The 56,750-nt window shown below is 37.2% G+C and overlaps 4 protein-coding genes across 4 annotated transcripts in view; 1 reads left to right on the top strand and 3 right to left on the bottom strand.

Annotated features, from left to right (window-relative positions):
* Positions 1–5,137: 5,137 nt before the first annotated feature.
* Positions 5,138–10,906, bottom strand: dsn1 (DSN1 component of MIS12 kinetochore complex). Its single transcript, XM_081360155.1, has 11 exons — positions 10,813–10,906; positions 10,490–10,517; positions 9,844–10,099; positions 9,691–9,764; positions 9,518–9,590; positions 8,665–8,746; positions 8,509–8,559; positions 8,339–8,410; positions 8,111–8,258; positions 6,738–6,825; positions 5,138–5,614 (listed from the first exon to the last, which is right to left on the bottom strand). Exons 1-11 carry the CDS (start codon positions 10,842–10,844, stop codon positions 5,532–5,534), a joined length of 987 nt encoding a protein of 328 aa, XP_081216281.1. The 5' UTR covers positions 10,845–10,906; the 3' UTR covers positions 5,138–5,531.
* Positions 10,907–13,853: 2,947 nt separating this feature from the next.
* atp13a1 (ATPase 13A1) lies at positions 13,854–34,120 on the bottom strand. Its single transcript, XM_081371020.1, has 25 exons — positions 33,598–34,120; positions 33,329–33,418; positions 32,147–32,410; positions 31,327–31,482; positions 29,888–29,957; positions 27,802–27,908; positions 27,599–27,728; positions 26,635–26,690; positions 26,331–26,457; positions 25,113–25,250; positions 24,911–25,031; positions 24,535–24,692; positions 24,148–24,323; positions 22,980–23,090; positions 22,786–22,911; positions 21,645–21,753; positions 21,374–21,567; positions 21,169–21,265; positions 19,929–20,113; positions 19,698–19,812; positions 19,168–19,364; positions 18,942–19,084; positions 17,761–17,872; positions 16,741–16,884; positions 13,854–14,921 (listed from the first exon to the last, which is right to left on the bottom strand). The coding sequence occupies exons 1-25, from the start codon at positions 33,922–33,924 to the stop codon at positions 14,811–14,813; spliced, it is 3,564 nt and encodes a 1,187-aa protein (XP_081227146.1). The 5' UTR covers positions 33,925–34,120; the 3' UTR covers positions 13,854–14,810.
* A 378-nt stretch (positions 34,121–34,498) lies between these two features.
* On the top strand, positions 34,499–37,874 carry chchd5 (coiled-coil-helix-coiled-coil-helix domain containing 5). Its single transcript, XM_081367567.1, has 4 exons — positions 34,499–34,895; positions 35,190–35,330; positions 36,085–36,236; positions 36,360–37,874. Coding segments are annotated over exons 1-4 (321 nt in total). The 5' UTR covers positions 34,499–34,893; the 3' UTR covers positions 36,386–37,874.
* A 4,706-nt stretch (positions 37,875–42,580) lies between these two features.
* The window catches only part of lmx1al (LIM homeobox transcription factor 1, alpha-like), a gene marked incomplete at its 5' end in the record, with an annotated part of 18,733 nt that continues 4,563 nt past the window's right edge, over positions 42,581–56,750 (bottom strand). Inside the window, 6 exons of the mRNA XM_081374137.1 lie at positions 42,581–42,884; positions 42,974–43,129; positions 43,215–43,332; positions 44,229–44,306; positions 44,388–44,551; positions 44,662–44,894. Coding sequence (XP_081230263.1) covers positions 42,727–42,884; positions 42,974–43,129; positions 43,215–43,332; positions 44,229–44,306; positions 44,388–44,551; positions 44,662–44,894 — 907 coding nt within the window. The 3' untranslated portion in view covers positions 42,581–42,726. The remainder of the gene's footprint in view (positions 42,885–42,973; positions 43,130–43,214; positions 43,333–44,228; positions 44,307–44,387; positions 44,552–44,661; positions 44,895–56,750) is intronic.

The raw sequence follows: 56,750 nt of genomic DNA, 5'->3' as shown, positions 1-56,750 counted from the left end.
TTCCTGCTAATAATAACAGCGTTACTGTAGTGAAACCATGGTGTGTTTATGTAAGGGTGGTTTAAACCAAAGGTAGCCTACTATAAACATATATATATATATATATATATATATATATATATATATATATATATATATATATAGGCTATATATATGTGTGTATATAGAACCTGCAATATATGGAGACACTTCTAGGGGTTTAGTTTTATGGATTTAGTTTTTATTCATTTTTAATTGTATTAATTAAACAGCTCGTAAACACACTTTATCACTAGAACAAATTGAAATAACTCATTAATCATGAAAGTATTATGCATTCAGTTCAAATGAGTCAAGAACCCTAGTGTGAACCCTCCAGTGATGAACTGTACACATTCAATGATCAGCATTTCACTGTATGTTACAAACCATAATTAACCCTTAATTGTGACCAAAATGTCTGAGCTGCCTCTGTCTGTTCAAAACACAAAATATTCCATTACTCAAATGAAATAGCTAGAAGATGCAAATCAAACATAGGCCTGCCTGAATGGTTGGAAAAACCAACATTCAGAATGTTTGATAGTGCTGCCAGTATTGGGGGAAACGCATTACAAGTAACACAAGTTACATACTTGGATTACTCTTTCAAGTAAAGCAATGCATTACTTTAAAATTTACAACAAAATTTAAGTTACTTTTTTAGTTACTTTTTTTAAATAAGTTTTCTTATTTCTTGACTGACACCTCTTCTGTCCCCATGTTGAGTGAAATCAGGAGATGCGGAGGCGTTCTGTGTAAACATGAGCATGTGAGCATGAATTTACTCAATCTCACTCGCACAAAAACAGATTCAGAATTCCTCTAAATGAACAGAATGAACAGTGAAATTCAAACTCAGAAGATTATGCGAACCTGCAATGGTTAAATATATTAAATAACACAAATATGCTTTATGTATTTAATCTCAGTTTATTAACCAATGTCTTTGCTGCTGACCTTCGATGATCCAATTCAACCATACTAATAAGCAAAAATGACTTTAGGTAAACATCACATTTGTTTCAATTAATTTTTTTTTTTTTTTATTGCTGAAGTATGTGTGTTGAACTTTTTCTACTGTGATCCAGAATGGCAGCACAGCTGAAAGGTCCAGCCTGATGCTTATTCATGTCACTTTTGGTCTCAAAGGGCCTTTAAATTAGCCAAAAACATAAAATAATTAGCAATTAAAAAACAGGAAAGCCCAGCCCAGGTGAGAAAAGGTAGCGTGACAGTATCGTAACACATTACTTTGCATAAAAAGTAACTAAGTAATGCAATTAGTTATCGTTTTAGGGAGTAACGCAATACATTACTTTGACTTTCCCCGACACAGAATCCTTTAAAACATGTCTTTGGGTAAGTTGGGAGCTACTGGTGCTCTCAAAGAAAAGCCTGTAGAAATAGGGTCCAAATGTACTGTTAATATGACGGAATTTTCCATATTGATTTTTCTCAGGGTTTGGTTTCACTGCATGTGGAATTACACATTGCTTTTGTCCTGCAGCCAAAAAGGTTTGGTTACTAACATTCTTCAAAAAATATTCTTTTATGTTTCACAGAAGAAAGCAAGTCATACAGGTTTGGAACGACATATAGAATGGGTGAGTAATGATGATGATGATGACAATGTTTATTTTTTGGGTGAACTATCCATTGAAAATATGTTGTGACAGCATTAAAGTCTGAGGTGTATTGCAAAACATTTTGAACCACATCAATGTACAAGAAATGCTTCAAGGAATTTATAAGGTTTAAAGTCCCCCTGTGATGAAAATCAAGCTTTAAATGTTGTTTATATGTCTAAGTGGTGTTTTTAATTTGTCAATAAGTCAACACCATTGAGTATTTTCTCCTTAAAACTGCAGTGAACCAAAGACAGTCTCAAAAATGCGGTTTGAAATCGCTGGTGTTTCTGACATCACAAACCCTGTAACCAATCACATCAGTGTGTGATCGTCAATGCGTGGATCTCTGAGCTGCTGTGAGTGAGTGGAGGCGGGTCTAATTTGCATATTCATAGAACCGCGTATACTAAATGAGGCAAGGGTGTAGAGTTACATTCAAGCTATTTTAAGGCATTGATATATATATATATATATATATATATATATTTTACAGGAAAATGCATTTAAAATTACGTTAAGAAAATGATTGGGTTGTATATAGTGTGAGTTAAGATTTCTGACTTTTAAATTGAATCTAAATTCAGTTAATGTGTAGATTAATTAGCCAAAGTTTCACAAAATGTAGGTTTTTTCAAATTATGGTTTTGAAATTCATATGTTAAGAGGATTGTTTTTGGAGAAAAAAGTTCAATAAAATAAAAATGCTTTCAAAAAGTTAAAAGCTGAAGATTATTTTCTTGATTACATAATATTTCCATGTCTGTCCATATAAATGCCTAAGTATAACATTCCTTATTTAAATCAATGTGTTTTAGCTATTGCACGGACAGAGCAGATTAAAAATAAGTGGTCCCAATTTTTTTTGCAAACGTGGACGTTTTGGCGCAGTTCATCACTCAGAGAGAAAAGACAGGCTTCTCAGACGAATGGCTGCTGGGATACATGGAGGGGAGAGACTCAGCCTGGAGCATTTCAATGGGAGTTTGATGATGTGTGTGCAAAGAGAGGAATGGGACAAAAGTGGTCCTGGTTTATGCTGACGCGTAGCGGATCTCTCGGCTACAATCTAACACTAATCAATCTGAAGTGAGAATGAGAATATTAGAGAACAAACTGTAACCTGAACTCGTTATCACAGCGTTGCTTTCGCACAGTGAGATTTTGAGTAATTGTAAATCTATATTTTTTTCAATCTTTCTCCTTTCATTTCCTAAATGATGGACAGTGTGGCCCAGTGGTAAAATGTACCACTATATGTATGTATGTATGTATGTGTGTGTGTGTGTGTGTATATATATATGTATACACACACACACACATACATATAGTGGTACATTTTACATATATAGTAGTGGTAACACACACACACACACACACACATATACATATATATACATATATATATATATATATATATATATATATATATATATATATATATATATATATATATATATATATATATATATATATATAAATATATATATATATATATATATAAATTATTTTTGTAATATTAAAATATTTCAGTAATGTATTACTGTTTTTATTGTATTATATATTATATACTGTGTACACATATATAATACAATATATATACACATACATTATATATATATATATATAAAATCACACACACAAATACATACATTATACACACACACACACATATATATACACAGATATGTGTGCATATTTATGTATGTTTTTATTATATTTTATTGTATTTGATATACTGTGTACACAGTATAATACAATGTACATACATATATATAAAATATACATACACTTGTTTTATATATATATATATAGTATCTGCACAGTGACCAAAATTTGTAATGAATGTATGTATAAACATATGCTGCATACACACACATATACATACATTATATAACATACACACACATACTGTAAATAAACAAAACATGCATACATACACATACGTGTGTGTGTGTGTATATATACACACACACAAATGCATACATATATAGATACACACACACATATACACTATATATATACACATGTATACACCGATATGTGTGCATATATTTATATACTATATATAGAGATGTATGTTTATTTATACATACACATTACATACGCACATACGTGTATCTCTCTCTCTGTATATATATATATATATATATATATACACACACACATATATATGTGTGTATATATGTATATATATATGTATATGTATGTATATGTATGTGAGTGTATCTTTATATATGTATTTGTATGTGTATATATACAAATACATACATGCATATATATATATTTTTTTTTTTATAGATGCATATATATATATATAGATATATAGTGCAGATATATAAGTGACCAAATGTTTATTTTGCATAATACAGAAATGTATTTTAATTGATTAATGAAGAACCTGTTCTGCTCATCACATTTATCACAACAATACAAACCAGTTCCTGACAGATACTGAAAACAAAGCATGATTTAACATCCCCAGCAACAAAAGGACCATTTGATTTCTACTCCATACGAACGTAGACAACTACCACACCACGTGCATAGATTAATCTCTGTCAATTGACGTTTAATTTCAAAGTATTTGCCACCATGAGAATAGTGTTTCCCCCTCTTGACTGTGAATAGGTATTCTTCTTAAAGCTGTTTGAGGCAGATGCACCCTCGGCCCACAAGCGCTGAGCCTCATTTTCATCTAAATAAGAATCGATCCCTCTTGCTGTGCCACCCCCAGTGCTTCTGACGCTTAACCCCACTCTCCTGCTAAACCACCTCCATCCCTACATTAACAGAGAAAACTAAATACAAGCCAAGTCAAATCAGCCTACATGTGCGCCAGAGAAAAATGACCTCGTTTTCCAGCAGCTGAGGTCGAAACAGTTAAAGCTTTTCTTTCGGGATCGTTGAAACGTCTGTCTTTGATTTCTTTGATCACAGTGGACGTAGTATTGAGAGTGAAGGTGGCTTTGTTCGAGCAAAAATACTGTTATTATGGCACGGAAGTTCAGGGCAGGTCGTGTTTAGTCTTGTGGGCATGGAAATGTGATATAAACAGAGAGGATGTGAAGTGGAGAAATCATCTAAGCCTGCTTCTTGCTCAGCAACCCTGTGCTATGTTGAATAGAGAACAAGGGATGGAAGTGTGGGGGAAGGGGTCACAAGAACAAACATAATAGAGGTCTAAAAGGCCCTCAAAGAGCTCATGACTAAAGCCCAGAGGCCAGTGCCTTTTCTTTAGGCTAATAAACGATGACTTAAAGCATCTAAATACTTGCTTGCAATGTTTGTCTTGGAAACAAGACACCAGCTCAAACAGTTCATTCAATTTCGTCATTCAGGCAGAAGAAGAAAAAAATCCAGGGATGGATGAATGAATATCATCCATAGTCCATTAGACATGCATGATATTTTAAAGACCGTTTAAAAGCGTTTGGGGCTCAAACTGAGTCAAAAGATTTACATGACAGAACTGTGAAAGAAGGCAGAAAAAGTTTGAAGTAAATGACAAGGCATTTAATTGTATTCAGATATCTTTACAATTGTACAAAACAACACAACAGTCTTGAAAGCACACGGGTAAAAGTAGAGCTTTGAATAACTAGTCTGCCATCTAGTGTCCATCTTCATCTACACATTCTGAACCTTTCTCTCTCACACACACACTTGAGGACATTAAACTAAACAGCCACAGACATTAAAGACAATCCAATATTCAAAATGCATCTTTTTTTTTGTCCAAATTACTGGGTAACAAAGAAATGTTATAGGTTAAAGGAAAAATGTAGAATGTTACATTAAAAAGTTGTTAATGCATTACCACAATGGTCATATCAGATTCTGTGGAAGCACAGCATCCTATGGGAGTCATCACGGCACTGTAAACTAGGAGGAAACACTGGATACGGATCCTTTTATCAGCTGTCTGACTGGGGATGAAGGGAGATTCTGAAATCCTGCCCTGGAAGCTGTGTGGGGGGGAGAGCCCAGTGTTAAATAACTCATTTCACACACTTCTGAATTACAGTAAAATCACATGGCACTATCAAGGCAGCTTGCGTTGAATTGCATTTCATGCGATTTTACTTTGTAAGTAGTAGAGCTGCACGATTAATACGTAAAAGATTTCGATTCAAATACCCAAGCGGCTTCACAAACAGTCTTTTCAGCCACAAAGTATCATTATTTCTATCACAGATGTACTGGGATAAAAGTTTATAGTTCAGATATAAACACTTGATGTCTACAGGAGCGACCTAAATAGAGCAAATCACCTTTTGAAAAACTTGACACTTCAAATAAAGACTGTATCGATTACATCGTTACACCAGTAGGTGGCGACAATTTACTCGTCATTGAATCATTCAGAGATCTGTTTTAAAATGCCGATTCATCCAGTAATGAAACAAGTGAAGTATTTATGAGCGAGTCTTTGTATCATTAAAACATATTTTTAAATAAATAAATTAAATTTAGTTGACTGCAGCAATTAACATTTTGTCAGAACCTCTCGTAAATGACATGTTATTTTGTTTAGTTGTCTGTTCAGAATTCTGGGAGAATCATGATCTTTAATTACAACATTTTTTTAATTTTTAATTTATCCAGAATCATGCAGCTTTTCAAACACTTCATTAGATGTTGCTGCTTTTTCGTACTTGATTTTTATGTTGTGATCAACAAAAAGTACACCACAGTTCAAAAGTTTGGGGTAGGTACAATGTTTAAATGTTTTTGAAAGAAGTCTCAAGGCTGCACTTATTTGATCAATAATACAGTAAACTCAGTAATATTGTTAAATAATATTACAATTTAAAATAACTGTTTTCTATTTATATATATTTTAAAATGTAATTTATTCCTGTGATGTAAAGCTGAATTTTCAGCATCATTACTCCAGTCTTCAGTGCCACATGATCCTTCAGAAATCATTCTAATATGATTTGATGCTCAAGAAACATTTCTGATTATTATGTTGAAAACAGATTATTAAATTCTTTAAAAAAAGTCTTACTGCCCAGAAACTTTTGAAGGATAGTGTCTGTCTGTCAATTATTGAGCTATTCCACAGACTGAAAGCCATATTCTCACCTAATCTGGCGCTGGTCTCCTTTAGCAGCAGCTGAGATTCCTCATGGAAAGACAGCAGCTCCCTCATTATACAACAGTGAGAGTCCATCTGTGAACAAACACAACTGCACATGACAGCAGCTCTCAAAAAAAAAAAAAAAAAAGTAACCAATTCTCTTATTGTACTCCTTTTTTAAACTTTACATTACAAATTTTTGCTTTATATCTGAGAACTCTACAAAAACACAGCATTATCAGTGTAGTCTAACATGACTCTTATTAGCCAGATTTTTTTCATTTAGGGATTTGACGGAATTTTCCGGCTTTCCGCACTTTCACTGTTATACGGTAGAGGGCGCTATGACATCTTCTGAAAAAGTACAGAATCTCCGGATCAAAACACAGCAAAAAACAAGCGATAAATTAGCTGAGAACCATGTTGTGTCTACATTGTCGACAACATTAAAATATGGCGCAAAAAAGTTATATTATTTTTGTTTAGGATATTTGTTAAATATAGTATATATTAGAACTATATCGTAAATAGCAGAGGTGGCCAAAGTTGCGACATGATTTTGCCGATAAAAATAATGATAAAAATAATCCTATTTAAGCATATCTTCGTTTATCCCATTTTTAAATTGTCTTACTTGAGTATTCAAATATGTGACCCTGGACCACAAAACCAGACACAAGTCGCACGGGTATATTTGTGACGATAGCCAACAATGCATTGTATGGGTCAAAATTATCGATTTTTCTTTTATGCCAAAAATCATTAGGATATTAAGTAAAGATCATGTTCCATTAAGATATTTTGTAAATTTCCTAGCGTAAATATGTATATGTATTAAAATGTATGTGAGTGGATGCAGCAAAATCGCGAACGTAAATTAACAATTTTAAAGGCGATTTTCTCAATGTTTTGATTTTTTTTTTTTGCACCCTCAGATTCCAGATTTTCAAATAGTTGTATCTCATAATAGCCATATATTGTCCTAACAAACAATACAATCAATGGAAAGCTTATTTATTCAGCTTTCAGACGATGTATAAATCTCAATTTCAAAAAATCTACCCTTGTGACTGGTTTTGTGGCACAGGGTCATATTTAGAAAATATAAAGGTTATATAATATAAAAGTGTGATATAAAAAATGTAATATCTAATTAGGTTGGATATAATGCAACAGCTACTTGCGTCCCACAGCTCTCAACTTTATTTTTGGCCCTTTGTATTCAAAGTTTGGGCACCTTTAGTACAGAGTTCCAACAAACAAATTGTAAAGAAAGCTTAACATTTAATTAAAAATAAATGTATACTTTTGTATTTATTGCATTTGCAATAAATGAATACTTTTGCATTCGAGTGAGTCTTAAACGTCCTGGCCTCACCACTAGCTCCATGTTTCGGAGTAGTTTTTGCTGTCCCATGAGTACTGCCTTGTAGTCGGGTTTGTTCAGAACGAGTTGACTCTGTGAAGACTTGGCAAAGCATGATGGGTCCAGTGGCACACCCTTTTCCTCCCCCCGCTCCACACATCTACAACAGGACAGAGATACACAGCTAACCGACATTTCTGTATCCATACATGTGCTGTGCATGTGTGTAGCTGTGCTCACCTGTCCAGTTCGTCAGCTTTGGTCCGGTGTTTGTTCAATAGCGACTCCCATGACATACTTTCAGCCTGTAACCTTCATAAGCACATGATGACCATTAACAGCTATAGTCATGAAATCAATTCGATTCCCACTGTAGCGTCTTGGACTGATGAGAGCAGATGGAGAATTACCTGTTAATGTCCTCCTGAATGCGCGCAGTGGTCATGTTAACAACGGGGTCACTGCATATACAGAGAGAGAGAGAGACATTTAATAAACTAGAGTGTGATTCAGGATCGAAGGACTACCGATTAATAATTCCTTTTAACTGAAAAACTGACTTTTACCTCTCAGTAGTTGGGAGTGAATTCTGAGTTTCTCTGCTAATGTCTTTAGCCAGACCGTCCCACTCTTCATGCAAAGACTCAACTGGAATTGAACAACGTTCATATAAACATCATGAAATATGTCTTTTTGACATAAAATGCAATTAGCATGTATTCAATTCTGTTTTTGCATTATCAAGACAATGTTATCTAGCTGGCTAATTCTAATAGATGAGGTTGTGTTACAATTGCAAAAAAAATTACTTTTTGGAAATATCAGTAACAATTTTTTTTAAAGAAATTATTACTTTTATTTAGCAAGGATGCTTTAAATTGATCAAAAGTCACAGAAAAGACATGTTGTACAATGTTACAAAAGGTTTCTATTTCAAATAAATGCTGTTCTTCTGAACTATTAATCAAAGAAAAACATTAAAAAAAAAACTGCATCACGGTTTCCAGAGAAATATGAAGCAGCACAACTGTTTTCAACATTGATAATAATCAGAAATGTTTCTTGAGCATCATATCATCATTTCAGAATGATTTCTATGATGGAGTGATGATGCTGAAAATTCAGCTTTGATAACAGGAATAAATGACATTTTAAATAAATGAATATTAACATAGAAAACAGTTATTTAAATGATGATCATTTTTGTAAAACCTTTACTCTATTTTAGATCAAATAAATGCAGTCTTGTGAGCATAAGAGAAAAATTATTTGAAAAACATATTTCCAAACCCAAACTTTTGAATGGCAGTGTGTATAACTGTATAATTTCCAACACTTTTTGTTTAAAAACAAAAATATTTAAGAGAAATTTAGGAAATTGAACACTTATATATACATGAATGACAGGCCCTGACTTACCTTGAGTCTGAAGTGTCTCTGTATCAACACCAGGAACAGTGTACAGACTGTTTTTGACCCTCTTCACTGTCCTCTGTGTACAAAAGGTTTATGGAAAAAGCCAATAAAGTATATTCACTGTCACAATGGCAACGCTTCATTTATTTTCCTTAACAAATATTAATTTTACAGACCTGCATAGCAGCTTTAATTAGCATCTCCAGCCTCTCATTATCAGGTAAAGACAGACTGATGGTTTCACACAGGGCTAAAAGACACAACGAGAAGAGAAAGTCAACACAATCCTAAATGACGTCCAGTGAAAGGCTCTTGGGCTCAGCACTCACGCTGCGAGGAGCCGAGGAATGCCGGCAGAGAGCGTCTGCCTCTGGAGGATCTCCTCAAGGATTTCCTCCGCGAGCGAGGGCTCAGTTCAGGAGCAGTTTCCCTCATGCCGTCCTCAATCTTCGAGTCCTCTGGCCGTTCCTCTTCTGAACGCTGCATCACTGAAGGAGCAGGTGATGTGCAAGGAGACTTCTGAGGAGGACCCGAGATGTGGTTACCGTCATGAGGACGTTTGACTCCATGAGACACTTCTGAGACCTAGTTGAGATGAAGCACAACACAGTATTACTTACATAAGACATAGGTTGGCTATGTATTCACATATTTATTGTGACATTTTGACTATAGACTTTGGATTCTGTATTAATGCATGATGACAACTTTTGGGGTCTGTAAGATGTTTTGAAAGAAGTCTTCAAGGCTGCATTTATGTGTGATCAAAAATACAGCAGAAACAGTAATATTGTGAAATATTATTACAATTTAAAATGTAATTTATTCCTGTGATGTCATCATTACTTCAGTGTCACATGATCCTTCAGAAATCATTCTAATATGCAGATTTGCTAAATAAAATTATTATTTTTTTAGTTACTAATCGCAAACATTTTAACGTTACATTAAAACAAGAACAGAAAACAGATTTACCCTGGTGTCGAAGTTGCTGGCATCACATCTGTGAGAGATTAAATGGTCATATAGATTACAGCACACCGAACAAACTACACAACCTTGTTTGTTGCATTCAATACATTGTAAAGTATTTTAAATAATAGTTATCAGTATTTATCCACTAACTAATCAAGCATCATTTATGGCCAGTTTAGCTGTCAACAACATCAATCGCGTTAAACGCTGTTTTAAATGCTACGCTTTACTCAAGTGAATTCTTCATGCAGAAATGACTATCACATGTGAGGGGAAACATTTAATACATCTATTCCCCGTGTTGTAAATAATAAAACACTCACGGCTCAAATACTTCTTTCTGAAGTTCCGCCATTTTCTTTCAAAGACCGCGCGCAGTGTCAGATATGCCCCGCCCACTTTCATTTCGACCGCGATGGTTCTTGGGAACTGTAGTCACTTTCCATTAGCGTTGTGTGACATTACTTTTTTTAAGAATCACAATTCGCATTTTTTGTTGTGAAAAGACTATTATATATGTTTGGTAAATATTATTTCATATAAAATTAATTATTCTTTAAAATTGCAACACAATATGTACAATTATTTAGACACACAAGTAGGCTAAATAATCTCATTCCATATTCTCACTTTTAAAACAAATTGTCTATTGCATAAGTAAAGCTCAACCTGAAGTTATAATGATAAACAAATATACTTATGGGAAACATATTTTATTTTATTTAACCAATCTACAGGGGTTGGACAATAAAACTGAAACATCTGGTTTTAGACTACAATAAAGTAGCCTATTAGTACGGTGTAGTAGGACCTTCTTATGCGGCCAGTACAGCATCATCCCGTCTTGGGAATGCCAGACACAAGTCCTTCACAGTGGCCAGAGAGATTAAGAGCCATGCCTCTTCCAGAACAGTGTCCAGGTCACTATGTGATGCTAGAGGAGGAAAACGTTTTCTGACTCGCTCCTCCAAAACACCCCAAAGTGGTTCAATAATATTCAGATCTCGTGACTGCGCAGGCCATGGGGGATCAACTTAACTTTCATGTTCGTCAAACCATTCTGTCGCAAGTCTTGCGGTGTGTATTGCTCCATTATCATGCTGATACACGGACCCTCTTCAGGGTAAAATATTTGAACCATTAGGTGTACACGATCCTCCAGAATGGTTTGAATGTTTGGTAGTCCTTGGCAGTGATGCACCCATCAAGCACGGTAGGGAATGCCATGATATTGCAGCCAAAAGCATCACTGATCCACCGCTGTGCTTCACTCCTGGTGTTAAGCCACTTTGGGGCTTCTCCAAACTGTAACTCCCATATATTTGGGAAAGACAGTGAAGGTGAACTCATCAGAGAACAATACATGTTTCACACTGTCCACAGCCTAAGATTTATATTGTTGGCACCAATGAAACCAACATTTGGAATTGGCAAGAGTGACCAAAGGATTGGCTATAGCAGCCAAACCATGAATATTGACTCTGAAGCTCCAGACAAACAGATTTATTCGAAACAGGAGAGTCAAGCTGTGCATTTAAAGCAACACTAAGGAAGTTTTGAAGTTAAACATGATTTTTTCTTCATTTGAAGTTAAAAATAAAGTTTTCTTCCTCGGTCGCCCTACAGGTTGGAAGCGGAATTGTCCATTACCGCTGTCGTAAATAATTTGGCCTACCGCAGCCTACTGTCGCACGCACGCTCGCTGTTTATCTAGCACCGGCTTTGAAATGAACGATGTCTACAGACAAGGTAGAGTATGTTGCATGATTTCATGAAAGTATGATGTATTGCGACATCAGAAACAATGTCAATTGTCAGAAACTAAATAATGTCAGAAACTAAATAATGACTATTGTAATGCTTGACGTAAAGCAAGTCAAATTTGTAGTTTTCCTATGTCTCATTCGAACTACAGAAACGCGACCCGGTTTGGCAAACTTGCATAGTTATAGCAGATATAGGGCTGCAAAGCGAATCCAGAAGTGCCTTTCACCCTGTTACAACTTGATGAACCACTGATACGATTTTGGAAACATTATTTTAAGGTAAAATTTTTTCCTTTGTGTTGCTTTAATTCTGCAGTGAGTTGGGCAGCTGTGCTTTTATGATTTTTGGATACAATCTGGTTAGTATCTGCATATTTTGCAATATTTTATGTACAGCTGTGCTACTGCTTTGCCAATTGAAACTTCACACTCTGCTCTTACTGATGGAAAGAAAAATCAGTGAAGATTGGCCACCAGGCTGCACATATACAGGCATGAAACCTCCAACACTGTATTGGCCAGTGTTTCAGTTTCATAGTCAAGCCCCTGTAGCTTGCCTCTAATGAGTCGAGTGACCGCTTTATTTAGGCTATAAGGCCTCAGAAAACTTTCATGTACAAATACATACAGTGCTATGCATAAGTTTAGACACCCATGCTAAAGTTGACTAAAAAGAGGAATAAAAAATCATCTTTTGGAAATTGAACTTAATGCCTTAATTTAAAAAAATAGGAAAAATCCAACCTTTAAGGACACAAATTTTCTTTGTGAATGAATAATGAATCGTACATAAATAAATGTTCTTCCTTAAAATACAGGGTGCATACGTTTGGACACCCCTATGTTAAATTCCCATAGAGGCAGGCAGATCTTTATTTTTAAAGGCCAGTTACTTCATAGATCCAGGATACTATGCATCCTGATAAAGTTCCCTTGGCCTTTGGAAATTAAAATAGCCCCACATCATCACATAGCCTTCACCATACCTAGAGATTGGCATGGTTTTATTTCAGTTAGCCTAATAGCTGGTTTGATTTGCATTGAGAGATGATCTTATGGAAAGTACCCCATGCCAATTTCTAGGTATGGTGAAGGCTATGTGACAAGGATCATATCTTACCCTAAATGCAGGGCTGGACAATAAAGGCATTTGAATCAAAAAGCACTGATTTAAGCTACGTTTGCAACCCATTTTGCCATGACTATTTTTTATTTATTTATTAAAAATGTTCTAGTTTTCTTTTTTTTTTTTTTACTTCAAGATTATTTTTGAGTTATTGCATAGAAAATACGTTTAAAATAAAACAGTGTGATCTTTAAACTTGCCGGTCAAAATGTTCTGAAAGTAAAGGCCCTCCTTTCATTCACCATTTTTTGAAAAATAAATACATGAAAAAGAAGTTTCAGACCCTTCTTTCACACCATTCCTGTTGAAGTGAATTGTTGATATGGGAAAAACATATTTCATAATTTACATTCCTACATGTGCTTTAAAGGGGTGATAAACTGAGAAATCAAATTTTCCTTGAGCTTTTGACATATAAGAGGTCATCATACTATAAGAATACCCTGTAAATTTCAGAACTGAAAACGTCCTTGTAAGTCCAATAAAAGCTTTTATTGACACCAGGCACAGCGAACGACAGATTCAAAGTGGGAATCTATGACGTCAAAGGGTATCAAACACTGCCTCCGCAGAAGAAGATCAACGCCATCTTCAACACTGCCTGTTTAGCCCCCGCCCACCGATTCACGCATTACATGAAACTCATTATAATATGCAAAATTGTTATCCAATCATAGCAGTGGGCATTTACTTCCAAGTCTTCAATGCAGTACGCCCATAAAAACCGAGTGTTAATAGCATATTACTTATTCATTTTGATGTTTTTGAATGAAAAAAAACAAGTAAACGTCATAAGTTGACCTCAGAGAACAATAACATTTAAAAAAAAGCCAGTTCATGACCCCTTTAAAGCTTCAAGTGAAATGGCTCATTTCGCTTTCCTGAAAATATTAGTTTGTCTCATATATTAGGCCTATCATATATTGCTGTTAAACCAAAGCAGTACAAAACTAGCTTGGTTTCACATTCAAATTTGCGAAAAGTCTTTACGAGAAAGAGTCGTGCAAATAAACAACACAACAAGAGTTTTTTTGGTCATTTATAAGTCTTTCTGAGGTTTGTCTTTTTACAAAATGATGAAAACAAAACAAAAAAAGAGAAACACTTCTTCAGTACGCCCCTGTCATAGCTTCACCCGCACTGAAACACACTCTCACTCTCAACACAATACTGTAGTTTTCTTGGCCTTCAGAGCGGAGGGGGTGGATAAAGATGTCAGTAGAAAGAAAACGAAGCTAAAGTATTAAGACAGAGCAAAGACAGGGACAGGGAGGAAAAGGAAACACTGGGGTGTGTTACAGTATTGAGTTTCACGCCCGTCCTTTCGCATCTCGCAGAGTTTGCCGCCAGTCCCGTGTTCCTGTAAAGCCCGTTCACAGTCTGGTCACGAGGGGCAGCAGCTGCTTTGGTGACTGTTGGCAATAACAGTTCATTTAGGCAACCTCAGGGTTCCTTTGCCCAGCAGAAACTGCAGAACTCTGTCCACCAGCAGGGCGGCGACAAAATCCACAACCAGGACCTGTGCTATTATTAACTTGAACTGCAAAGAGAAAAAGAATATAAAAAACATATTCACTGTGAATAGCTATTCATGTACACCACTGATAAGAGGTCGAATACCAATTTGCATACTATATGCAGTGTTTCTGCAGGTTTTATAAAGGTAGATAGTTTAGGTTTTTTCTTTTAAAAAAAGAAAGAAAATTTAAGGAATAAAGTGGAGGGAACACATGTCAAAGTGTTCTCTAAATGTAAATCTCTAGGGAGAAACACTGAGTTGTATTAATAACACTTCAGAATTTTAAAAATACAACTTTCAACAGATCTTAATTACTTTTTATTCGTTTTGCACAAAAAAAAAGAAAAGAAAAAAAGAGAGAAAAATAGCTTAAGGCTTGAATAGCTCTGTTCCCAAACACTAGAACATGGAAATAACTTTTACTAAACCATCTGATCACACTACAAAGTGCTGTTCTCCCTCAGTATTTCTCTTTTTTTTCAGTGCAAATGTCTAAAGATTCTTAAATCAAGAGCTGTTTACTGGAGAAGCAAAATCATCATAAGATAAGAAGACTTGTTTTCTGTGAAACTGATCAAAATGAAGTGAGTTTATGATTAAAACAAGAACAAATATCTGACAATGGACTAAAAAAAAAATCAACTTAATTCAAAAACCCACTGACAAATATTAGTTTTTGATTTAAGTGAAAACAAGGCTTCATATATTCAATTAAATAAAATAAATCAATAAATTAATCCTCAAATAAATGTATCCTGATTTAAGAATGTTTAGATATCTGTATTATAAAAAGACAAAAATACATTTAATACCATGAGTTTATGAATTTAAGACTTTCTACTCTGATTGAAGACCTTGTTAAGGGTGAATTAAGACTTTAAGACCCTTTGAAGACCCGCAGAAACCCTGTATATAGCATGCCATGCAAGAACTGGATTAGTATATCTCAAATCATATGTTGAAAAGTCAAAAGGTACCCAGGTTGGAAAACTATTTCATGTGGGTTTTTAAAGAATCCATTCATTAGGCCTGTTGAGATTATTGATTAATCATCTGGTCATGGTTATTCGATGTAATGGCAATTATTTATGATTCCACAATAACTGCGCAGGATAAAAATCACACTATGCACTCTTGTAAAATACATATGAATTATACAACTATAAATTTTCAAAGCATCAAATTAAATAACATAAGTCTATTTTATTATAATTTCTTATTATATCACATACCATTCCAAGTAAAATAAAATAACGTATTTAGGCCCGTTCACACCAAGAATGATAACTGTGAAGATAACTATAGCGATAACTATATTGGCATCCACACCCGCAAACAATAACTTTGTTTATTATAAGCGCACGCTGAGTTTTGTCCTCTGCCGCTTTAAATGCTCGAGCTCATTACAGCAGGATGGATTCTGATTGGCTGTCAATGTTTTTATCATTCATCAGCTGGAAAAAAAAAGATGATTCCAACAACATTGTTCCTACAGTATGTGCATTCTTGTTATAGTTGTGTTGTGGACTCTGCTATAATTTTATATTGTTATTGTTATCTCATCACTAATGGTGTGATGAGACTTTGTTTCCACTGTAAGTGCATGTACGAAACAGAATTAAATTGTTAATCGCAATTATTTGTATGCTAATTCATGATCATGAACATTAACGCAAACATTTTGGATGGAGGATGGAATTACATTAGTGTCCAAAGATAATTTTATCACAATACTAGTATGTCACAACACTGATGTAGAGACACACTAGAATGTCAATGGAATTTTTTAAGCATGCAGTAAGTAACAGTTTGTGAATAGTGTGGTGTACTGAATTCATACCTCAGTCGGGATATCCACTAAGGCAAACTGCTCGTTGAATTCCGGTGAAGATCCCGTCAGCAGCCCTACTATAGCGAGCCCTGATATAGCGATGCTCCACAGCAACGGCCGGTTCTCAGTCAGAGACTCCATGAACGGATGACCCTGAACAAGACAAGTTTCTTCAATCAGAGCAGTTAAAATAGACATTTTTAAAAGAGTAGTTCACCCAAAAATGAACATTTGTTATTCACTGAACATCTTCCGACTCATCCGCGCTTGCAGTGTTGTTATTGTTGACTACATTGTAATAAAAATTATTTTCAATTATTGAAATAAAGCTGAAGTAAAATAAAATGTAAATATTAGATGAAAAACTTCCAACTTAAAATGGATTTTATTTCAGTTAGTTTATTTATTACTAAAACTGAAATAAAATAAAGCTAAACAGAAATATAAAAATATATACTATAATAGTACAGCAGTCAACATTTGAAGTGGATCAAAAAAAGTTAATCAAAGTTGTCCTAAGACAAGAACGGGTATTGTTCAAAATTCATGTATAACTTTGATGAAAGGTTTTGATCCACTTCAAATGTTGACTACTGTATTTAAATTATAATAAAATAACCCTGTCTTGCACATTAAATCACTTCACCTCAGGAAACGTCGCAGCCGGTTTGATTTCAATGACATTTGGCATGTTTTGAGATTAACTGCAATGCATTTGTTGGTAACACTTTATTTTTGTGTTCTTGTTACACGTTACATGTAGTCACTATAGTAATAACTATAAATGATCCATAATTACATGCAACTAACCCTGAACCAAACCCTAACCCTATAGTAAGTACATGTAACTAATTAATATTACTTAATGTATAACACGGACACCTTAAAATATAGTGTAACTCATTTGTCAAATCATTTCATGACAAAATGTCAGAGTGAACTATTCCTTTAAATCAAATAGAAAGGTGAAGAGCATGTTCACAATGTTCGATGCATGTATTAAATATAATATCACATTATTAAAAGTACCTTATAATTAATGGCAAATGTGGCCATTTGCATGGCCATGGACATGATGTACACAGTACTGTTAATGAGACTGGGCTCAAACTCCTTGTACAGGTCCACAAACCGCTCTGCCCTGCAAGAGAGAAAAAAAGAGAGAGAGAGAGAGAGGTGAAACATGAAGTCAGATTGCAAATGTTATGAAAATCAAACACAAATGTGAACAATGATGTCGCATGTGAAGAATGACTGGTACTGACTGAACACTGAGAGCGATATGAAGGTGACTTACACTGAAGTCATTTACTTTTAAATAGAGTTGATGCTTTCTGATGACAAAAGTGACAATGGTCATAGGCCAGCGTGTGGGTCAGTAAAATGTATAGAAAAAAAAAAATGTATATATATATTTTTTTAACAACAGTAAAGACATTTCAAATAAATGCTGTCCTTGAACTTTCTATTCAATCAAAGAATCCTGAAAATGATCATGGTTTTCACACAAATATTAAGCAGCACATTTTTCAACATTGCTAATAATAAGGAATTTTCATTGAGCATCAAGTCATCATATCAGAATTTCTGAAGGATCATGTGACTGAAGACTGGAGAAATGATGATGTAAATTCAGCTTTACATCACAGGAATAAATTCCATTTTAGTATATATATTCAAATAGAAAACTTATTTTAAATGGTAATAATATTTCACAATTTTACAGTATTTTTGTGGCCAATTGCATTAGCTTTGGTGCGCATTCATGGTGCAACTTTTCAAAAACATTACCAAAAAAATTCATTAAAAATCTTACAGACCCCAAACTTTTGAAAGGTTGTGTGTGTGTGTGTATATAGATTGCATATGTAAATGTATAGAAATTAATCAAGATTTCTTTCTCCAAAACTGAAGTTTACCATGTAACACGTGTTACATGTAGTTTCTAGTTACTATAGGAATTACTATAAATTGTGCATAATAACATGCAACTAACCCCATAAAACACCCTAACCCTATAGTATGTACATTTAGTTAATTATTATTACTCAGTACTTAAATGTATAATTACACTGAAACACAGACAGCTTAAAATAAAGTGTAACCAATATTTCTAAGACTCCCAGTTACAAACTAATAGGCAGAATTTTCACTATTTTTGGCTTTTTTTCACATTATTTTTCATGTGGCGACAAGTGTCCCATTCATACCTGGGTGGGCTTCTGCTCTGTGCGCCCTTGTACAGGTACACCAGACTGCAGAAGTGAACGGCAAACTGCAGCAGCACTGTGAGGACAGTGTACAGGTTGAAGATGTTAGGTAAAGGCCGCTCTTTGGACAGGGTCTTCAAAGGCTGAGACGAACAGATATCGCATACAGTCAGTGAAACGCAGTTCATCAAACGACAAGCAGATTTACCAGACATTACCATCTCACCTTTGACCTCGAGATGAACAGAAAGCAGCCGGCCAGCAGCAGGCCCTGAAGGGTCGCCTGGAAGTCGCTGAATTTGACCCCCTCCAGGTAGAGCACAGACTGACTGTAGGCCAGAACCAGAGCGTTCAGCGCCAGGATCTTAAACATCTGCAGGGTGGTCACCAGAGTACAGCGACCCTGTTTAATCACGTGACAGACTGAAAACAGGCGGGACAAAGTTAGGCAAACCGTATGTAGGTCTAATAATCCGGATAAATTTTAAAGCGGCGTATTCGTTTCAATACAATGCGTTTTCGTCCACACTAGCGTTTTTCAAAAGTTTTTCGTCCACACTTAAATCCTTTAAATCATCTTACTGCGCATGTGCAAGATATAGTAAAAGTTAAATGAGACGATATAGAGAGACGAAAAAAAACTTCTTACGCTATTTTTATTTGCAAAATATCTCACCACTTATTGATGTGTATCCGGATTAATGTAGACACCCTAAAAATGAAAGCATGAACTGATCGAAGACATGTTCAACTTACTGCACTGTATGGAGGAGAGTTTAGAGGTGAATGGAGCAGCGATGGAGGCGTCGCCCAGTTTAACCACCTGAATCTGATCTTCTTCCAACTCTCGCAGTACCTGACTGATCCTCTCCTGTGACACAAGGCAATTATGCAATATAAGGTTACATATATGGAGGAAATAGATCAAGCTTCATAAACGTTGAAGTTCAAAACATGATCGCAAGATTTTTTTAATTAAAAACCCACCTTTTGTGCAGCTAGCTGCTCCTCTCTCTGGGCCATCATTCTCTGCCTGGCTGCACGGGAGCTGAGTTTGACCCCTGAACTCGGGACTGGGGGTCCTGGTCTGGAATCTACAGAGAACTCTTTGTCTTTGCTTCTCTTCTTTTTCTCAGGCATGCGCTCTGGGGCGTTAGCTAACAAGGCCACACCTGGTAAACACAAAGGACGTGTTACGATATGGGTACATATACTGATTAAAGTACGTTCCGGATTCAGTACAAAACTATCTGTGACATGCTGTCGAGTGACACTGAAATTGTCACTTAGTTTGTAAAAAGAGCACAGTTAATGTACTCATGTTTGTGTAAAGAGCAGTGGTTCTCAAGTAGGGGGCCGGGGTCCACCAGGGGGCCTCGCAAACTTTCATAGGGGCCTCAAGATTACTTCAAAATGATTTCAAATAAGCTATAAAATAAGCTACAACAAGATTTTTATTTTTAAATTCACCCCCTCAAAAATTTGGTTTTGTCTTTGAATAACCAGGGTTCCCACTGTCTTGGAAAACCGAGATATATGAGGTAGTCTAATTGTAACAATTTTAAGGACCTGAATAAGTATAGTATATAAGGTTTTAGAATTTTAGAAAACCTAAAAAGCACCATGGCTGTTTTGGTAACACTTCACTTATGTTAAAAGATGGAACCTTATGTAAACTATATTAGTAAATATAAACTAACAATGAAAAATGCTTCTAAAGATTTATTAATCTCAGTTAATGTTAATTTCAACATTCCAACACTTCAATTAAAATTAAAAGTTTATTATTATTATTATTATTTAATGGACTTGAACTAACATGCTCATGTTAAACAAATAACTTTTAAAGAGGGTAAAAATATAAATTTAAAACAATTTTTTTAAAGAATTGGCTTTAGTACAGTAACAAAAAAATAAGCCAATTAGTTAATTTTGGAAAGAAAATGTCTTTATAATATCACACACAGTATTTTCCTCGCACAGTATAAATAATCTTTTGTATATGAAAGTAAATTGCTGCCCTGTCTAATTTAGGTAACTTTTCAACTCAAATAAAACATGTTTGTAGGTGAACCAATGTAGGTGTTGATTCACAACAAAATATGACCTTGTGACGAGCTAAATTGACCATCTATGAATCATTCATCTTGAAAATACTTTTTTACTGTTATATTTGTAAATTACACATTGAGAATGTCTGATGACACAAGTATGTTTAATGACTCACCAATGTGGGCATGTTTGAGTGCACCAACATCATTCGTGCCATCTCCACACATCAGCGTAACGAAACCCAGTCCCTTTAGACTAGTTATGACAAACTCCTGCACAGACAGGAAAATCAACACCGTTAACTATGATGAACAGACAAAACCATACGTTTTGATGAATACCGAGTGTGATGATTCCACTATCAAACGTGGAAAGCTGACCTTCTGTTTGGGGCTGACGCGAGCAAACACTCGCACATGAGGAAGCAGGGCGTGGAGTAAACGGGGTTCATAGGTCAACCGGGTCAGCCCCTCTCCTGTCACGCAGAGGTCGTACCGACTGATCAAATCTGAGACCGAGGATGGAGGTAGAGGGAGGCGCACGCTGTCGTCTATGGACACCCACTGCCATTCATCTGCATAAAAACGTAATGATCAGATGTAATGGATTGTAAACATGTTCCTCCAGCTCTCTGTCAGAGGCGTCACACACCTTGATCGGGGCCGGGCTGCAGTACGAGCGTGTGCTCTTTCTGGATGAAATGCAGCTCTCTGGCCACATGACACGCAGTTAGAGGGTTGTCACCTGTGATCATCACGACCTGTGGACGGAGAATGTGACAAACGTTAGAAAATGAACCAGACAGCCAAAGGAAGAGGACTTTAAATGGCAATAATTGGAAAACTATTTCTTGATAGATTTAATAAAAAGGAACTGTAATAAAAATTCTGAATCTAAATGCAAAAAACGATACTGCGCAACAATACAAACATTACACATTTAATCAAAATAAAGACTGAAATCCGGCCTTGAAGACTGTGATCGGGTTCAGAAAAAAAGTAAAGAAAATTGATTTCAAATCACTTTTTTTCAAATTTAGCAAAATAGAAAAAAACAAACAAAAAAAAACGATCCTTCAGAATTCATTCTAATATGCCGATTTGGTGCTCAAGAAACATTTCTTATTATTAATGTTTAAACTATATTTTGAACACAATTTAACAGATTCCTTGATGAATAGAAAGGTCAAAAGGAAAGCATTTGTATTTCATGTAATTTGTCCTTGCTGAATAAAAGTATTCGTTTTTCAAAAACAAGATTTTACTAAAATATTACTGACCCCAAACATTTGAACGGTGGTGTATACATAAATAAATTAAGTAATATTTATAACATTGGAAGTATGTTTTCAAAATTTCATACAATCTCTATTCCCCCTATTCCCCACCACTTTATTGGTGCCTATTTGCTCTCAATTTATATTTTAAAGGCTCAATATTATGGTTTGGTATTTCCCTGTATCCTAGAACAATGTTACATTAAATGTTACATATAATTTCCTTTCTCAGTCGTGAAACTCAAACCATTGTCCGATGCCACCCCCAGGGTATAAATGTAAGTAATTAAATTAATATCATAAACATGCGATTAGTAGACCGTTAGCTTAAATGAACGACTACTATTAGACTAGAAAAGTTGGAGGCAGACCTATAAATTAGTGATCCTTTCAAACTCCAACAAAAAAAACCACCGGTTCACGCCTTTTTTATTATTTCTAACAGCGTCACTAATATGGAGGTTACATGTCAACTGTTAGCAAACACGTGTTAACATATGGAGTTGATCCACTCACATGGTGTGAGGCCTCTTGTATCTCTCGGATCACTGCTTTGCTGTCGGTCTTGAGTGGACAGGACACGACCATGAACCCTGCGAAGCGCAGGTCACACTCTAGCACCTCGCGGCTCAGCTCTCTCACCTGCACACAAAGAGAGGGATTACAAGAGCGTTCAGCGTTTCATTCAGGGGTCAGTGGTGAATACATACCTGCTGATGGCTCAGGTGGCCTATCTCTTTGTATCCCAGAGCGAGAACTCTCGCCCCTTCCCGTGACATCTCTCTGTGCACCTCGTCATAGCTGGCTGGACACTCACAGAACTGAACAAACAACAATCTCTTAATAACCTATTTATAACCAACAATCTACAGTGAATGCACAAAAGAAGTCAAAATGGCAGCAATGAATAACATTCATTTTATATTAGGTGTGATGTAACCCTCACTATAAGCAACAATCAGTCGATCAGAACATTTGTGGAGCAGGATTTTGGATTCCTCTTAAGCCGCTCTGTCCACTAAAACACTATCATGAGCTGCAAACGGTCGCAGTGCCGCGATTTTCTCTGAATCTCGCAGCGCATATACACTGAACAAAATTATAAACGCAACAATTTTGTTTTTGCCCCCATTTTTCATGAGCTGAACTCAAAGTTCTAAGACTTTTTCTATGTACACAAAAGGCCTATTTCTCTCAAATATTGTTCACAAATCTGTCTAAATCTGTGTTAGTGAGCACTTCTCCTTTGCCGAGATAATCCATCAACCTCATATCAAGATGCTGATTAGACAGTATGATTATTGCACAGGTGTGCCTTAGGCTGGCCACAATAAAAGGCCACTCTAAAATGTGCAGTTTTATCACACAGCACAATGCCACAGATGTCGCAAGTTTTGAGGGAGCGTGCATTGGCATGCTGACAGCAGGAATGTCCACCAGAGCTGTTGCCCGTGAATTGAATGTTAATTTCTCTACCATAAGCCGTCTCCAAAGGCGTTTCAGAGAATTTGGCAGTATTGCCAAATATTCTCTCAATATTTGAGAGAAATAGGCCTTTTGTGTACACAGAAAAAGTCTTAGATCTTTGAGTTCACCTCATGAAACAATGGGGGCAAAAACAAAAGTGTTGCGTTTATAATTGTGTTCAGTGTACTTCAATTGTATATTTTATATTTTAAAAAAGCTTGATGGTTTAACATTTAAAAAACTAAATTAAAACAAGTATATTTTGGGCGGCACACAGTCCAAAAGACATGCAGGTTAGGTGGACATGCCAAATTGGCCGGAGGTGTGAATGCAAAGCCATGTAATAAGGGGGGTTAGGGAAAGACCTGACAATCTACCCCGGAAAAAACATTGAGCAAAAGAGATGCTCACCATGTCCTTCAGGGTCTCAGGTGCACCTTTAACGGTTGAGATATAGCAGAGCTCAGTGGAGCCCATTCGCTCAAATGACGCTAGCACTGACATCCTCTTCAGAGCACTAGCGAAATGAAACCTCTGGTGGATCTTCAGCCCTGGAGTCTTTATGCTGCGCGGAAACACCTTCTCATCTAAACAAAGGGACAGAAAGCATGCAATACACTGAGAATTTATGTGTACTAGGTTAACCGAACATTATTCAAAATGGCAATTTTGACGGATAAAGATTTTCAATATTTTTCTAACAAAAGAACATGATGGAAAATGGATAAAATTACACATCATGATCATTTGTAGTGTAGTCGCTGAGCTCGGATGAACGGATCTGTGTTTAAATCGGACCTTTAGTGAGCGTCCAGTCCGCTGCGGTCAGCATGGCCTTCTCCAGCGGGTCCCCCACCAGCTGTCCATCATCTAGCGTGACCAGCGAATGACACGTAGCCACCACCCGATGAGTGTCCACGGGAATCTCTGACACAGGCATCACTTGCTTCCCATCTCTAAGGAAAGGAGGAACAGAAATAGACAATGGAATATTTTCACATTTCCAGGGTTCTCAGAAGTGGAAGTCGTCATAGGCCACATGCACACTAAATTCAGTTGTCAGTTCACCGTTTAATGCTTAATATTGTTCAGTACACACACAGTTCTGTAATTTACTAGATTGAAAACAGCATTCTATAACCTAAAAGCTCAGAGCCCAGACTGCATGCTTTACCTGAGCCCTGCGACGCCACGAACTACCAGGCTGTCGCTTGTCAGGGTGCCAGTCTTGTCGAAACAGCAAATCTCCACTTTCCCAGCAAAGGGGATCCTGAAAGGTTCTGTGCAAAACACATCTGTAAGAGAAGAATATTAGAGGATACGTCTGAGAAGGGAGAGAATAGTGAGATTAAGTCATGATGATCATGTTCACTCACAGAGTTTGGCCAGCGCTATGAGAGATGTGTTAACAGCCAGTGAGAGCTCTATGGGTAATTCAGGAGGCACTACTGACGTGAGGATCAGAGTACACTCCAGAAACAGCTTATACTTGTTTCTGCTCGGGTCCTTCGTCCCTGAAAGACACAGAGAGTGAAGTATGAGACAGCTGATATATTACATCTAATGCTCCACCAGGATCACAGATAAAACACTAAAACAATGATGTGATATGTGATCAATTTTATAGCACTTTTATGTAAATAAGATACACGCTACCATTTTGGGGTCAGTAAGATTTTAAGAAATTAATTTTATTCAACAAGGATGCATTAAACTTATCAAAAGTGAGATTGAAGTCTTTTCTAATGTTACAAAATATTTCTATTTAAAATAAATGCTGTTCTTTCTATTCATCAAAGAGTCTTGAATTGTTTTTTATCTTGGTTTACAGAAAAATATAACAATTTTTTAACTGATAATAATGAGAAGAAATGTTTCTTGAGCAGCAATTCATCATATTAGAATGATTTCTGAAGGATCATGTGACACTGAAGACTGGAGTAATGATGCTGATAATTCAGCTTTGATCACAGGAATAAATTATCTTTTCAAATATATACAAATAGAAAACAGTTATTTTAAATTGTTATAATATTTCACAATATTACTGTTGTTACTGTAGATTTCATTAAATAAATGTAGCCTGAGTGAACATAATAAGACTTCTTAAAAAAAAAGAAAACATAACATCTGGTACTGAAATTCCAAAATTGAAACAATTTTTAAAAATGGAAGAAAAAAAAAAATGCGTGGAATGTACAAATATCCCACAAGGGCTTGTAAAGAGTACAAATACTTTTAAATTAGCAAAAACATAGATAAGGCGTTTTTTTTAGGGGCAGTTCACACAGTTCTTGAGTTAAAAGACAACCAAGACACAGCACACAACTGAACTAAAAAGAGATCCCAGGCTTTAATAAGTTGAAATATTTAACTTATCTTAAAAGTAATTAAACAGTTATTAAAGAAGAGACATTCTCAGTGACATTTTGGAGCAGGTTTTAGTGTTTAACAGTATTAATCCTTTTCAAAATAAAATAAAAACCTCCCCTAAAAATAAAAACCTCACTTATTAATCAGTTGATTTTTGGACAACTAGTCAACTATCCTGCCCATCCCAGTGAAAGGAGATTTTACAGATGAATGTGACTCACCCTCGACCCAAACATACACAGCTGCTGCAATGGCAAAAACCAACAAGAAAAGGATAAAAATAAAGGTCTCCAGGTTGTTGGCCGTTACCCTCTTCACGCCAAACAGAATCGTTCTCAATAATTTGCCCTAAAAAACAACAAATGTTCAGACATTTTTAAGACACAAGATTAAAGAAGAGGGTTTGTGTGGTTGCGACTCATTTTTCCAACCCCATCCCTCATTGTTCTCTTAATTGTTTCCTGTTAATATTCCACTGTCCTCCACATAAATAGTGGCAACAAATTACTTGATCAAGCACCTCACCTGAGAAGTGTAGAATCCGGTCCGCAAAACATAAGCAACACAGCCATTGTCTACAGCTGTGAAAAGACAGAAAAAAGGGAGTATAATTACATACCAATTTTAAAATGTGATATTAATCATATTTAACCACTTAAAACTATTAAAGTCACCATGAAATCAAAATTGACAATTCTTGTTTTCGTTATAAATTATTTATCCGTGCACATAATTTTTTTTAATTCATATGCCCACGTAATCTTTAATCAAAATAACTTTTCCTCCCTCTTGCAGCTCATCTCTTCTCTTCTCTGATAATGTGTTTAGGTAAGGCTTGAGGGCGGGATCAACCTGTCATTCACATGACATCACAGCAACAGGAAACAACAACCATCCAACAATCCAATCAAGTCCCGTCCGACATTTTTTTCTTGTTCAAGAGAGTCAGAGTCAAACACCGCCTTGCTTTAATAGGAAATACTTCCTAGCAAACTTTTAGTCATAATGGTGTCGACTTGTATTGTTCCCGGGTACAAGAATTCAAGGAGTACAAGTCTAGCGGGAGTAAGTTACTTTCGGTTTCCAGTGAAGGATCAAGTGCGTTATAGGCAATGACTAAAAACTACAAAGAATTGTTAATACGGAGAGAATGCCGCGATGGAAAATCTGAAAAACCTCTGTGTTTGTGGTCAACTTCGGACTGGATGACCATGAACACGGTGTTTTAGGCCAATCGAATGGGGAAAAACTGAAAGAAACTGCTGTTCTGTCAGTTCCACCCGAAGCAAAACGCCCTCGCCACCGACTGTCGGTGGGCAGGGATACAAGAAAACAGAGGTAACACGAAGGAGGAGTAAACGTTGTTCATTTCAATATCCTACCAACACAATACAGAGCAGATTGAAAATCGTTGACTTTACACTTTAATAAATCTAAGGTTTATTAGGCATTAGAGCTGAAGCACATGTTCACAGCTGAGAGTACTAACGTTTCAGTCCAGCACTGGTTCGGAGAGGCGGGCTGTGCTGAACCACTTTGGTGCCACCTGAGATGATATGAAGTCGAGAGTCTGCCTGCAGGTCCAGGATCCTGTCAGGGTCCAGATCCTCCACAGGCTCCTACAGACACAACATGGCCAGTTACAGACAGCAGATTTAGCTGAGGTTTGCTACAGATTTTGTGGAGACGCACCTTCATCTGAGGCACAGACTCTCCTGTGAGCATGGCCTCATCCACAATGCAGCGGCCTCGCAGTAGCAGCACGTCACAGGGAACCAGGTTATCCTGAGGAGACCGTCCTGTGACGACACGACAAATCCATGTTCGTTAACATGCTAGTGAATGTTAGATTAGCATTTGGATTTTCACTGGATGTATAAAGTAAGTACTATAAACATGTGACAACCAGAAGCCAAATCATTTTTAACAATATAAACTACTGTTCAAAAAGTCTGTAAGATTTATTTATGGTTTTGAAAGAAGTCTCTTATGCTCATCAAGGCTGCATTTATTCATATTGTGAAATATTACAATAATAAAAAAAAAGTTTACTATTAGAGTATATGTTAAAATGTAATTTATTCCTGTGATCAAAGCTGCATTTTCAGCATCATTACTCCAGTCTTCAGTGTCACATGATCCTTCAGAAATCATTCTAATATGATGAAGAAACATTTCTTATTATTATCAATGTTGAAAACAGTTGTGCTGCTTCATATTTTAGTGGAAATTATGATATATGTTTTTCAGGATTCTTAGATGAATAGAAAAACAGCATTAAAAAAAAACGTCTTTATTGTCTTTTGATCAGTTTGATGCATCCTTGCTGAATACAATTATTAATTTCTTTCAAAAAACAAACAAACCTCAAACTTTTGAATAGTAGTGTATACACAAACTTCCTTTAAGTATGAGTAATAGTATAAAAAAAATAAGTGTACAAATATCTTTGGAGCTTCCGAATGCCGTTATAGACACAGGGTTTTTCCAGCATTGAAAATACTTTGGCTGCCACATAATGAATCCAGCCAAAAATTTGATCATTAAATATTTTATTTAATGACACCTGCTGATAGCTGGCTGCTTTAAAGGGATAGTTTGCCCAAAATGAAAATTCTGACTTACTCAGCCTAAAGTTGTTTCAAACCTGTATGAGTTTCTTCATCAAAATATCTTTTGTGTTTAGCAGAAGAACGTAGGTAACCAGACAGTTGATGGACATTCAGGTTTTTCAGGAAGAAACTCGTACAGGTTTGGAACAACTTGAGGGTGAGTAAATGATGTCAGAATTTTCATTTTGGGTGAACTATCCCTTTAAAATGCTTTCTATTTACTATGCGTTTTTGCAGCGTTGAGGCCATTACAGACATATCTGACCGAAACAACGTAAATCAGGTGTGTTTAAGTTAGTCAGAATCTGCCCAGGCAGTTTTTGTTCAGCGCGAGTTCTGCACGCTTGCAAAGTGCGATTATAACCAATTATATTGGTTATACCAATTATATATATAAATTATAACCAACAAAGTGTAAAAACGATGTCAATAAGAGATTCATTACACAGCTTCATTGACTATAACGTGAGTTTTCGCAAAAGTGCAGCTTTGTGTACCTGAAATTGACAGCTTGAGTGATTGCAATGGCAGCGATCTTTGTTGGCTTTCTGTATATATACATTTTTCGTGCTGCTAACTACACATTGCAAACTTTCTGGACTGACGATCATATTTAAATGCGCGACTGAATCCGATTGACAGTGAGTGATAACCGTAGCAATGGACAGAACAAAACAATCTGATACTGTATGTCATGTGATCTGTGCATTAAGTCTTGGAGTGTAAATTCAAAATAACAGACCTGACACTTTTTCTATGTAATGTATTACTTTTCACTTTATCACTAACTTTTCAAATCAGTCACTCAGTGACTTTTTACAGATTTTTAAATAAAATTTAGTTTTAAGCACTTTGTTTTATGATCGGTCCTGACAGTGATTGTCATTTATTTCATGAATAAATAGGACAATTAATTTGACAACCTTTCTCTTGGCATTTATATTGGATGTATTGTCAGTACTGGGCTCGCAGTTCACATGGGTAGAGTACTTTATACTGTGTGTGTGAATGTGTGTGTTCGTTCGTCACCACCAAAGCCCATTTTTGACCCAGGAAAAACCCTGTGACAGATTAATGAATGAATGAGGCATTTATATAGCGCTTTACAATGTACTACTGTACATCCAAAGCGCTTTACAGTCAAATCAGGAATACATAAAACTCACCAACTGAGACAATGTCTCCAGGGACTAGTTCATCACTGGATACAGGCCTCCATTTTCTGTTTCGATAAACCTGTTACAAGTGGAAAAAGCTCAAATTATACATATTGCTCTTATTCTAAATCTCGGTTTATTAATTAAGCAATGAGGCAAGAGATTACTTTCATAAAATAGTTATTATTGAAGGAGGTGGATTGGAATCCACTGCTGCTTCAATGTATATGTAATGAATTATAATCAAAGTATTAATCAACGTTTTTCCTTCTAAATATCAAATAAGTTGAATGACTTCTCTGGAGATTTTACTTTGTTAAAGAAGTTACCAGTGTTATTACTGAAATGTTCTTTTCATGTATTATTTAATGTCTGTATTTGATATCTGACAGTGCTTGCTTATTTAGCCCGGCTTCCAGAAATGAAATAGGGACTTGTTTTGTGTTTTGGTCTTCAACGTGTTAAAACATATAGGGGTCATTGAAGCCAATAGTTTAAGGGACCATTTCTTTGTTAAAGCCTTACTTTCCAGTTAGACTAAAGTGTAGCTCTCCTTGAGAGAAAGAACACATTATCTTGATCTTTTGAGACGACTCTTCTGTTTATAGTTAGAGCCTGGCCAAATCTGGCCAAACCTTGGAAAAGCTGTGTGTCGGTGTGTGTGTGTGTTAGTCTTTTTGGTTACAGGTTAAGGAACCACTGGCATTATTGGAGATTGACTGAGTTGTTGTTCGGGACAGGCTGGCGGCCAGCATCCTAAATCTGAGAACTGGAAGGTCACGACGTGCCTGACTTCAGGGTCCGAGTGTCAGCTGCATAATCGATGGAGATATGCCTCAGTCTATCTGTATATGTGTGGAAAATTACTATGTTTATCTATTTCTTAGCCAATGAGAATCATTCAACCTGTAAGCAATGACGTAGCTTAGACCTTGGACATGGTATAACTGCTGTGATCTTTGTAACTGTAAGCGGGGCGGCCTACGAACTCCTGTGTGAGTCTTGAAGCTGAACTTCTGCTGATGAAACTGCAAACTATCTTCAGCAAAACTTTTCTTCAATTTATTATAATTCTGACTCCGGGTCTTCATTCGAACATCTGGTCCTTGGGTCCTAAAACTGTTACCCCCTAACACTATGCAATGCATTTATACAATAGTTACTACATAAAACATTATTTTACTAAGCATATTCTTTGAGCACCACACTTTCAATAAAATATTATAGACCCTGACAAGCATACAATAACAGAATGTTTTATAAATATGGCAGCTGTGCATGTTACTATATTGTGGATGATATCACAAATGGAATGCTGCATTGACCAATCAGAAGGCAGAACCAGCACTGTGTGCTTTATAAATAACATTCCGATAAGAGTTAGTAGACAAACATGGGCATTACACAACAGATGAACAAAAACTGGAGCTGGAAGCCGTCGCAGTTACCTGAATCATGTAAGGTTTGTTCCCCATTCTGCGGATTTCTGACATGTTCCTCATCTGCTGCTGCACCAGAGATGCTTCAAACGCCACAAGCATGAAGAGCGTAAAGACACTGTAGTACCAGTACTCATCCAAACACCACAGACCCACACAAAACACCTGCAGGGGAACAAAGCCATGAGTAGTAACATCATATGTAATTTGGATTACGTAATTAGCTTCCAAAAATTAAGTACTTGTAATTGGATTAGATTACATTTTAAAGTAACCAGACTACAGTTACATTTTTATTGATTACATATTCACACAATGTTACTAAATGATACATAATTTATTAATTATCTTCAATTCTTCTTTTTTAATTCTTTAATTTTCCTTTCTAAAAAAGCCTATAACACGCATATATATATATATACATAAAATATATATATTTATACACACACATATGCTCAAAGTCTTGAGATTTGTAAAACTGCACCCACCAGCCACAAGTCAAGTGGCTGTAATTACATGAAGGAGAGGCCACAGCACTTGACCACTGAATTTACACTTTTAAAGAGTGTTTTCTCATCATTGCATATCTAATCAACTCCTGATAAATATTTAATTATCTGAATTCTCGGTGAGTCATCTCTGTATTCTCTGTAGTACCATGTATTATTGCCCTTGTAAGTTTTTTGTCTTTCAAAATTAGGTCAAAAGTAATCAAAAAGTAAAATTTTCACCATGTAATTTGCAATCTTTAACTGACTACAATTTGTGAGTAATCTACCCAGCAGCACTGCATATCAGTCAAATAAAGCCACATGCGCCGCAGACGTACCTGGAAGACAAAGAAGGGTGCTGTGGCTCTCTCCTTGAAGAGCTCCAGGAAGTCCGGCACCATCATCTCTGCACGGTTGGTGCCGTAGAGCTTCTCTGCAGCCCGTAGCTGAGCCTCTTCCTGGTAGCCTCTCCAGTCCTGGAAATGACTCATGGGAAAGTTGATCGGAAACCCCACCTGCAGAAAGCGCTTCTTCTCCTTGCTGTCGTACACGTAACGGATCTTCTGGAACTCAAAGGACAGGCTTTCCGCTCCATCCTCATCCTGCACGAAAAAAACAAAAAACACTTCACATACACATTTTTTTTCATCTAACCTACATTTGGGGTTTCAACACCTTTTGACCAATGAATTATCATGATTTGTCCAGGTGTTCATGATTTACAAATAAGAGCTTCTGAAAATCTGAAATCTAAACATATATATTTAAGATTTAATGTATTTCCAAATACAAAGTATTTGTACAGGTTAAACTCGAAAAATGAGAATATCGTGCAAAAGTTTGTGCATTTCAATAATTCTAATTAAAAGGTGAAACTAATATATTTAGTATATATAACTATATACATATGCATGATTATACTTTTCAGAGGGCCGACATTTCTGTATTTAAAATTATTTTTTTTATTGATTTCATGTAATATTCTAATTTTCTGAGATTTTGAATTTGGGGTTTTCATAAGCTGTAAGCCATAATCATCAAAATTATAACTTTTGCACGATATTCCAATTTTTCGAGTTTCACTTGTATAATTCTCTGTATAAAATACGGAGCAGTTTTTAGGGTACAATCAACTCAACCATGAAATATTCATTGATAATGTCTAAATATAGGCTTATATCCAAATGCAAAACCTAATAAAGTAAGAATTTATGTCAGAAAACTATCTTATAAGCAACTAGGGAATACGTTGTGTTTATTTAGGACTATACAGGCATCTACTGGTTATGGAATTATATGATTTTCTTTATTTCTCCCATCAGATATGCCTTCTATGCAATGTTATTTATGAAAAACATTTGTGCTATTTTTAATTTAAACTGTATTAATTGAAAGTTACATCAAATATTACAAAATATACTACATTGATTTAATTGAAATGGTTACGCTTATTGTCTTGGGTCTATTTTGAGGATAACAAATGTGTCTCCTAAACACCAGGGGAAAAAAAAATCTCTCACCTTATCCCTCAGAAGAGGCACTAATTCAGCTGAACCATTGTTGGGTGTTGGTATAACTTTTGCAAAAGTGGCTTTGGCTGGATCAGACTCCTGTTTGAAATATAATAGCATAATTACAGTCAGTTTACTGTGCATTATTATGAGATACTCCAAACATATGTTTGGATTTTTGACTTAGTCAACCCACACCCTAAAAAAGGTTACCCAAATGTGTTAGTCTTTCAAAACAATGCTTATATTGCACATATGTTTTATGTGTCATTTATCACCTTTGAGCAAGTGAGCCAGCAGTGCGCGTGCACGGACCAGTAGCCAGAGAGCACTGTCAGGACGTGCGCGATCCCGAGAGCGGCGAGCGCCAGCAGGCCGGCTTCAGCATACTCGGAAGCCCCGTAAATCCCAAACCACGTATATAAGCAGAGAGGGTAGAAGAGGAGGAACGGGAACACCGTACCGTGCAGGACGCGTGATCTGCGGCTGTGGAGAGACACTGATCTCACCAGCTCATCGCTCGGTGCGCGCGTCTGCGTCCGCGTCCCCCCCGGCCCATCAACGCCGTCTGCGGCCATATTTCCCTCTTTTTTAGCCTCATCCATTCTAGAGTGTGCCTTCCCCCGTCGACCCTCCTACTCTCCACCTCCTCCTTGCAGGCGCTGATGGTAAAAAGTCAGCTTCGCACCGGCCTGTTGTCTGGCCACTCTGCAGATTTCTGAAAAATATCAGACACATACGACAGTTTCCGCGTACGCAAGCACGTACGCCGGTGACGCAACATCCGGTAAATCTTTGCGTGGAGATTTTTCGAGTTGACTGAAAATGTTATCAGGATTTAAAATGGAAAACAACATGATAGTAAGAGAAAAAAAGCATATATTACACGATTATCGATTATTATGGAAGTTCCATGTACATAAATAAAATAGTCTAGCTCCAATCTATTTTTTATTTTATTTTATAGATGACTTTAAACAAACTGTAACGCTTAATGATATTAAATGCAAATATTATATAAAAATAAATATATTAATAGATAGGTGGCGTCCTCTCCCATTTTATATTTGAAACAAATACATTTCTTAAATTTAGGCTACTTGTAGAGAACAACCAGGGGTTTGACATCACAACAAGTGATGAAGATCTCTCTGATGGCACATAACCTGCTTTCCTCTTATATGAATGAGAATATGATTTTGTTTCTTTTTTATAGTTTTTCTTGGGAACTTCAGTATATCACATGCAAACATTAATTTAAATCGAATTATTGTCCTGAAATGTAACTCGAGTAAAGAAAAAGCATGACGATGAACAGTAAAGTAATCATGATGAAATGTAAATAAAAATGAATGTTCTTTTAAAGAAGTGTGTAGCGCAAAGCCACGCCCATATTTTCACGCTACCAGGGAAACGACCAATAAGATCACGGTAAGTGTAAACATTGACCAATCGAATTGCTCCGGCGGGAGCGCGCCGCGGACGACGTACCCTTTGCACGTGTGCGTGTCTCTGCGTGATGTGCCGTCGAGAGTAACCTTCAGGAAACCGAGTGAAAATCAAAGGTGTTCAACATGTAAGTAGTGCTGATAGACAGCTGTGTGTTAAATGCTTGTTTTGTATTACATTTGTCATGCTTGCGCTGTAATACGATGACATCAGCCTGATAGCAAACCAAGCTATGTTTAAACTTCATAATCTAAAATGAACGGTGCATTGTATGAACTAGAATGTTTAATTTGTAATAATAACAACATTCTCTAAAACTTTATTTGACAGTCTGTCGTTGAACGCATTAGTCGGTCACCTGCTGCAGTGTATTGTAATTTGCATTTAGGCTAATAAAACATATTTAACTGCATAATGACAGGGAGGCAGCAATGGCCATCACAACCAAATACTGCCAGAAGGAGCTGGAGGAATATGGGGGCTGTGTTGTGTCTCATCCAGCATCATGGCAAGAGAAGTGTCTAGACCTGAAGCTGAAGGTGGCACAGTGCACTTCATCACAGTATGTTCAAATGTCCATTTCTTTGCTGTGCAAAGCTACTTATTCTTATTTATATCACAAAATTATGTAAATGTGTTTCTTCAACTTCAAACACGTTTCTTCTGTCCCAGGGGTTGAGTTGTATTAAAATGAAAAGATTTGTGTTAAACGTAGGTCACATTAAAACTGCCTTCATAAAATATATAATTTAATTTAACTTCCCCACAGTTATGCCATCACACAGAATAAGATATGAAGATGAAATACGAGACATATTATTTAAACTATGATTAGCTTATTAAAACATCAAGCTAATCCTAATTACTTGGGAACAGAATATTTTATATTTTCATTTTCCATTAAACTGTATTTTGTCTCTTTTTTTTCCTCCAAAAATTCCTGTTATTTAATTATACATACATAAGAAATATTAAGTCTGCCATTGTATCTAAAAATATGTTTAAATTTGTACTTTCGCCACCGACTAATACTATTAAACAAAATGCATTGTTTGAGATGTGATACTGGTAGAAATGTTCATGACATAAGTAAAACTGAATGAATAAAAATTATTTCCCCTGAGCTATACATTATATCCACTGCAACACACACACACATACACAATATCCATTGTTTGTAGACAAATTAAATAATTAGTGAGAGTTTACTTTTCCCTAAAACTGATGAAACAATAATGATGTGTTTAAGACGGATTCAAATACAAAGGGCTTTATTTATGATGTTTTCCCCCACTTTTTCTTGCATCTCAATGCAGTCCTGTGATAAGGAAGATCCGAACAGACTGTGCGGGTGAGTTTTCTGCGTTCGAGAGCTGTCTGCGAGAGAACCAGAGCTCTGCCGAAGCGTGTCAACCTCACCTCACTCGTTTCCTTGTCTGTGTTGAAACCGTCGACCTTTCAGGAATAGGTAAGCAGTGAAGTATGTGTGTTTATTTAAAGCTAAAATCTGACATGCAGCTTGAATTTATTACAGAGATTACAATGCATTTAAATATATATATATATATATATAAACTTTTTTTTTCAACAGCAAATGCTGCGCCTCAGCCCACATAGATGTTTTCGCCATTGTTCTGTCTAATGAGGACAGTAGCACAGGTGTTTTATACTCAATAATACTGGGAAGAAATGGATTATGGAAATATTTTATTTGAAGAACTGCAAAAGACACACAAGAACAAGAACAGACCTAAATCTTTTGCACTGAAAATATGCAAGAAAAGAACCCCCCCCACACACACACACACACCACACACTGTGTAATGTGATATTAGATTTTTTTGTTTTGTTGTTTTTGTAACTTTTCACACTATTTATGAGAGAAATCATTTTTAAAAGGTTTCCATGATATTAAAACATGAAGTTGCAATAAAAAAATGCATTTCAGTTTTTTTCTCTACAGCTCTCTGCTCTTTTGAAGATTGTGTCCTACCAACAAACCATTTTGGTTCACTGTTAAATCAAAAAAAACAACAACATTTTTTATACACCAATATAAAAAGATATTAAATTATATTTTTTAAGAAGAAAAAAATGAACCTCTATTCAAATCAGAATTCTAATTAGGAGACTTTGTGAGGAAAATATTAAATTCTGTAATTATTTTTAGATGAACATGCTGTTTTCTTTTTAACATATGCGAGTATTTACATGTCTTAATATCTTTTTATAAGTCTTTATAAAGTCTTTTATAAATTTAGCTTAACCTGTCACTGAAACATGTATTCATTTTAGATCTATATTAACATTCTTTACTGCAATGGAAACATAATTATTATAATGATATATGTATATCTTCAGTTAAAGGGGCTATATGTAGAATTCAGAAACCCTTCTTATTAGCGACACCGGTGGTCATTAAGTGAACTGCAGCCAGCAACTTATTGCTCATGCTCAAACTCGTGCACACATAGTTGAGGCTGTTTTTTATTTTTATTTTTTGGCTAAAAGTTCAAAAGTTGGAAATACATTTGCAGCGATATACTTTTAACGAACATCCCAATGCCATCCACGCTGCTGAGAGTGACGGTTAGATGAATATGACAACAAAAAAATAAAGCCGTGAATAAACGGCAGTTAAGAAAGCCTCTGATAGCGGTGTGGATATGTTTGCGCGAGCTCTGCAATTCACAGGCAACATGTCGACAGATGAGCTTATTAAAATTACACTGTTATAATAATTTGATTATAAAGTATAGGCTATTTGAGATAGATCTGGCTATGTGAGACTATAGTTTGAATTAATCCATTTTGTTTGCATGACACATTGACATTACAGTACAGAATGGCTCTTTCGGCATTATCTTGACTTGAACTTTGTATAATGCTTTCATGTGTCAGGAAGAGAAGCTCTCCGGGATCGCGCATAACCGTAACAGTCCTTCACATAAAAATCATTGTACATGCTTTTATTGACAACCTAGGAAGTTGGGAAAGGTCTCTTTTTTTAAAGTTTTGTTACAAGCTGTTTACACAAACTGTGGCAATTAAAATGCAATCAATACATGAAAATGCTAAATGATAAAATTTATTTTTGCCGTTATGTCAATTATAAGTGGTATTTCTTGTTCTCTGTTAGTCATCGTTTGAATGTTTTTCCCCTTACCTTGGCGTCACAGTATAATATTAAACCAAAGAATGCAGACATGTAATATCTCCCCCTCACATGCCCACCGGTTCCCTGCGTCCAGGAACAAAAGACTGTAGGGAGGCATTAGATTAGGATTGCTTTGACCGCTGGTTAAACGGGAGGGAGGACACAGGGTTCTGAGCCTTTGACCACCGAGTTGAACAGATCTTTCATTCGGTTCATTATCAAAAGCGGAAAGAAATGTAACTGTTTTACCAGAATCACATACTTCTCAGAGTGCATGAGCCATAAATCACACAGCCGAGCGTCAATGTTTGAAATGACGAGTTATATTGAAAAACCAGAGAACACTGTTCACAGAAACACGTTCACTGAAAGCCATCACACTAAAAGAAACAGAAAGACGCACCATTCATCTCCCCATCAACAGCTGTCATCACCGCAGTCCTTTGGAGAAATATTATAACACTCTAAATAAAACAGTCCAGTATCACAAAATGGTTCATGAATATGTGAGCAGTCAGCTGCACACTTGATTTACAAGAAAGTCATGTCCAGTGTACTAGAAACTACATTCCAGTCAGGATTTTCATAAGCAGATTGAGTTACTGTACATTCTTCAATATAAATAATACATTTCACATAATCATCATGCTGCAACATAAATATTCCAAAGCTATTGTTGCCAATAAAAATAGTCAACAAGAACATAATGAGTAAAAAGAGGTGAAGTAAATAACTACACGAATAACAATAGTGCTAATTACAACAACAGTCATATGACCAACACATTTAGTATATTACAAAGCACAATTAGCAACACTTTGCCAAATGTACACGTCCTGTAACATTTAGGGGGTCTTCTTAATACTTTGTGCTATTTTTCCTGTCAGTACCAAAGAGTTAGATGTCATATTTATGATCAACCCTGTAACTGTAAGCTAACTAACCCTGTAAAAGCAATAACCCTGATTATTTCCTCATCTCAGTTTGGAGATTAGAGCACATCCCTACATTTTACCTGATGCCTAACAATCTAAAACCTACATGTTTATCATAGTCGCTGTACCACCATTTTTGCTACGTATACAAATCAAGGCCCTTTATAGTTTTCACATTTCTCACTTTTTTTTATCAGAGAAAATGTACCCTGTGTCCAAATGTTATACTGTTTAAAAACCTGAGATTTAAATTAAATAATCTCATTTGTGGTTTTGTTAAATTAAATATTAAATTACAGCATAATCAAGATTCCCTCACTATTTTTGTTTTCTTTGAGATATCTACTTCAATTTTTCATTATCTTACAGACATTTCGTTATTTTATGGTGTACTATTTTAATATTTTGTCTCTTTAATTGTCTAATGCACAGTTAAGGCGGCTTGAAACATTAAACAATAAACCTCTTTCTGAGAAACTGCCAGTATTTAAAAACCTAACAAATTAATTCCAAATTAAATTTCTTTATAAAAAATACTGCACTAGCTGTCAACATTTCTAATTTGTGAAAAGGAATTTAAAATGTTAAAGGTGCACTCAATTTTTTCTCATTAAGAGTTTTACACTTCAAAAAATCAGTAGTCTTCAAAATAAAATAAAAATGTTTCCCCATTTTATTAGCTTTTTAAAAAAATAAGTCTATATAGTATTAATTATTTTTTATTTCAGTTTTAGTTTTAGCCTGTCAAGTTAAACTAAATAAAATGTTGCCTTGGCAGCTTGATAATATTTTACTTTATTTCAAGCTACAAAAATGTTTTTTTTTTTTTAGTTAACTATAATAACCCTGCTTCAAACTTTTGTGTTTGTGTGATGCTGCATCCACGCCACTAGGTGTCAGTGTAAGTCCAAGACAACTGCTATATCGGTCAACTTGTCGTACATAAAACTACTGAGTGCACCTTTAATATACATTTTTACTTGACAAGAAATATTAATGTACATTGACTTCTAGCCAGCATGCTAGACTATTTTGGTTTTCACGTTAGATTTAAATAAAAGCTGATTCCTTTACATAAGGTAGGTCATAAAGATTGCAAAGCAATAAGAAGAGAGTGGAAATAGGCTTGGGCTGTGTCAGAAATCACTCCTATATCCTTGAATTATTTGAGGGGACACAGCCATTTGTAGTGCTGTTTGAAACCACAGTGGACAGAACTTCCGTCTCACTCTGCCTCGTTCACTCGTTCAGTGGACAATATCAGTGGAGTAATGTAATGAATAGAGTGCTGCAGGGATGACATAATTTTGTCGGCCAAAAACCAGACTCGAGTTAGCATTTTAGCACTTCCAGTTCCATCATCCTAAAAGTCAATGGGTTTTTGGTTAAATACCTGAATTAAGGTCTGTGGTTAACATAAGCTCAATTTGGCGTTTTATTCTACAACATAAAATACATCACTAATAGCTTTTTTTTTTGTCTTGAAAAGGGCATTTGCTAACAAGTGGCTAATGGGACTACAGAGGTACAGAAGTAAGCAATTTCTGAGAAACACTGTTGATATTTGAAATCAACCCAAATAAAACACTCCCCTCTCTTCATTGCTCCATCCCCAAAACGCGCAAGAGTTGGTTGTTAGTCGCTAGCAGCTCCAGGCAAACAATAACACTCAAAGCTGTCCTGTTACTAAAGCTAACATTACAACAACAGCATACCTTGGTTCTGCGAAACAGCAAAACCAATGTTACTCGCATATGGAGCAGAAACAACACAACCTCTGTGTCTGTTTTCAGGCCTTCCCGCTCAAGTCTCTTCAGCGCTGGAAAGCTTTTCTAATATTAAGGCGGGTCCTAAAGCTCTTGCCTTATCATAACCCTTCTTTTACCACTTATATTCATCTGACCTTTTCTCTTTTGTAATGTCTCTCAGCCATCTCTTTCTACAGTCTTTCTTCAAATCTCTCTCTTGCTCACTCTCTCTCCTCCTCATCATGAGTGGACGCCCCCTACTGCTGATTGGCTCACTCTCCTCCTCCTCATGAATGGACACGCCCCCTACTTCTGATTGGCTCACTCACCCTCCTCCTCATCATGAGTGGACACGCTCCCTACTGATGATTGGCTCACTCACTCTCCTCCTCATCATGAGTGGACACGCCCCCTACTGCTTATTGGCTCACTCTCTCTCCTCCTCATCATGAATGGACACGCCCCCTACTTCTGATTGGCTCACTCACCCTCCTCCTCATCATGAGTGGACACGCTCCCTACTGATGATTGGCTCACTCACTCTCCTCCTCATCATGAGTGGACACGCCCCCTACTGCTGATTGGCTCACTCTCCTCCTCCTCATGAATGGACACGCCCCCTACTTCTGATTGGCTCACTCACCCTCCTCCTCATCATGAGTGGACACGCTCCCTACTGATGATTGGCTCACTCACTCTCCTCCTCATCATGAGTGGACACGCCCCCTACTGCTTATTGGCTCACTCTCTCTCCTCCTCATCATGAATGGACACGCCCCCTACTTCTGATTGGCTCACTCACCCTCCTCCTCATCATGAGTGGACACGCTCCCTACTGATGATTGGCTCACTCACTCTCCTCCTCATCATGAGTGGACACGCCCCCTACTCATCATGAATGGACACGCCCCCTACTTCTGATTTTTCTCACTCACTCTCCTCCTCATCATGAGTGGACACGCTCCCTACTGATGATTGGCTCACTCACTCTCCTCCTAATCATGAGTGGACACGCCCCCTACTGCTTATTGGCTCACTCTCTCTCCTCCTCATCATGAATGGACACGCCCCCTACTTCTGATTTTTCTCACTCACTCTCCTCCTCATCATGAGTGGACACACCCCCTACTGCTTATTGGCTCACTCTCTCCTCCTCATCATGAGTGGACACGCCCCCTACTGCTTATTGGCTCACTCTCTCCTCCTCATCATGAGTGGACACACCCCCTACTGCTTATTGGCTCACTCTCTCCTCCTCATCATGAGTGGACACGCCCCCTACTTCTGATTTGCAACAAGTGTGTTTTGCTGCTCGGTTTCTCAAAAATTGCTTACTGCACCTTTAAACGTCATCACACCGAACGGGTAAACTCTTCTACACACTAATCCGCTTACACAGCCTCTGTGTTTTTATAATCACACTCTTGCTAACTATTCTAACTCAGAATTAAAACAAAGACTGATGTATTTTTTTGGAAGCTTAAAGGTGGTGATGTTGTAATCATGTGACCATAGTGTAGTTTGTTTATATGTTTAGATTTTTACCTTCACCGATTGTATTTAGGTTTCAACATTTTCAAAAAATTATCATGATGAACAAAACGTGTAAGAAAACTCTCACAGAGCATTTTCTGCAATAATCCAATAGAATAATCATATTGGTGATCTTTTTATCGAGGTACCACTAACTTTTTGGTTGGCCTACAAAACACATCATTATTCAAGCACTGAATGAGAATATAGGGGGAGATTTTGGATACAGCCTTGATCAGTTTGTTAGTTTTACAGTGAGTAGAGGGTGAGGTAACACTTAGACTTCATGAACAGCTGCCTGTTGATGTCTGCACCTATGACTGTCGAAACATTTTTGCGCGATACAGAACAAAAAAAAATAGTGCATATGTTTGATATAAAACATGAGATTCCTATTCTGTCCATGTCATATTGAATTTTTAGGGTCTGGTCATGTCTTAGTTTGACTGGTTAGAGCTTTATTGGCACGACTAAGATATGATTGAGGGACTCATTTAGTTCTGATGATGAAAGACGCCTCCAGTGAGACTCTATTTGTTGCGCCCTGCAGTGGTGGAGGAGCGCTTTAGGTAGGTGGAACCAGGGTCATGAGGTAAAGTAGGAGTTTTGCATCGAGTAGAGGCGATCAATGGGATTTCCTATCCGCCCTGCCAGGACTCCACCATCTGCGGTCGACAAGAGACAGTCCCCAAGATGACTGAGACTTCCATCACTGTCCAAGTCATGGAAAACTGTCTCTGAGTCTGAAATGAATTCGGCGTTCAAACAAAAACATTTCAGTTAACGAAAAAGAATAAGCAATGCCGAAGTTTATACAATCGGAGGCCCTTACCGTAGGAGTGCATCTGCTCGGGGCCGAGCTGTGGTGGCGTGAGCCCGTGTCGGAATTGTTCGCTGCCGTATATGTTCGGATCCAAAGCCAGCAGTTGTTGCCGTGGCAGAGAGGAATATGAGAGCAACCCATCCAGTCCGTGACTGCTGGAGCCGTCTGTGAAGATAGAGCTGGGTTTACACCTTTCATCAAGCCATTTCACACGGTTGTCCTTCCACTCCGCCGTCCGCCCGTGTCTTACCCTCACTGTCATCGTTACTCTGGCGCCCCCCTCTGCTCGGGCCCCTCCTGGTGCCGCCCATCTGCTCCTGTTCCTGCTGTTGCTGCTGCTGCTGCTGTCTGCGAGCGATCTTCTTCATCTGAACACACACACAACAATGCTCTGGTCCAGGAACAACATTCCCATCTAATAGTCATATAATCAAACTAGCCTTTGCCTAGAACGCCTAGCCTAGAACGTGCAGTAACAATAGCAGTGAATAATCCCTGTGTTGTTGGTTGCTAGGTCCGTCTTTCTAAATCTGTCTGTCTATCTATCTATCTATCTATCTATCTATCTATCTATCTATCTATCTATCTATCTATCTATCTATCTATTTATCATTCTCCATCTGTCTGTCTATCGTTATATTTATCTTTCTATCTGTAGGTCTGTCTGTCTATCTATCATTCTATCTGTCTTCCTGAAAGGATTTTTTTTATCTATCTATCTATCTATCTATCTATCTATCTATCTATCTATCTGTCTGTCTGTCTGTCTGTCTGTCTGTCTGTCTGTCTGTCTGTCTGTCTGTCTGTCTGTCATTTTATCTATCTGTCTGTCTGTCTGTCTGTCTGTCTGTCTGTCTGTCTGTCTATCTATCTATCTATCTGTCTGTCTGTCTGTCTGTCTGTCTGTCTGTCTGTCTGTCTATCTATCTATCTGTCTGTCTGTCTGTCTGTCTGTCTGTCTGTCTGTCTGTCATTTTATCTATCTATCTATCTGTCTGTCTGTCTGTCTGTCTGTCTGTCTGTCTGTCTGTCTGTCTGTCTGTCTGTCTATCTATCTATCTATCTATCTATCTATCTATCTATCTATCTATCTATCTATCTGGCTATCGTTCTCTATGTCTGTCTAACGTTCTATCTATCTTTCTTTCTGTCTATCTCCCTGTCTATCTATCATTCTATCTATTGTCTGTCTGTCTATCTCTGTATGTCTGTTGTTCTTTCTGTCTGTCGTTTTATATGTATATATAAAACGATGCCATCCTACCTTTGCTCTCTGATTTTGGAACCACACCTGCACGACTCTCACCGTCAGTCCAGTCTCAGCTGCAAGAGTTTCTCTGACCTGCAACAACAGTGCATGCATGAGATGGACGTAAGTGCTGCTTCCACATACAATACACACAGGCGTCCTGTGACTGCTGACCTTTCGGCAGGGTTTGGAGGACACCTCGAAGGAAGCCTTGAAGGCGCGACGCTGTTGCGTGGTCAAGATGGTACGTGGTCTCTTGGATCTCTTGTGATCCTTCCCATCATCCCCAGCCTTCCCCCCGACGGAGACACCGCCACCCTCCTCATCCTCACTCTTTACTGCGGAGGGAAACTGAGCATTGGCTTAAAGGTGAACTGTGTCGTTTCTTAACTATTTGAACATCTCTTCTCCTTTAATATCAACCTTCAAGTGAGGTCAAGAAGGTTACCAGACTCGGTAGGGGCCGGGCTGATGGCGGCCAGCATCTCTCTCTCCTTCTCGTAGTCTCCCCGGCAGAGCAGCTGTCCCTCCTTTAGCACAAACTCATCACCTCTCTGCAGCCGGCGCTCACACTCGCAGCAGCTGAAGCAGCCCAGGTGATACACCTGCCCCAGGACACGCATGATGAGCTCCGAGCGCCCGATCGCCTGCAGGCACGCACTGCACTTCCGCACGAACAACCTGACACACACACACACACACACACACGTGTCACTGAACGCTCACTTTATGCAATGTTTTGTCTGTGACACTGGGTGGCAATATTTGACAATGCACAAGATGTCACAAGCAACAAAACAAAAATGTATTTAACCCTATAAATCCCACTGTATTCTTTGATACGCAAGTTTCTAAGGCCTCTAAAGTATCAATATGATCAAAACTTATACACAATCTATTACATGCCTTCTGTCGTCTGATTGATAGTTGAGGCTTTTTTTTGTGTAATTGTAAAAACGTCCTCCTTTAGGTCACGACACACATCTTTGCTGTGAAATCTTTACTGATTTTAAGTGAAGAAAGTAAGAATAACTTTTACCCCCGGTTTCACAGACAAGGCTTAAGCTAGTCCCAGACTAAAATGCATGTTTGAGCTGTTTTAAGCTCAATCATATCTCATATCTTAAAATATGTCAGTGCCATTGTTTTGTCTCATGACGCACACCAGTAGGCAATTTTTTTTTCTAAGGCACATTTATAAAAGCAATAAAATGCTTAAATATCCTAATTAAAGTAAAGCCTAATCCTGGCCTTAATAGTTTTTATGATTATTTGATGATGTTTTATTAATAGTTGATGATGAACATTTACTGGACTGACGCAACTTAGGTTTACATGATTAGCCATACGTCTTTTTTTAATTTATGAAAATCATATTAAAATGTGAGCATCAAATATGATCCATCAGGCTTCTGAGAAGCATTTATTATTTGTTCATCTCTCAATCATCATTGCAGTATATGTGACCCTGGATCACAAAACCAGTCTTATGTTGCACGGGTATATTTGTGGCAATAGCTAACAAAACATTGTATGGGTCAAAATTATAGATTTTTCTTTTATGCTAAAAATCATTAGGATATTTTATATAATTAGCTTGTTTGTTCTACTGTTATAAAAATCTCATTGATTTACATTACAAGTTATCAGAAATCGAGGTGTTTTTATCCCATGAGTTTGAGCACCATATAATTTTTTTGTCTAAATGTTAAAAAAATTCCATAAAAAAAACAAAATAAGTCAGGCTTTCTATGTCAGGCTTTACAGGGTCATTTTATTTGCACATATTTATTTGACAGAAACTTTTTCTCAAAGCGGCTTACACTGCATTTAAGATGCACATTTTATCAGTGTATGAATTGATGAACCTGTGATCTTGGTGTTGCTAGCACCGTGCGCTTTGGTGAATGTTTTAAACTTATCAATGATTTTCTAAGATGATAAACAGTTACAGTGACTTACAGGGCAAAAGTGCGCAAATGTATTAAGAAGGTCATTTGTCCCACTACCAATGCCCGCAAATTCCTCTCTTTAAACAGTGTTTTCCTTTGACGTGGCTCATCAACATCACAATTCATTTTAAAGGCACTCTCGCTCTTCAATCCCCACCAAACCCCTCGTTTTTTCCCTCCTCTCTCCCCTCCCTCACCGCTTGATATTTTCTGCCAGAATTCCCTGTCCTCCCTCCCGTCCTCCCTCCCCAGCTCCGTGAAACTAATAAAGACAGGATTAATTAGATTGTTGTTTAAACAGTGCGATGCCCAGACAGACGCTGTAAACTCATAACCAGGGATTGAGGATAGCATGGGGTTAATCTCTCCTCTCTCTTTTTCACACACTCGAATAAACACACCATACTCACACACACACACACACACATTTACCAGCACCTATATTCGGCCGTGCTCATGTGCGCTCATAATTATTGACAGGTACCCACAGATGGACCTGTAGACGCTCGATGACAATCTAATCCTTATGTACATTTCATTAAGCCAAAGCAACAGTCACCATTCACCCACAATGTGGCATGAACCTATGTGAAGTTACTGTCAAACACCTGAACTGGACAATAGTTTATACATGCTGGCATGATTTTAGGCTGTTGTGTGTTGCTATGTGGTTGTTAGGGTGTTCTGGGCGATTGCTTACTGTCCCATATCAAAAAAAAGCCAAGTCTATGATATTGTGGTCTCAGGACGTGCGTCAGTGTACATGGATTTTTCAGCCTTTTTTTCGTTAACCAGGTGAAAATCATCAAAAAGCCGCCCAATTTGATGCATCATTCTATCACAGTGCAGGACAAGCGATCATTTAAAGGAATAGTTCACCCAACAAATGAACATTATGACAAGAACTACCCCTTTTAATACTTGTGCTTAAGGGTTTGTTCAGATCCCTAACCTTAAATACACTCTTAAAAATAAAGGATCTTTATTGGCATCAATGTTTCCATGAAGAGCCTTTAACATCCATGGAATCTTTCCATTGCACAAAAGGTTCTTTATATTGGAAAAAGGGTTCTTTAGATTTCTTAAAACGTTCTACACACTAAGAAAAAATGGTTATTTTAAGAACTGTTGACTGAAAGGTTTCTTTGGGAAACCAAAACTGGTTCATCAATGGCATTGCTGTGAAAACCCCCCATTTATGAGCAGTAAATAAAGCTGAAACCTGCTTTAAGCAATGACCACTAATTAAATTAAAAGCACACATATAAGAGGCAAATTGAATTATTAGATGCTGTCACACATGATAAGATGAAAACAAAACATGTTGGAGGCGAAGAACAGATGAAAGGCACATTTGATGGATAACACAGACTTCATGACAGTTGCAGAGACGGATTGCCCCAGTTCTTGTGTGTGTGTAGGAGATGAAGGTGTCATATCAGAAATCTGCTGAAGGAAGAGCCAGCCAGGTCCACACATTATAGCCTCTAATCTGCACAGATATGATGATCCTGTCCGAAACGCAGCTGCTATGGCTAATCTGTCTCAATCCATCTGCCAAAAATGCCAAATTACCCAAATCACCACCTACTCCACCCAGATCAAAGAAGTCCAACTCTAAAATCCCTGAGCAACATTCATTCAGCCACTGACCGTAAGAGTGCATCGCGTGAAACCTGTCAAACATTCCCGGGTCATACTTCACGAAACCAAAATAAATAAGTGAGAAATGATATTGTTGAAATGTGATCGGGACACCTTTAGTGACATTCACCACAAACTTTAAAAGGGGATCAAATGTTCTTGAAAAAAAAAAAAAAAAACGCTGCAAACACAGACATGTTATACATGATGGTTACTTAAATAACAATATATTTCATACTTGAACAGACAGATCTGAAAACCAGAGTTAACTGAGGATGAAACTATCTTGGGGGAAAGAAATTATGGGTGCGAGGGGAAAAAAATCAGGCGATATGTATGAACAAGTTGTGTTCATGATGTCAATTCAATAAAGTTTTACATAAATCTATAGCCAAATCATAGTGTGGGGGCCTAATCCATGCACGAACACATAATTTTACATAATCAAACACTTACTGTCATAGTTGCAAGGTTTATCCCACAGACTTTGGTGCATCTTTGTATATATAGGGAGTCAGTATGTAAATCATACATGTACACATAATTGCAAGGGTTGGTGCTGTGCGTGTGTGTGTGTGTGTGTGTGTGTGTGTATGAGCGAGAGAGAAAGAAAGAGAGCGGATATTGCTGTGAGGGAAGGTGGCTCAGAGCCAGGGTTCAGTAATCACATCATCTTCTTTTATTAAATCTCACTGCACTGCTTCTGCGTTATTAAAATCTCCCAGCATTCCCCACAACCCACTCCCGCCACCCTCCCTCCCCGACACGCACGCACACCAATATTCACAATGATGAAATATGAGAAAGCCAACAGGTAGCTGATAAAAATGTACACATCAGACCACTCGAACGCAAAAGAGAAAGCACAGGTGAGCAGCTAAACTGTTCAGTACTGACACATTTTATACTGACCCAATCATGTCACAGACGCACACTTGCGTACGCACTTGCTAGAAAACCAGCTTTTTTAACTTAACATGCAATGAATGCAATTCTCAAAACATGCACAAAGTACTGAAATGATAATCGACTGGTGGCATGCAGGATTTAATTGTCTAATTAAGTTTGATTGCATTGAGACACATCATCACATCATTGAATGCTAATAAAACAACAAATAGTGTCATTGTACACCATCAAATATTCTTTACCACTCTCAGCTGAATTCAGATGGTAACATTTATGGCTTATTAGTCATATGAAGAACACTTCAACAGGCTCATTAGAAAGAGTACTGTCTATCAAGGTAGCAATAAAGTAAAAATCACATTTCTTATGTAGTGAGAATAATGAGAATATATTTTTTTAGATGATCCTGTAGAAATCATGGGTGAAAAATACCAGTAACACTTTTCAATAAGGTTCCATTTGTCAACGTTAGTTAACTATTATATAGTTAACTTGAACTAACAATGAAAAATAATTCTAAAGCATTTATTAATCTTAGTTAATGTTAATTTCATTATTTATAAATACATTATTAAAATCAAAAGTTTTATCTGTTAATATTATTGAACATGTACTAACAATGAACAGTTGTATATTTATTAACTAGCGTTAACAAAGATCAATAAGTCAAAGATTAATACAGTTATATGTAACAAATCTTTTTTGTTTTTCATGTTAGTTAAAGCATTAATGTTAACTGATGGGACATTATTGTAAAGTGATACCAAAATACATTTTATGAGTGATAATGGTGTGATTTACTTAATACCAACATTTCTCATGAGCTTTTCTTTTGTTGATTTGCACCAATAGAACAGAGAAATGTTCATGCTGTCATTGATTCTGTAATGAATGAAACATTCTAGATGTAGATAAAGGAACTTTCAACACGATCTCATGAAAGTGCGTATCTATAGCACGAATGATATTTCTCGTATCATTTATACGCCAAAACGAGTTTTTGCGTTCAAATGATACGCACTGTAAACCCCTTGGGTAGGATAAGGGATGAGGAGAGCCTGCGTAATACACGCCATAAAGTGCGTATCATATGCACGCGAAAACTGCGTATCATATGTACGCAAAAACTCATCATTCATCATTCGTGCTATAGATACGCATGTTACACTAATAAAAGTAATTTTGAAGGGTCCAACCAGGCAATTTACTCATCGGCCATTTACTCGCCTTCATGTCATTTCAAACCTTTATTGGCTTTCTGGTTTGCTTACTTGGGGACACTTAATATCTAACAATATTATTGATCTGCCTGCATTGACACCATTTAAATGAGAAATGAGCTGGATGATGACATCACTGTTTTCTCCAGAGCGGCTGTATAGATAAATGAACTTAATTAATAACTTTTCTACAATAGGAATTAACCATTGTTGCACTTACTTAAGCTGGACTATGACGCTATTTTCTTCTAGATCTGCTGAACAGCAGAAATAAACTTTTTTGCATTATTTTCCTGTTATCACTTATCTGTTTTGTAAAAAGCTCTATGGAAATAAAGGTGACTTTATGACTTTTTTCTTCTTTGGCTACGTCTCTACATTCATCCGGATACATTTGAAAACTGTGTTTTCGTTTTCAAAATGCTCTGTCCACACTAACGTTTTCAAGCATTTTCCAAAATCCACACTGAAATGTCAGAAAACGCTAAATTCATCTTACTGCACATGCAGCAACCTCAAGAAAGCTCACTGAGATGATACAGACGGAAAAGGCATAATAAAGTTACCATGCTATTTTTCACCTGGCAGGATAATTTTATTTAGCTAAATATCTTACCATTCACTTATGCGTCCAGGTCGCATCAGTCACCATTGGGCTACATGTTTGGTCTAATACGTAGCTCCTCTCATGTTTTGCCACAGGACAGCAATTGCGAGTATGTTTTCTGTCATCTTTGCAGGACTGCGATATGAAGAGTGTGCAAAATAACATATATTTAACAACAGTGTAAAAGTGAATAGCACAATAGCGTAAGCATACATATCTATCAGTTCAATATGCATCACATGGCTAAACATGCGTCATCGTTTTCGTATTACTACGTTTTCACAGTCCCACTTGGGAAAGCATTTTCAAAAAGCTCAGTTTTCGCAGGACAAAAACGCCATCTCAGTGTGGACGGAAGGTCAAATCAGAGAGAAAAAGGGTCTGTACAGTGAATGTCAATGGGGTCCAAAACAACCCTGGGGATTTTTTTCAAAATATCTTCTTTTTTTGTTCCGCAGAAGAAACTAATTCACTCAGCTTTGGGACAACATCAGGGAACTGATGACAATTTTGTGGGGAACTATGCCTTCGACACATTTCCACTGTAGCAATGATGTCTCATTCCTCAAATAAATTTCCGAAAACCTACAAAATGCATGGTAATTCACTTTCCACTTGTCAACAGACCAAATTCTGATTCATAACATGCCACCGTTACATCTTATGAAGAGCATTTCACTATTTCGAGACGATAATGCACCACTGATGTGCTGACGTACTTATTGTGATACATTTCCTGACTGACAGCAAGACCTGTCCATACATTACAAACATTTCCAGCGTCCCTTGTGTGTATGTGCGACGCTCAAGGGTTCAGAGTCCGACAGGATCGATGTGTTGAGTTGTGTGAGGCGAGAGTGAGTCTGCGAGTGTGTGTGTGTTTGGATAAAACAGCTAATCCCCAGGCCACCAGAACGCAATATCCTGTCAGCCAGATTCTCATTTCCTGTCTCTCTGTGGCAGTGCGAGAAGGGAAAAAAAGACGCGTTGAGGGGGGACGGGGGATTCGTTGCCCCAGAAACAGAAGATACGGCAGCCCTGTTTGAGGATATCTATGGCATTCTTCCTATCTCTCCCCCTCCCGCTTTCATTTTTTTGCCGTTCTTCTTTTATTATCTCAGATTTAATAAAGCCAAGGCGAGCAGCTTGTTCTGCCATGAAACATTTATTAGCCGTCTGTAATGAAATTGTTGTGCGGGAGGCGAGGTGATGGAGACTCATCACGCATTATGCAAAAACAGTGGCAATATCACGAGAGGAGACACCTCGAGCTCATCTCTCCTCTTCCTCTGTCATCTTCCTCTCTCCACCTCTGTTTGTCACCTCCATGGCCTTCTGGGTTCCCCTGAGCTCTTCTCTCCCTCCATCATTCCCTTACAAGTCTGATACGTACATACACTCTCAAAAATAAAGGTTCTTTATTGGAATCGATGGTTCCATAAAGAACCTTTAAAATCTATGGAATCTTTACATAGCACAAAAGGTTCTTTATAGTGGAGAACGTTCCTCAGATTATTAAAATGTTCTTCACACCATAAAAAAAAATGTATTGAAAGGTTCTTTGCCATGGAAAAAAACCCAAAATGTTTTTTTCCGTGATGGCACCTTTATTTTTAAGAGCTTTAAACATGGGCTAATGGGAGCTTCAGGTGTAGAAAAACTCAAAAAACAAAAACTCATTTTCCTATAGCAGTAATGCAGGTGAGAAAATATTACTGAACACCTAATGAGCCCCATGGCTTTAACTACCACAATGTGTTTACATATACAAAACATATTCACCAACAGGACTAAACACACAAGGTTCTGTATGTTTAAAACTAATACTCGGTTTGGGGTGGTGCCATTGATCTTAAACTAGAAGCTGGATTTTTATATTTAGAAAGTGTGAGTGGCTCGCCACAATGACGCTAGGGGTTACGATGCAGTTGTGTACTAAGGTTTACAAGGAAGAGACTGCTTCTATGCCTTCGACACTTTCCACGGCTTCAGTCTTTATCACATTGTGTCTGGCTGTATAGACCACAATATAAGTGTGAATGGTAATACTAATAGCCTTATTATTACCATTAACCTGCAATCACCACTAACTTGCTTATTGACTCAGTAGCGAATCCAAGGTACGGCAACGTCCTCCATCAGAGCCCATGTGTCATATTCCTGTCTGACAGTACAACAACTCTCTAACCACAACACAGCTTGTAGTCACGTCTAGGAACATAATTAGCAGCGTTCCCAATCAAGACCCCTCCACCCCCCTCCCTGTTCCCACAGACACAAAGAGACAGCGAGCAATGAGATGATTAAGCGAAAATGTGGGATAAACGGAGAGATAAACTGATTGGTGTCATCCCGGCTATAAATCTCAACAAGTAGGAAATGAAGTTTGGAACAGAAATATTATTAGAAATCAGACAGTGATGGACGAGCTAGAGAAGAGATGCATGGGGAGGAAGAGAGACCGAGCAGAAGAACGTTTCTGTAACCATTAACCTAAAAGCTCATAATGACAGCAATTTTGTTAGAGGGTGTGACTGTAAATGGTGATTTCCATAGAAAAAAAATATTATTTAGAGTTTGCTCTTTCAAAGTACTGGAGACCTAATTGAAAGAAACTCTTGGTCCTTAAAGGACAAGTTCGGTATTTTACACTTAAAGCCCTGTTTACAGATCGTTTCTGATGAAATAGAACGGTTAAGATTAAAATTTGGACACATGCTGCTGTCCCGAGAATTTTAGGTTTATTTCGCTTTCCCCCCCACCTACACAATGGCAGCCTATGGGCACTGGAACAATCCTTCATAAAACGCATTAAACTTTCGATTACAAAGACGTGAAACTCACCGAGTGGTCAGGGGTGTTCACTGATATTCTCACACAAAAATCGCTGCAAAAGATGCTTTCCAACAGGTTTTATCGTAGTTTTTGTCCAACTCCATTGACTTGAATTGGATGGGCTGTGAGGTACGGTATTACTCCGCCGCTGCTTCTTCTGCTTCTTCTGTGTATTCAATGAAATGCCAGTGGTTTGCTTGCAATTGGCAAAGGTGCATTATCGCCACCAACTGGGCTGGAGTGTCTATTATTCAAGCTCTCAAGGGAAGAATCTACGGGTGTGAGACGTTTGAAAAAATAGGTCCACAGTTTTACAACGAATGGTAAAACACCTGTTGGAAAGCATCTTTTGCAGCGATTTTTGTGTGAGCATATCAGTGAACACCCCTGACCACTCGGTGAGTTTCACGTCTTTGTAAACGAAAGTTTAATGCGTTTTAGGAAGGATTGTTCCAGTGCCCATAGGCTGCCATTGTGTAGGTGGGGGGAAAGCGAAATAAACCTAAAATTCTCGGGACAGCAGCATGTGTCCAAATTTTAATCTTAACCATTCTATATCATCAGAAACGATCTGTAAACAGAGCTTTAAGTGTAAAATACCGAACTTGTCCTTTAACTCAACCTGCTTGCAATCGCATTATTCTCTATAGGGCACAGCTGATTGGTTCCTGCTGTATCAATAGCTAATGCGCTCCCAGCTCAACCTCAGCAGTGCAGCACGCTTTCAGAAACCCTCCACCTTCCCCAGCTCCACCTGTATAAATCTGGGTAATTCATGTATGCTACATTGTACAGCAGCAGCATGTCTCATCTATTCTGCCAAGACCAAATATATCAACATTGTCATTTCCATTACCATGCCAAACATTCTGAGAGTTGTCATGACAGAAATAACATTACAGAGAAAAGGTTAGTAAGGGATGTTTTCATACTAAAATCATTTAACATAGTATTTTAACATTTATGGATTGCACTTACACTTCCCTCACGGTAAAACAGTTTTTGTGAAATGGAGGGACAAGTGGAAATAAACGTTTGTGCTAATTAATATTATGCCATACATTCTGGATCTGAAATAAACTTGAATCCTTATTGAATCTGAAATATTAAAAGCATCAAGTATCAACTTTGTCTCAAATGTTTTTTCCTAAAAATCCTTATGGTATATCGATATTGAATAAATATTAGATTTTTGATTGCAGGCTTTGATATTTTGGCAAATCTAAGCACAATTTAGGACATTTTTGAGAAATTCTCAAAAGCACACATGATATTCTGGGGTTCTTTTTTTAGGAGAAATGTCTGAGAAGCAGGAGACTTTAACAAAAATCACTATTTGCTGTCTAGGAGAAACAACTAAGATCTAAGATATCAAATTTGTGATTTTTTTTCGTTCTTATGGGTTCCTCCTAGCATTACACACTGGGGGCTGTTTTCGTTCTGTTTCCCACCCCGCAGAGTGATCTATTAAACTTGGGGTGTCTTAAATATCCGCTCCCCTGTCTCCACTCTGATAGGCCTCCGAGACCTTCGCTTGTCTAATTTTCTGCCAGGGATCCAGGCACCGTACCCTGGGGCTGAGAGCCTTTATTGGTCTGGGACTGGTTTCACTTGGCTGGGCTGCACGTGCTTTATCTACTGGCTGTGTGGTGTCGAAGTCAGCCGGGAAGACGATGATGGAGAGTATTTGACCATTTCAGGGATGTTAGCAAGCATATGTGGGTTTAATGAATAGGGGTTTGGCTTTGAGTTTGGTTTTGGAAAGTGTGTGGGTGTTGCTGGAATGATCGAGAAATGAATAGTAAATGAGTCAGATTTCTGATAGCAAGAACTTCAGGGACTGGAGACTGAATGTACGCAATCTTAAAGAAGGAAAGATAATAAATAAAGTTCAAAATGTAGATTCGGAAGAAGCCTAATCATTCAGTCCAGTCAATCATAATTTCTAGCCGTCCTAGTGACAATTCTTCCACCATCTCCTCCTCTATTCCATTCTTTCTCTTTCTATGCAATATTGTTAGGGAGGTTTCCTCAGAGCTCGAGTACTATTAGGACTGGATGAACAAACTCGTGAAAAAAATGTAATCGTTTGTGATGTGATCTAAAAATGTATGCTGTTTGCATGTTTGTTGTATTATTGTGTGCATTAATCCAAGTGAAACAATTTTTTTCTTAGTAATCTTTCATTAAAAAGTCCTCTGAAACAAATCCTTTTTACAACCCCTTTGCTTAATCCTTACATTTTGGTATTTTATGTCAACTTTTGATGATCCGATTTAAGTCGGCTATTTACTAAATGCATCTAAATGTTGATCTTGTTGATCATACACGCATTTCATTTTTTACTTGTGTTCCTCTCTGGTGACGTTTTCAGAATTCTCCACTCATTTAGTCCACTTAAACCCCGCCTCACAAACCCTTACAATCGACTTACATTCAGATCACATCCAATTAACAGCCGATGGATAGAACCAAGTGCCCAACCTACTTTTTTCTCTTTTCCGATAACCCATTTCACTCAGATACACGTCACAATGCGGAAAAAAAGATCTGTCGCTATACTTTGTATTATTATGACTTGAAAATAACCTATCCTACATGGGGAGAATGCATGGTAATGCATTTTTCTCAGTGAATACCGTTTCACTTGAAACTATGAAACTAAAATGTGTTGTCAGTGCTGTTTAAGGGGACCTTTCTACCCCAACTAACTTTATTTTAAATAATATTTTCTAGATAATTTTGTACAGTAGAATGTTAGCACAAGAAAGCTTTTTTTTTGTGCCCAAATTCCTTTACTCCTATTCCTTTTTATTTTTTTACACCATCAAAGATTCCTTGGCACCCCAAAAAATGGAGCGCACACCTGCTGTAGACCGAGCAGAGGTAAAGAGGCAGGTGTGTGCTGACGGACAGACAGCAGAGAACACAAGGAGACATTGTTGTGGATACACTCAAGGTCAGCCGCACAAGAGTGTGCCAAGTTTCCTCCACAAATACACCACATACCACGCCGCAGCCTCGATATTCACAAATAACATCTGCAAACCAAACCTTTGCCTGTACCTTTCTTACTTTCTTAACAAATGGGATGAGATGAGAGAACGTTAAGTCTCTAAAGAGGCCATATGATGCTTTTTTATGCTTTCCTTTTCCTTTAGTGTGGAATATATCTGATTGTGCATGTATCAGATCTGCAAAGTTATAACGCTCATAGTCTCCCAGAAAGAGGTTTATTCTATGTAACAGAGAACATTGATCCAGACCTGCCTAAAACGCCTCAATCCTACTTTCGCAAACGTCTACGCCACAATGTGACATAGCATAATGCCCGCCCAAAGGCATATGCAAAGAAAGAAGGCGAGGCTTC

Source organism: Scardinius erythrophthalmus (assembly GCF_964197995.2).
Source record: "Scardinius erythrophthalmus genome assembly, chromosome: 1".
Lineage (NCBI taxonomy): Eukaryota > Metazoa > Chordata > Actinopteri > Cypriniformes > Leuciscidae > Scardinius > Scardinius erythrophthalmus.
This window is presented reverse-complemented; position numbering and strand designations above follow the sequence as displayed.

What these genes read in the sequence shown, in the direction of transcription:
- atp13a1 (XM_081371020.1), bottom strand. Translation starts at nt 33,924, where the DNA reads ATGGATGAGGCTAAAAAAGAGGGAAATATGGCCGCAGACGGCGTTGAT. An exon ending in GCCACCTGAGCCATCAGCAG is followed by an intron (nt 22,912 to 22,979) that starts GTATGTATTCAC and finishes CTTTGTGTGCAG; the next exon opens with GTGAGAGAGCTGAGCCGCGA. An exon ending in AGCAGCTAGCTGCACAAAAG is followed by an intron (nt 19,813 to 19,928) that starts GTGGGTTTTTAA and finishes CTTGTGTCACAG; the next exon opens with GAGAGGATCAGTCAGGTACT.
- dsn1 (XM_081360155.1), bottom strand. Translation starts at nt 10,844, where the DNA reads ATGGCGGAACTTCAGAAAGAAGTATTTGAGCC. An exon ending in TCACTCCCAACTACTGAGAG is followed by an intron (nt 8,560 to 8,664) that starts GTAAAAGTCAGT and finishes CTGTATATGCAG; the next exon opens with TGACCCCGTTGTTAACATGA. An exon ending in TCCGAAACATGGAGCTAGTG is followed by an intron (nt 6,826 to 8,110) that starts GTGAGGCCAGGA and finishes GTTTGTTCACAG; the next exon opens with ATGGACTCTCACTGTTGTAT.
- chchd5 (XM_081367567.1), top strand. An exon ending in GCACAGTGCACTTCATCACA is followed by an intron (nt 35,331 to 36,084) that starts GTATGTTCAAAT and finishes ATCTCAATGCAG; the next exon opens with TCCTGTGATAAGGAAGATCC. An exon ending in CGTCGACCTTTCAGGAATAG is followed by an intron (nt 36,237 to 36,359) that starts GTAAGCAGTGAA and finishes TTTTTTCAACAG; the next exon opens with CAAATGCTGCGCCTCAGCCC.